Consider the following 72,089-nt stretch of genomic DNA (forward strand, 5'->3'; position numbering starts at 1 on the left):
TAGGAGGTTACCCAAGTTTTTATAAATGCTTATGGTAACTTATGCTTGGTGCAGACAACATTAAAGTCTTAGTATTTTTTTACATAAGACACTTAATGAAAAAGAGAATGTTTAAAAGAAGTTAATAAAAGCAAAAAAGAAAACGACTTATTCGACATTTAAAAGCATTTAAACAAACATTACACACAGAAATCACAGTAAAACTTGGAGCGTTTTGTCGTTTTAAAAAGGGTCACAGACATATATGCTTATGGTGTATATATATATATATATATATATATATATATATATATATATATATATATGCATATACACTTATTGCATTTGTCCATATTTTCATAAATCCTTGTTTAATAAGACGCATGAGGTTGTTCAAAGGTTTGAGGCGCAGTGATTTTTTTCATTTTGATATGCTCATGTTATCTTATGCGGGGTGGATACATATTTTTACCAGGATACGTTAAAAGTAAAAGATATTTTCACATACGAAAACCAATAGTTGAAACAGGAGAAAGTTTAAAATAGCGTATCACAAAAGCAAAAGAAAAATTCAGAAAACAACTTATTCGACATTTAAAAAGTGTTTAAACAAGTATCACACACATAAATCACAGGACAACTTGAGCGTTAGTCGATTTAAAAGCGTATCGCCAAAACAAAATAAATAAAAGAGATACTAAATTAAATATTTATAAAAGAACAAAAACAAAACAAAATCTACCAGAGTACAATTTCTGAAAAAAAGCTCTCTTACCGTTTTCAAAAAAACTCCCCGGACAAACGCATAAATCCTGCCTGAATTCTCTCTCATGCTTCTTCTCTCTTCAAACTTCAGCTGAGGAATCACTTCAAAAGCGCGTCTGTGACTTAAATAGGGGGCGGTTCCTTTACACCGCACATGCGCGCTACTACATACAGACACACACACACGTGCGCGCACACGCACACACACACACACACACACACACACACACACAGACACACACACAGACACACACACACACACACAGACACACACACACGCACACACACCACCATACACATACACACACAGACACACACACACACCACCATACACATACACACACACACACACACACACACACTCACACACACGCACACACACACACACACACACACACACACAGACACACACACACACACACACACACACAGACACACACACACGCACACACACCACCATACACATACACACACAGACACACACACACACCACCATACACATACACACACACACACTCACACACACACACACACACACACAAACACACACACACAGACACACACACACTCACACACCACCATACACAGACACACACACACACACACACTCCCCCCCACACACACAGAGAGACACACACACACACCACCATACACATACACACACACACACACACACTCACACACACGCACACACACCACCATACACACACACACACACGCACACACACCACCATACACATACACACACAGACACACACACAAACCACCATACACATACACACACACACAGACACACACACACACACAAACACACACACAGACACACACACACACACACACAGACACACACACACTCACACACCACCATACACACACACACACACACACACACTCACACACACGCACACACACACACAAACACACACACACAGACACACACACACACACACACACACACACACACACACACACACACACACAGAAACCCCCGCGGAGAATGCTTTTTGAAAATGTGTGAATCTTGATGCCGTCTGGTCTAGGCATGATCCGAAAGCGAGATGCTATTTCAACTTGAATATACAGCTGCAATCAAAAAGATGAGAAAAGAAATGTTTTAAGAAAAAATAAAATAAAATTGAAATACGTGTTATATTGCAAATAAAAATAAAAGAGAACAATATTGTAAGTGCTTTTATCATGAACAGATTTGAATAGCCTCATACACGACCAGACTATTCACCATCAGATTTGAATAGCCCTCAAACACGATCAAACTATTCTGATGATTTTCAAATTATTAATAAGTTTTATTTTTTAGATATTTTAAATCAGTCCCAGGGGGCTCCTATACCCTACTGACAGTGGTATGACAGGTTTATCAGTCTCATAGGGTCCTACACCCTACTTACAGTGGTATGGCAGGTTTATCAGTCCCAGGGGGTCCTACACCCTACTGACAGTGTTATGGCAGGTTTATCAGTCTCATAGGGTCCTACACCCTACTTACAGTGGTATGGCAGGTTTATCAGTCCCAGGGGGCTCCTACACCCTACTGACAGTGGTATGGCAGGTTTATCAGTCTCACAGGGGGTCCTACACCCTACTGACAGTGGTATGGCAGGTTTATCAGACTCATAGGGTCCTACACCCTACTGACAGTGGTATGGCAGGTTTATCAGTCCAAGGGGGCTCCTACACCCTCCTGACAGTGGTATGGCAGGTGATTCAGTCCCATGGTGTCTGTTTTGACCCTGATGTGCTCGTCTGTATGTTTATATGTTGTTTCTTGAAGTGTTTTTAGGCTCCTCTGTAACAGTTCGTTCTTCACTCTTCAATAATAGCAATGCATTGGAGCAGCTGTCCAGCAGATATTTCACATGAATCCCTTTGATTGGAATTGAAGCAGCTCACTGTCACTCTGTCACTGTGTAATATTGCATTATACTGGAGAGGAATCCTGGGTTTGTCTGCAGGCATTGCTCTCTGATGAAAGCCTAGCTGACGGACGTCAGAGCGTTTTAAAATGCAGAAGAAACCAGTTTGCAGTTCTGAGTGTGGCTCTTAATTATTACCAATGCTTCTGATTATTTTACAGTCGCTCCTGAGTTAAGCAACATCACTTGTGCTGAAATTCTGTAAAATGTCACTTTTGAATTCAATAAGATCATGATGTGTTTTTGATTGTATTTATTTCTGTTCATTTTCACAGTAAAATAAATCCATTATATGTGACAAAGGTTTAGTATAAAGAGTCTGATTCCAATCCCACACCTCTTACCACGCAATCCCCTCCTCACACACATCATGTGTTATATATTATATTTGAAATGGTGAGGATACACAGGTCCTTATTATCACAGCGTTTACGACTAGTAACATTAGAGCTATCAGGGTCGTTACTGATCTGAACAGCAATGCAGGGGGATTCCTCAGTGCTGTAAAATGCTCTAAAGAAACACCTTGATCAAAGGGAAGCCGATATCCAACCACCCTTGTATTGAGGAGACTAAACTGCAGTTCTTTGTTTCTCCCAGCAGGGGGTGATAATGCTTCAGTGTGGATGTATTTTAACCCCTATAGTTCTGACTAGCACTTCTGGATTTCTTCAAAGGGAACACAAACACAGGAAAACCTGCTACATGCAGCACACACTTTTGTGTCATCCACAGGCCTGATTGAAATGGTATGCCTGACATGTATTGTGTGATGTGTAAAAGATGCATCTCCCTGACACAAATCCTTTTCAGTCACGACGGGACCACAGAGCGACAGATCTGACAGACTTTTGATAGAGGGCTGATAAGAGGTGCTTGGTTGGCAGATGCTTCCATTTTCAAGGCGCCACAAATTACTACTGAGGCTTTTTCACAAGGAACAGTCTCTAAAGTGATGTGACTCTCTCTATGTATGGGCCATTCTGACTTGACTGCAGATTTCCACCCCCAATACAACACAACCTGAAGGAATTAGAGGCTGGTAATCATTGAGGAATGGTCCCGTATCCCTCCAGCACAATTTAAAAAGCACCTTGCAGAATCGCTACCTGCCACGTCCAATCAGTGCCGTGCTGGCTGCCCATGGAAGCCCTACACCATATTGACACTGCTATGGCAGGTGTTTCTGTTTTTTGTACAAATAATGAAAAACCTTTTTCAATAAGCAGATTAATTTAAAATTCAAAATAAATGACCCAGACAACGAAGTGTAAATCATGTGTGTTTAATGTGATTTGTCCTGATTTGTTTACAGCTAATATAGTTTTATATTTTCATTTATTGCAGATTTCTTGTATCATCTATTCAGTATTTATAACACATTAGTAAATGTTGTTACTACCCTGTATGACTTGTTCTATAATGCATTATAAAAACATTATAACTTATCTTTTAAGCATCTATAACTCTTAATAAACTATTTAAAAATGACAGCTTCATATAAAGTGTTACCATCAACTTCAGCAAGAAGTTCATCGCGTTGCTATAGGTTTTGTGAATGGAGGCTGTTCTGCTGTGAGTATATCGGGGTGCTCTGTGCTCCCCTCGTTAATGATCGCGTTGCTATAGGTTTTGTGAATGGAGGCTGTTCTGCTGTGAGTATATCGGGGTGCTCTGTGCTCCCCTCGTTAGTGATCGCGTTGCTATAGGTTTTGTGAATGGAGGCTGTTCTGCTGTGAGTATATCGGGGTGCTCTGTGCTCCCCTCGTTAATGATCGCGTTGCTATAGGTTTTGTGAATGGAGGCTGTTCTGCTGTGAGTATATCGGGGTGCTCTGTGCTCCCCTCGTTAGTGATCGCGCTGCTATAGGTTTTGTGAATGGAGGCTGTTCTGCTGTGAGTGTATCGGGGTGCTCTGTGCTCCCCTCGTTAATGATCGCGTTGCTATAGGTTTTGTGAATGGAGGCTGTTCTGCTGTGAGTATATCGGGGTGCTCTGTGCTCCCCTCGTTATTGATTTCAGTTGTGTTGCACAGTCGAAACACAGCTAACTGCGGAACGAGTGATTTCGGAGATACAGACACGGAGATGACTTCAAGGAGGAGGAAACAAAGATGTCTCCACAGCTGCATGGGAACCTCAGCATTTCCCCGGTTCATTATTAATAGCGGGCTGTCAAGACTTGTCAGCGGGTCGAGCGAGGTGAGATAAAGACACACACAGGATTATTTAAAGTCGTTCGTGACTCGCATGACTCTGAACAGGTCTGTGTTTCTCTCTCGTCATGAACCAGCTGCTGCCCAACCCAAGGAACTGCTTTGAAGACATTTCCTTCCTGTGTCATGTGACCCGCAGCTCGCTTCAGCTACAGTGAAGAGGAGCGCTTGTGCAAGTCGATTTTATACTTCGTATTGTTGAGGATATTGGATAATAAAACTATATGCATAATAATAATAATAATAATAATAATAATAATAATAATAATAATAACAACATAATATAATACTAATAATCAGAGCTGAAAGTCAGCCTGTACGGCCCGGAACTGCATACCGGCAAAACATCTTGTCAAGGTACTTCAGTATTTCATCTTATCACAATGATAGGCTGCATCATTTTTTCTTTGTATTTTCCGTCCTTTTCGCTTCTTCTTCTTCGTTGTTCGGTTATTATTGATGTTTAATCAAAATATCTCGACGTCACGCAGGTTCCGGTCATGTGACTTATGATGTCAGAGTATGCTGACTGCCAAAGGTGCTTCCGCATACTTGTGAACATGGAGTCTTCAAAATAAGGGAGCTTTTGTAAACTGATATTTTCTAAAGACACAAGCATACAACTATTCCACTATAATTTTGTGAAACTATTATTGTGTTAAATACATAAGAACATGAGAAAGTTTCCAAACGAGAGGAGGCCCCATTCAGCCCATCTTGCTCGTTTGGTTGTTAGTAGCTTATTGATCCCAGAATCTCATCAAGCAGCTTCTTGAAGGATCCCAGGGTGTCAGCTTCAACAACATTACTGGGGAGTTGGTTCCAGACCCTCACAATTCTCTGTGTAAAAAAGTGCCTCCTATTTTCTGTTTCTGAATGCCCCTTTATCTAATCTCCATTTGCGACCCCTGGTCCTTGTTTCTTTACTGCACAATACTGTTATTTTGGTACTGCGTCAGTGACTTGGAGAAAAAGAACGTCTTATTTAGTTTTTCAGGGCAAATCGGGTAACCCTAACGACATGAACAGTGCGAAAAACTCAAGCTCGAATATAAATTTAGTCATACACCAAAATCCAAGCAGAACAACTGGACAAAACATATAAAAAGATCATAGTTTTTTTTTTCCTATTAAGTGCTGTTGTAACTGTTAGTGTTAACCTGTATATTTAAAGTTCAAAATTAATAATTCAAAATAAAACATAATCTTAATTGATACAAAATTGTTTAAAATACAATGCTCCCATGGCACTCAATTACCAACACAGACGTTTCCAAAAACGAACCCAGCATTTGAGTAACTGTGATAACAAGAAGCGGTCGGGATGATTTCAAACAGCATGAAAAGATAAGGGGCCGGTCTAAAGAAAGAGAAAGAAAAATGACATTTGAAGCGCTGTACTCTTTAACAACTGACTTGTTTCAATTGTGTTGCAGAGGAGAAACCCAGCTAACTGAGGAACGAGTGATTCAGTAGAGAGTGGCATGGACCCGACTCCAAGGAGAAGAAGAAGGAGTAAAGAGAATGACCCTCCTGATATGTCACAAGAGCCTGCCAGGTACTGAAAGTCTTTTCTTATTAGTTCACGGTGCAGCGGCATGCTGAATAATACCTTTACTAAGAAGCTGTTCAGGAATCCAAATCACTGAGCTGAGTCTCAAGCCCAGGGTTAGAGTCCAGACCTCTCTGTGCTTTACAATGCTTCCCTATGCTTTACCAGACCTCTCTGTGCTTTACAATGCTTCCCTATGCTTTACCAGACCTCTCTGTGCTTTACAATGCTTCCCTAATGTTTACCAGACCTCTCTGTGCTTTACAATGCTTCCCTATGCGTTACCAGACCTCTCTGCGCTTTACAATGCTTCCCTAAGCTATACCAGACCTTTCTGTGCTTTACAATGCTTCCCTATGCTTTACAAGACATCTCTGTGCTTTACAATGCTTCTCTATGCTTTACCAGACCTCTCTGTGCTTTACAATGCTTCCCTATGCATTACCAGACCTCAGTGCTTTACAATGGTTCTGTATACTTTACTAGACCTCTCTGTGCTTTACAATGCTTCCCTATGCTTTACCAGCCCTCTCTGTGCTTTACAATGCTTCCCTATGCTTTACCAGACCTCTCTGTGCTTTACAATGCTTCCCTATGCTTTACCAGACCTCTCTGTGCTTTACAATGCTTCCCTATGCTTTACCACACCTCTCTGTGCTTTACAATGCTTCCCTATGCTTTACCAGACCTCTCTGTGCTTTACAATGCTTCCGTATGCTTTACCAGACCCATCTGTGTTTTACAATGCTTCCCTATGCTTTACCACACCTCTCTGAGCTTCACAATGCTTCCCTATGCTTTACCAGACCTCTCTGTGCTTTACAATGCTTCCCTATGCTTTACCAGACCTCTCTGTGCTTTACAATGCTTCCCTATGCTTTACCACACCTCTCTGTGCTTTACAATGCTTCCCTATGCTTTACCAGACCCCTCTGTGCTTTACAATGCTTCCCTATGCTTTACCAGACCCCTCTGTGCTTTACAATGCTCCCCTATGCTTTACCTCACCTCTCTCAGCTTTACAATGCTTCCCTATGCTTTACCAGACCTCTCTGTGCTTTACAATGCTTCCCTATGCTTTACCAGACCTCTCTGTGCCTTACAATGCTTCCCTATGCTTTACCAGACCTCTCTGTGCTTTACAATGCTTCCCTATGCTTTACCAGACCTCTCTGTGCTTTACAATTCTTCCCTATGCTTTACCAGAACTCTCTGTGCTTTACAATGCTTCACTATGCTTTACCAGACCTCTCTGTGCTTTACAATGCTTCACTATGCTTTACCAGACCTCTCTTTGCTTTACAATGCTTCCCTATGCTTTACAAGACCTCTCTGTGCTTTACAATGCTTTCCTATGCTTTACCAGACCTCTGTGCTTTACAATGCTTCCCTATGCTTTACCAGACCTCTCTGTGCTTTACAATGCTTCCCTATGCTTTACCAGACCTCCCTGTGCTTTACAATGCTTCCCTATGCTTTACCAGACCTCTCTGTGCTTCACAATGCTTCCCTATGCTTTACCAGACCTCTCTGTGCTTCACAATGCTTCCCTATGCTTTACCAGACCTCCCTATGCTTTACAATGCTTCCCTAAGCTTTACCAGACCTTTCTGTGCTTTACAATACTTCCCTATGCTTTACCAGACGTCTCTGTGCTTTACAATGCTTCCCTATGCTTTACAAGACCTCTCTGTGCTTTACAATGCTTTCCTTTGCTTTACCAGACCTCTGTGGTTTACAATGCTTCCCTATGCTTTACCAGACCTCTCTGTGCTTTACAATGCTTCCCTATGCTTTACCAGACGTCTCTGTGCTTTACAATGCTTCCCTATGCTTTACCAGACGTCTCTGTGCTTTACAATGCTTCCCTATGCTTTACCAGACCTCTCTGTGCTTTACAATGCTTCCCTATGCTTTATCAGACCTCTCTGTGCTTTACAATGCTTCCCTATGCTTTACCAGACCTCTCTGTGCTTTACAATGCTTCCCTATGCTTTACCACACCTCTCTGTGCTTTACAATGCTTCCCTATGCTTTACCAGACCCCTCTGTGCTTTACAATGCTTCCCTATTCTTTACCTCACCTCTCTCAGCTTTACAATGCTTCCCTATGCTTTACCAGACCTTTCTGTGCTTTACAATGCTTCCCTATGCTATACCAGACCTTTCTGTGCTTTACAATGCTTCCGTATTCTTTACCAGATCTCTCTGTGCTTTCCAATGCTTCCCTATACTTTACCAGACCTCTCTGTGCTTTACAATGCTTCCCTATGCTTTAACAGACCTCACTGTGCTTTACAATGCTTCCCTAAGCTATACCAGACCTCTCTGAGCTTTACAATGCTTCCCTATGCTTTACCAGACCTCGCTGTGCTTTACAATGCTTCCCTATGCTTTACCAGACCTCTCTGTGCTTTACAATGCTTCCCTATGCTTTACCAGACCTCTGAGCTTTACAATGCTTCCCTATGCTTTACCACACCTCTCTGTGCTTTACAATGCTTCCCTAGGCTTTACCAGACCCCTCTGTTTTCCAATGCTTCACTATGCTTTACCACACCTCTCTGTGCTTTACAATGCTTCCCTATGCTTTAACAGACCTCCATGTGCTTTACAATGCTTCCCTAAGCTTTACCAGACCTCTCTGTGCTTTACAATGCTTCCCTATGCTTTACCACACCTTTCTATGCTTTACAATGCTTCCCTATGCTTTACCACACCTCTCTGTGCTTTACAATGCTTCCCTATGCTTTGCCAGACCTCTCTGTGGTTTACAATGCTTCCCTATGCTTTACCACACCTCTCTGTGCTTTACAATGCTTCCCTATGCTTTACCAGACCTCTCTGTGCTTTACAATGCTTCCCTATGCTTTACCAGACCTCTGTGGTTTACAATGCTTCCCTATGCTTTACCAGAACTCTCTGTGCTTTACAATGCTTCCCTATGCTTTACCAGAACTCTCTGTGCTTTACAATGCTTCCCTATGCTTTACCAGACCTCTCTGTGCTTCACAATGCTTCCCTATGCTTTACCAGACCTCTCTGTGCTTTACAATGCTTCCCTATGCTTAACCACACCTCTCTGTGCTTTACAATGCTTCCCTATGCTTTACCATACCTCTCTGTGCTTTACAATGCTTCCCTATGCTTTACCATACCTCTCTGTGCTTTACAATGCTTCCCTATGCTTTACCATACCTCTCTGTGCTTTACAATGCTTCCCTATGCTTTACCATACCTCTCTGTGCTTTACAATGCTTCCCTATGCTTTACCAGACCTCTCTGTGCCTTACAATGCTTCCCTATGCTTTACCAGACCTCTCTGTGCTTTACAATGCTTCCCTATGCTTTACCAGACCTCTCTGTGCTTTACAATTCTTCCCTATGCTTTACCAGAACTCTCTGTGCTTTACAATGCTTCACTATGCTTTACCAGACCTCTCTGTGCTTTACAATGCTTCACTATGCTTTACCAGACCTCTCTTTGCTTTACAATGCTTCCCTATGCTTTACAAGACCTCTCTGTGCTTTACAATGCTTTCCTATGCTTTACCAGACCTCTGTGCTTTACAATGCTTCCCTATGCTTTACCAGACCTCTCTGTGCTTTACAATGCTTCCCTATGCTTTACCAGACCTCCCTGTGCTTTACAATGCTTCCCTATGCTTTACCAGACCTCTCTGTGCTTCACAATGCTTCCCTATGCTTTACCAGACCTCTCTGTGCTTCACAATGCTTCCCTATGCTTTACCAGACCTCCCTATGCTTTACAATGCTTCCCTAAGCTTTACCAGACCTTTCTGTGCTTTACAATACTTCCCTATGCTTTACCAGACGTCTCTGTGCTTTACAATGCTTCCCTATGCTTTACAAGACCTCTCTGTGCTTTACAATGCTTTCCTTTGCTTTACCAGACCTCTGTGGTTTACAATGCTTCCCTATGCTTTACCAGACCTCTCTGTGCTTTACAATGCTTCCCTATGCTTTACCAGACGTCTCTGTGCTTTACAATGCTTCCCTATGCTTTACCAGACGTCTCTGTGCTTTACAATGCTTCCCTATGCTTTACCAGACCTCTCTGTGCTTTACAATGCTTCCCTATGCTTTATCAGACCTCTCTGTGCTTTACAATGCTTCCCTATGCTTTACCAGACCTCTCTGTGCTTTACAATGCTTCCCTATGCTTTACCACACCTCTCTGTGCTTTACAATGCTTCCCTATGCTTTACCAGACCCCTCTGTGCTTTACAATGCTTCCCTATTCTTTACCTCACCTCTCTCAGCTTTACAATGCTTCCCTATGCTTTACCAGACCTTTCTGTGCTTTACAATGCTTCCCTATGCTATACCAGACCTTTCTGTGCTTTACAATGCTTCCGTATTCTTTACCAGATCTCTCTGTGCTTTCCAATGCTTCCCTATACTTTACCAGACCTCTCTGTGCTTTACAATGCTTCCCTATGCTTTAACAGACCTCACTGTGCTTTACAATGCTTCCCTAAGCTATACCAGACCTCTCTGAGCTTTACAATGCTTCCCTATGCTTTACCAGACCTCTCTGTGCTTTACAATGCTTCCCTATGCTTTACCAGACCTCTCTGTGCTTTACAATGCTTCCCTATGCTTTACCAGACCTCTGAGCTTTACAATGCTTCCCTATGCTTTACCACACCTCTCTGTGCTTTACAATGCTTCCCTAGGCTTTACCAGACCCCTCTGTTTTCCAATGCTTCACTATGCTTTACCACACCTCTCTGTGCTTTACAATGCTTCCCTATGCTTTAACAGACCTCCATGTGCTTTACAATGCTTCCCTAAGCTTTACCAGACCTCTCTGTGCTTTACAATGCTTCCCTATGCTTTACCAGACCTCTCTGAGCTTTACAATGCTTCCCTATGCTTTACCAGACCTCTCTGTGCTTTACAATGCTTCCCTATGCTTTACCACACCTTTCTATGCTTTACAATGCTTCCCTATGCTTTACCACACCTCTCTGTGCTTTACAATGCATCCCTATGCTTTGCCAGACCTCTCTGTGGTTTACAATGCTTCCCTATGCTTTACCACACCTCTCTGTGCTTTACAATGCTTCCCTATGCTTTACCAGACCTCTCTGTGCTTTACAATGCTTCCCTATGCTTTACCAGACCTCTGTGGTTTACAATGCTTCCCTATGCTTTACCAGAACTCTCTGTGCTTTACAATGCTTCCCTATGCTTTACCAGAACTCTCTGTGCTTTACAATGCTTCCCTATGCTTTACCAGACCTCTCTGTGCTTTACAATGCTTCCCTATGCTTTACCAGACCTCTCTGTGCTTTACAATGCTTCCCTATGCTTTACCAGACCTCTCTGTGCTTTACAATGCTTCCCTATGCTTTACCAGACCTCTCTGTGCTTTACAATGCTTCCCTATGCTTTACCAGACCTCTCTGTGCTTTACAATGCTTCCCTATGCTTTACCAGACCTCTCTGTGCTTTACAATGCTTCCCTATGCTTTACCAGACCTCTCTGTGCTTTACAATGCTTCCCTATGCTTTATCAGACCTCTCTATGCTTTACAATGCTTCCCTATGCTTTACCAGACCTCTCTGTGCTTTACAATGCTTCCCTATGCTTTATCAGACCTCTCTATGCTTTACAATGCTTCCCTATGCTTTACCACACCTCTCTGTGCTTTACAATGCTTCCCTATGCTTTACCAGACCTCTTTCTCTCTCATTCACCTCTTTCTTTTTCATTCTCATTTGAAAAGCCATGTTAATGAGTATTAATAAAAAGAAAGTCACAGTTTATCAAATAACATTTTTTTTATTAAATCACATTACTAAAATCTGAAAAGATAAACAGAACAAACATTTCATGGAACTCAAAGAACAAAAACACACACACAATAAAGCAAACAAGTTCACTTTTTTAAAAACTGTTACAGCACTGAGTATTGGATGCCATTTTCTAAAATATATATATAAAACATAACAATTCTTAAAAAAGAAATCAAATACAGTTACTTTGTATGAAATCCATTTGTTGCTAAAAACAAATAATTCCCCTCGTTTCGCTCTGCAGGTGGCGCCGTTTTACCCCCTAACTTTCATCCAAAGTTGTGTCAGATTGAACATTCCCTTCACCCGAGGAGTGGAGAGGACAGACAGGGAGTTCAATACAAAGGGTTTCTTACAACACAAAACAGTCTAGTTCAGCTGGCAGATTGTTACAGAGGAGCCAGAACCCCAAAGCCAAAACCCAGGATAGAGCGGCTCAGTGAATGTGGTTTGGAATCTGTGCAGGAGGGTCATTGTGTCAGAGACGCCATAAAAGGACAGCGTGCCGGCATTAAAGTCCAGATACACTCCTATTCTGGGGGAGCGGGGGGCAGTTATTGCAGTTTCATTGTTATTGTGCTGGGCAGTGTAACTGGAATCAGAGCAGAACAAACTCCAGGACTTGTCATTGAATCCAAGGACACAGGAAAGATCCTCTCCTTTCCTGCTGATTCCTTTATATGTGACTCCTATAGAAGCCCATCCCCCACTGCACTCAATCTCCCAGTAACAGCGAGTCCCAGACAAACCCTCTCTGCAAAGCACTTGGGGATCGTAATCAAATCTCTCTGAGTGATCATCAGGATATCTCTGGGTCCCTCTCCTCAGTGTCACCTTTCTGTTCCCTTCAGACAGACAGAGGTTTCTATGCGCTGTGTTGGGGTCCAGTGTGAGCTGACAGGAATCTGATTGAAGAGAAGAGGACGGGTAGAGGAGAGACGGTTAGAAAAGTCAAATCACTGAGAAAATCAACAGTCATTGTCTGCTGCATCCTCACATCCTGTTTATGGAAGGTGTGTGTGTTGTTTTAATTATTTTTTTTAATACATTTTGACCACTTTTTTAAACTTTTAAATTGCATTCCCTGCCTCAAAATGGCTTCCTGTGGACCGGCATGGACCTCTCAGAACTACATTTCCCATCATCCTCTTGTTCACTGGTAATTCCATCTCAATCACATATGTGAGCAGGAGGATGATGGGAAATGTAGTTCTGAGAGGCCCATGCAGTTACATGTGAAGCTATCTATAAGTATAAAAAAGTGGTCAAAATGTAAAAAAAATAAAAATAATTAAAACAATACACACACCTCACGTAAACAGCTGTAGCAACACATGGGAACATGCAACACAATAAAATACAAAGGTCCTTATGAACCCTTTAAACCCTCTTGCTGTTTGATTGTTTTGTTCATTATAATTCCTCAATCTTATCAAACTTCTTCAATTGGAACCAATCAAATGCAGTTCTGCATACAATTACAGTTCACTTAATGTTCCTACAGGGTATGTGTTGCCATTTTACCCACTCAGACCCCTTGCTTACTAAATATTTTCAATAGAATATCGTCCACTCTTCAAATATCTGTCTAATATTTTAATGAGCAATCCATCCCACAAGTGCAGTGATACTGCAATATACATTTACTACCAGCACAGGATGACTGGGAGGGATAGCTGTTCATTTTACCCCACAACTGGTTTCACATGCATTGTACATGTAATAAAAAATGGGATGATTATCTATTCAGGGATACCAAGATATTTAGGAAGAGAAAGGTCTGAGTGGAAAAACAGGCAACAAATGCCCCTCCCCCAGTCATTCTGCATGTATTCATCTGAACCAATACTTGTTGGAGAGGAGTGTAGATTAATGGCTTCACAATTACTAATAAATAATAATAATTGCTGCCCTCAAGCTCCACCCCTCCCTGTTCTGTAGTGTTAGCTCTTCTCTCAATGGAGTGACACATCTTTCAATCAAATGTTTCAGTGCAAACAGACTTACATTTTAAAAACTCAGCTCTGTTCCTTGGCTCTGGAGCCTGCAGACTGTAAACTGCAACTTCATTCACTGGGCAGAAAAAAAGAGAGAGAAATAGAATTGAAACATGTGGATTAATACAGAACACACACAAGACACCAAACAGCAATCTGAAAAGAAACAAGGCTTATTCACGGAATTTCAGGATGTGAAAATCCGTACTTCAAGATGTTCATGATTACAATGAATATGTATTCCTTCTGTATCGGTGCAGCAGCCAAAGTCAATGTGAACACGTCTGCCACTGCACTGGAGTCTTGTGTTCCTTCCTCTCCATCACATATCTTTGCCCAACAGCACGGTGTCCATATTAGGACACCCTTGTGCATCAAACATACAGCAGTCATTGCCTGCTCCAACCTCAAATCACTCCATCTTCCCTGCTTCATCAGTCCTTGTTCCATCCTTCCTGCTCCCTTCTACCTCCTCCCTCCTACCACCTCCCTGCTCGCTCCTGCATGCACCCTTCTCCCTCCAGTCTGCTTCATCACTCCCTGCTCCCTTCTTCCTTCTCCCTCCTCCATGTTGCCTCCTCCCACTTACATGCTCCCTCTTCCTTACTCACTCTTTCACTGTCTCTTCCAGTCTTCATGCTCCCTTCTCTCTGCTCCCTCCTCCCTGTTGCCTCCTTCCTGTCTCCTCCCTGCTCTAACCTTCATGCTCCCTCCTCCCTCTTCCATGCTCTCCTCCATGCTCCCTGCTCACTTCTCCCAACTCCCTTCATGCTCCCTCCCCCATGCTCCCTGCTCCTTCCTCCCTGCTCCCTCCTCCATCCTGCCTGCTCCCTCCTTCATCCTCCCTGCTCCCCCCTCCATTCTCCCTGCTCCCTTCTGCCTGCTCCCTCCTCCCTGTTTCCTCCTCCCTCCTCTATTCTCCCTACTCCTTCCTCCCTGCTCCCTCCTCCATCCTACCTGCTCCCTCCTCCCTGTTCCCTCCTCCCTCCTCTATCCTCCCTGCTCCTTCCTCCCTGCTCCCTCCTCCATCCTGCCTGCTCCCTCCTTCATCCTCCCTGCTCCCCCCTCCATTCTCCCTGCTCCCTTCTGCCTGCTCCCTCCTCCCTGTTTCCTCCTCCCTCCTCTATTCTCCCTACTCCTTCCTCCCTGCTCCCTCCTCCATCCTACCTGCTCCCTCCTCCCTGTTCCCTCCTCCCTCCTCTATCCTCCCTGCTCCTTCCTCCCTGCTCCCTCCTCCATCCTGCCTGTTCCCTCCTCCCTGTTCCCTCCACCCTCCTCTATCCTCCCTCCTCCATCCTGCCTGCTCCCTCCTCCCTGTTCCCTCCTCCCTCCTCTATCCTCTCTCCTCCATCCTGCCTGCTCCCTCCTCCATCCTGCCTGCTCCCTCCTCCATCCTCCCTGCTCCCTCCTGCCTGCTAGATCCTCCCTGTTCCCTCCTCCCTCCTCCCTCCTCTATCCTCTCTCCTCCATCCTGCCTGCTCCCTCCTCCATCCTCCCTGCTCTCTCCTCCATCCTGCCTGCTCCCTCCTCTATCCTCCCTGCTCCCTCCTCCATCCTGCCTGCTCCCTCCTCCATCCTCCCTGCTCCCTCCTCCATCCTCCCTGCTCTCTCCTCCCTTCTCCACAAGTAATCAGACGTTTTTGATGTTTTGGGGCGATCAGCCAATAATACAACCGTTTCCACCCTTTCTGCGTTTTCATTGGTCAGATTATATGTCAGTCACACAGCCTGAGGAACCTGCTGAATGTGAGCTGAAGCAATCATGAAACTTCATCACTGAGAGCCGCAGTGGAACGTTATTATAGTTTAAAAAATAATGTTTACACACACACACACAAACAAACACACACTGACACACACACACTAGAAATAATAATATGTTTTTATATTTCTGATAAATAAAACTAAATAATAATAATAATAATAATAATAATAATAATAATAATAATAATAATAATAATAGTAATAATTCCTGAATCTTTTTTTTCTTCAGTAATTTCATGCTCCATGCTCCCTCTTCCCTCCTCCCTGCTATTTTATAGACAAGTATATTTAGACTGTGATGTTTAAGGTTGATAATCAATAGATTTGATCTATAATTCTTACTTGAGATTTATTTCTGACTTTGGATAAGTTCTCTCTTTTTATTTTTCTGTCTTCAATAAACTGCTGCTGCTATTAATTAAACCCTCCTGCTGTTTGATTGTTTTGTTCATTATAATTCCTCGATCTTATCAAACTTCTTCAATTGGAACTAATCAAATGCAGCTCTGCATACAATTACAGTTCACTTAATGTTTCTACAGGGTATGTGTTGCCATTTTACCCACTCAGACCCCTTGCTTACTAAATATCTTCAATAGAATATCATCCACTCTTCAAATATCTGTCTAATATTTTAATGAGCAATCCATCCCACAAGTGCAGTGATACTGCAATATACATTTACTACCAGCACAGGAGGACTGGGAGGGATAGCTGTTCATTTTACCCCACAACTGGTTTCACATGCATTGTACATGTATTAAAAGATGGGATGATTATCTATTCAGGGACACCAAGATATTTAGGGAGAGAAAGGTCTGAGTTGAAAAACAGGCAACAAATGCTCCTCCCCCAGTCATTCTGCATGTATTCATCTGAACCAATACTTGTTGGAGAGGAGTGTAGATTAATGGCTTCACAATTACTAATAAATAATAATAATTGATGCCCTCAAGCTCCACCCCTCCCTGTTCTGTAGTGTTAGCTCTTCTCTCAATGGAGTGACACATCTTTCAATCAAATGTTTCAGTGAAACAGACTTACATTTTAAAAACTCAGCTCTGTTCCTTGGCTCTGAAGCCTGCAGACTGTAAACTGCAACTTCATTCACTGGGCAGAAAAAAAGAGAGAGAAATAGAATTGAAACATGTGGATTAATACACAACACACACAAGACTCCAAACAGCAATCTGAAAAGAAACAAGGCTTATTCACGGCATTTCAGGGTGTAAAAATCTCTCCTACCTGCTCATTCTTCCCTGCTGTCTCCCTCCTGCAATATTCATATAGCCAACAAGCTGCAAGAGGTCTTTATTAATGTCTTGCAAGTCCTGTCCCTCCTCAAGCCATGGTCTATTTCAGAAATCTCTACCAAATGAATCTATTTCACACCAACCTGTTGTGGTTATTTTGACTAATTCCCCCTTGCAGAAGTCCTCAATATGGTCTTTAAGTTCAGATACAGCTTTCCTCACAGCCTCAAAAGAGATGTCTGTATTGACAGTAACGCTGGGTAAGTCTCCAGCTTCAGGAGGGGCACAGAGAGACTGGAAATTCTACAACAGGAAAGTGGAGAAAAGGAGTTTTCAGTGAAACAAAATGGGGTCCAAAACATTCCTGGGGAAAAGCAAGGATTCATTCAATTGGAGAGGTCTGTCTGAAACCGTCCCAGTTATGGACTTGAGATTTTCTAACAAACAGTGATGTTACCTGTAGAAAATGGATGTGATCCTCTGTCTCTGAAAGGTGTTTCAGCTCAGTGTTTCTCCTCCTTAGCTCAGTAATCTCCTGCTCCAGTTTCTTCATGCGTCCTTCAGCCTGATTCACTGCAGCCTTCTCGTTAGCTCCAATCAGCTCAGTAACCTCAGTGTGGATCTTCTCAATGGATCGGATCAGCTCAGTAAAGATCTTCTCACTTTCCTTTATTTCGATGCATGCAGATCTCTGAGTGAAAGAACACAGTAGAGGAGACATGGTTAGAATTGATATCAAAAACACATCAGGCATAGACAGTAAACTTCTGTAGATGTGTTCCAGTCCATCTGTTAATAATAATAATAACAATAATAATAATAATAATAATAATAATAATAATAATAATAATAATAATAATACCCCCCTCTTGTCAATACCCACTTTCAGTGTCTTCACAGCCTGTTTTAGTTCCTCAATTTCTTTCAGTCTCTCCTGGATTCTCTGTTGTATTTCTGTCTGTGTCTCTCCCAGCTGCTTCTGTGTAGAAACACAGTGACACAGTGACATTTCTGATGGAGCATTGAGTGATATCCTGTCACACCCATCACAGACCTTTTTAAATATGCTATTGAAACTGACAGAATCATTTTATTTCAAATATATTTTTACTTCAGTTCTAGTTGCAATCCATAGACATCTGTAGCACAGGCTAGATCAGACAACATGTGTGTATAGTAGTAAGATACAGCACCATCTAGTGCACAGCTGCCAGCAACACAAAAGAACACTTGATCTACAGTAGCTGTCCACTAGATGGTACTGTTTCATACTAGTAACAGTGAATGATGGCTGATCTAGCATGTGTTACATGTTTGTTTTGTTAAGCACCTAGGAAACTGAAGCAGCTTTCTCTTTAATGGATATTTATTGCTTCTGATTTCCGTTTTTAATCGATAAACACAGATAAAACAGCACTGATGCAAAACAATGAAATCAGTGTAAAAAATGCCTAAAACACAAAATCCCCAGAAGAATGAGCCCGTGAGCAGAAGGACTTTACTGTGGAAGAGAGCAAAGGAAAGAGGGGACCAGTAGGGTGAGCGAAAGAAATTGTAGATTTTAACAAACAAAATCCCAAATAGGTTATTAAATTTCATTTTAAACTGACTTAAACATATCTGTTTTAATCATGTAAAAATGTGTTTTAACGCACCAAATTACGCTATTTTTCTGCCTGATTTATATTGTATATCATGTAAATATTGTGTATTGTATATCATATTAATCTTGTATATTGAATATCATATTAATCTTGTATATTATTAATATTATTAATTTATATCTTAGCAGATGCCCTTATCCAGAGTGACTTACAATTGTTACAAGATATCACTTTATTTTTTACATACAATTAGCCATTTATACAGTTGGGTTTTTACTGGAGCAATCTAGGTAAAGTACCTTGCTCAAGGGTACAGCAGCAGTGTCCCCCACCTGGGATTGAACCCACGACCCTCCGGTCAAGAGTCCAGAGCCCTAAACACTACTCCATATCATATTAATCTTGTATATTGTATATCATATTAATCTTGTATATTGTATATCATATTAATCTTGTATATTGAGTATCATATTAATCTTGATCTTTTCTGCTTTTTTTAAATTAGGAGCTTGACTTTTCTGGGAATGTCATTTTTAAAAAGTTTAACCAATTAAACTATAATATCTTAAAGAAAGAAACTGATCTATGATTTTATTAAATTGCAAGATACATATAAAAAACACTAGGAATATAAATCATGCTAATTTTACACTACAAATTCCAATGCACCACAAAATAGCTGAACAAATCCTTCTTACCTTGTGAGGCAGGGCTGAGGTCCTGCACGTGTAAATAGTGTGTTTATGTTTGATTGTAAATAATGTCTTTGATAATCAAGTGTGGGCTAGATATGGCAGGGCATATTCAAATCCAGGATTTTAATCCCACCCAAGTCTAGAGAGGAGGTGTCAGGGAGACTGTTCCTGGAGCGGGACCTCCTTTCTTGTTTGGTCATCTTTTATTTTCTAGTTGTTTTCAAGCAGTGTTTTGTTTTGAATGTTTTGTGTTTTTTGTATCAAAGAAAACCTCCTGTGTCTCTCCTGTCAATCAGCAATAGCCACACCCATAACAACACCCCTGTTACACCCTGAAATACATTGTAGTACATCATAGTTTAGATAGAACAATTAAAAAACTAGGGCTCTTTAAATAGCTCTTAATATACAATTAAAATCTGATCTGATGTGAAACAGTGTAACCTAGTAAACAGACATGTTAAATATCCCTGGGAATTCTTATCTTCTAGGATAGCTACAAAGAAATGGTTCAAACCCTTACCTGTTTCACACTCCTTTCTGCCTCAGCTGAGACTGTATCATGGCTCTTGTGTTCCTTGTCTGTACACAACACACAAATACACGTCTGATCGGTTCTACAGAAGACCTCAAAAACCTTCTGGTGTTCAGCACAAAGCTTCTGCTCCAGATTTCCAATTGCATTGATCAGCTTGTGCCTCTTTAATGGAGTAACCTCACTGTGTGGCTTGACGTGTGTTTCACAGTAAGAGGCCAGGCACGTCAAACAGGATTTCACAGCTTTGAACTTTCTCCCAGTGCAGAAATCACACGGCACATCTCCAGGTCCAGCATAACTTTGAGCAGGAGGAGGATTGAGTCCTGTCTTCTTTAATTTCTCCACAACTTCAGCCAGCATGGTGTTTCTGCGCAGAACAGGCCTCGGGGTAAAGGCCTCTCTGCACTGGGGGCAGCTGTAGACACCTGTATGATCAGTCTGATCCCAGCAGTTCTTAATACACCCCATACAGTAACTGTGTCCACATGGAATAGCGACTGGGTCCTTCAATAGCTCCAGACACACTGAACAGCTAAACTGATCCTCTGACCACAAGTTTGAAGCCATTGTTGCTGCAGTGACACAGAGAGACTGACGATTTAACAACACAAGCTTCACTGTGCTGATTTCCTGGAATTGAGTAAAGCTCTAAGAGGCGGGGCTTTGGACTGAGGCCAGGTTTAGACAAGCAGGAGGAGCAGAAACTGCTGAATCAGTGTGAGAGGGGTGGAGAGGAGAGAGTTGTGAGTGGGACTGGAGTTTGAGAATGGCATTGTCACAGTAACCCTTCTATAGCTACAGTATGTATTTGGCTGCACTAGACCTTCACTTCTGTGTGGGTCTGAATCCTCAGAAGTTCACAAGGGAAGTGAGTTTGGTGGAGTTCGATCTTCGTGGGCATTAATCCACATCTCAAAGTCTATTAGTCCTCAACCACAAACTTGTCTATGAGCACCAACTGCTTTCTTCCCTCCAGTTCAGGGCAAGCTTGAGGCACAGAGTCTGAACTGCTCACCCCCCTAAGAGAACGTGAAGGGTGGTCCCTCCAGTCCAGGGGAGGCTGTATATTATGAGAACTAGACATGTTCTAGTGTTATCAGACAGGGTGTGTACGTTACTGACATATTCATTTATTACAGTGCTGATTTCAAGAGTTAAAACCATTTTATAGAGAACAGACACTCAAACAAAGCTCACAATCAAGGGAGCTACTTTTCAAATCTGTGCACTATTTGTTTTATTCATTTCAGACAATGTCTTCCCTCTCATCAGCAGAACATCCTTCTCTCAAGTCCCTTCTTGTTTTGCTGTTGCTCGTTTTGTTTTCCACACTTCTTTATTTCCACTCTCTTTGACTCAGGTGAAGCCCATTGATCCTGCAGCCCCCACACTGGTTTCCTCTCCCCGTTCACTTCCTTCCTTCCTGTGTTACAGGTAATAGGACCCCACCTCCTGACCCCCTTCATCAAACATTTCAAAGAGATTTCATTTCAATCAGCCATGCTGCTGTGTTTTCATGAACAGATACAATTGCTCATTTTGAAAACTCTCCTGATAGATAGATATTAATGAACACTCATGGGGACCACACTGAGGTTAAAGGTTTAAACGTCATCATGTTCTTTACATGTCTTACCTGATGAGGATTTTCTATGGCTGTTTCTGATTAGATTTTATTCACCATGCTTACTAACTATTCCAGCAAAACACTGCTTCTGAAAAGACTCCTGGAGGCTGATTGTGGGGAAGCGTATGACTGTTGCACGGGCTGCAGTGCACAATGCTTACCCTGTGGACTTCAGTGCCCAGCGCACCACCAATATGCTTCCCCACCTTGTTTCCACACAATCAGCCTGGACAAGAGTTTTCAGAGGCAATTCTTGCTGGAATAGTTAGGAAGCATTTCAAATAAAGATCTAAGCAAAAATCACATTGAATCATTCAGCACACACATACTAGGATATTAAAGATCAGAAATGTAATATTAAGAATATATAGATGATATAAACAATACTTTAATCAACCTATTTTCAATTGTATTTATTTAATAAAAAATATTTACATGCACTTATTGCTGATCAAATTTAAAACTATTACATTGTTTTGATTAAAGTGCAAATTGAAAAATCATATCTCTTATATTAAAACTTAAATACAACCTTATTTAATCATTTTAAATTAGTTTATTTATTTATTTTCATTGTGAAAGTAACATGACAAGCTGACAATCTTTAGCTTGTATTTGAAGACGGTGCTATAATCTTTTCAGATGCACCAATATATTTAGAAAGCGAGGGATCTGATTGGGTAAAATGGACAGAAATGCCTCCACTTCAGTTCTCAATTGTTTTTGGAGGGGAGGGGAGTTTTCTTCTTCAACAAGGAGAACAAGTGGAATAACAAGAACAAGCTTGTTTCCATGTTTAGACGGTCCATTTCTCCTGATTTATCACAGTATTAACAATGGGTTTGACTGCTGTGTTAGAGTGTCTAGTTCTGTACAGGAATATAAGAAGGATGGAACTCCAGCCATTGGAATAGTTGTGTCAATACCCTCGATTCACCATGAAGTGTGATCCTGGGCTGGAATCACAATATGTGCTTCTGCTGTTTCTGTTGAGATGATACAGAGACAGGGATGGGTTTCACAAGAAACGAAACTTACCAGTGTTTCTGAATTCCAGGAGTTATATAAAGCTCTAAGAGGTGGGGTTTGGGACTGAGGACAGGTTTAGACAAGCAGGGGGAGCAGAAACTGCTGAATCAGTGTGAGAGGGGCGGAGAGGAGAGAGTGGGACAGGAGTTTGAGAATGGCACCCTCTGTCACAGCGCTCCTTCAAGACTGAAGCTTTCTTCCAATGGGACAGGCCCATTCCCAGTAGAGACTCTGAATGCGGGCGGGACATCCTTCCAAGAACCCAGTCCTATATACAGGACACGTGATGGGTTTGCATGAGAAATCCTGGAGTGAGTCAGAAGAGATCTTTCCTTTCTACTGGAGAGAAATCGAGGACTCTCAGTATATCTGCAGGGACATGTCATGTGTTCTTCATGAGTGATGAAAGGCTTTGCAATGATAAGCTGTGAAGCTCTTTGGTCCTTCATCACACCTGCAGATATATCTGGAATGGACTGACGGTTCAGCTTTGGGTTTTCACTTCTCAAAAGACATACAGCAGCCACCAGATCCTCTTCACTTGCATTAGCTGGCAGAGTTATTGAAATCATGCTATAGTTTGATACAGATTTGTTCTTCTAATACTGTGGAGTGTAGAAAAGGTATAGTGATTCAAGCAGCACTATCACTATACTCCAGAGCAGGGGCTCCCAGACTTATGATGGTCACATGCCCCCTTCCAGAGCTATCAGCTGTCTGCGTACCCCAAGCATAGAGGTTTCCATTTTAATGTTATTTTTAATATATGCTTTCATAATACACATATTTATACACATGCACAATAATACATACAATATCAATGACTATAATAATATCAATATGATACTTTTCCAGTGCAGCTGCGCAATGTCCCTCGATCCTTCCTGACTTGTCCTTTAAACCCGTGTTGTCCTTTACAACATGTTCCTCTGTGAGAGGACTTTAAAGTTAAGGGTGATTCAAGGGAGCATTGGGCATGTTTAGACTGCATATGTTATTATTTAACTAAATGTTTATAGTGGGTTAGATCTCAGCATTGTATACAATACAATCAGGATTAGATTGTGCAGATTTGCTGTTCTGTTCAGTAGAATGTCTTTGTCCACAAGTATCAGTACTTTAACTAGTGAGCACTGTTTCCAGTTTAATACAGAATTCTATTTCAGTACATTCAAAATGACCTGCTAATAAACATGTCAGGTAATCATTACTAAACAATTTCTGTAGCGCATGTTCAGCTATTTCTATATCCTCTCACCCATCGTTCTTCCCCACCTCTTCTACACCTGTACCCCTACCCCAACAGAACAGTGCACACCTGTGAAAATAGTCTTTCTACTGATGTACCAGTGATATGAGAAGAGGGCTGACCCTCACATGACTGATTTAATTGTGATCCAGATCCCTGGCAGGTGAATCAGTCCCATAGTGTGCACCCTATTGACAGTGCTATAGCAGGTGAATCAGTCCCATGCTGTGATATTCACAGTGCTATGGCAGGTGAATCAGTCCCATGCTGTGCTATTGACAGTGCTATAGCAGGTGAATCAGTCTCATGCTGTGCTATTGACAGTGCTATATCAGGTGAATCAGTCCCATGCTGTGCTATTGACAGTGCTATGGCAGGTGAATCAGTCCCATGCTGTGCTATTGACAGTGCTATAGCAGGTGAATCAGTCCTATGCTGTGCTATTGACAGTGCTATGGCAGGTGAATCAGTCCCATGCTGTGCTATTGACAGTGCTATAGCAGGTGAATCAGTCCCATGCTGTGATATTCACAGTGCTATGGCAGGTGAATCAGTCCCATGCTGTGCTATTGACAGTGCTATAGCAGGTGAATCAGTCTCATGCTGTGCTATTGACAGTGCTATATCAGGTGAATCAGTCCCATGCTGTGCTATTGACAGTGCTATGGCAGGTGAATCAGTCCCATGCTGTGCTATTGACAGTGCTATAGCAGGTGAATCAGTCCTATGCTGTGCTATTGACAGTGCTATGGCAGGTGAATCAGTCCCATGCTGTGCTATTGACAGTGCTATAGAAGGTGAATCAGTCCCATGCTGTGCTATTGACAGTGCTATAGCAGGTGAATCAGTCCCATGCTGTGCTATTGACAGTGTTATAGCAGGTGAATCAGTCCCATGGTGTACACCCTATTGACAGTGCTATGACAGGTGAATCAGTCCCATGGTGAACACTCTATTGACAGTGCTATGGCAGGTGAATCAGTCCCATGCTGTGCTATTGACAGTGTTATATCAGGTGAATCAGTCCCATGGTGTACACCCTATTGACAGTGTTATAGCAGGTGAATCAGTCACATGGTGTACACCCTATTGACAGTGCTATGGCAGGTGAATCAGTCCCATGGTGTACACCCTATTGACAGTGTTATAGCAGGTGAATCAGTCCCATGGTGTACACCCTATTGACAGTGTTATAGCAGGTGAATCAGTCACATGGTGTACACCCTATTGACAGTGTTATAGCAGGTGAATCAGTCACATGGTGTACACCCTATTGACAGTGCTATGGCAGGTGAATCAGTCCCATGGTGTACACCCTATTGACAGTGTTATAGCAGGTGAATCAGTCCCATGGTGTACACTCTATTGACAGTGCTATGGCAGGTGAATCAGTCCCATGCTGTGCTATTGACAGTGTTATATCAGGTGAATCAGTCCCATGGTGTACACCCTATTGACAGTGCTATGGCAGGTGAATCAGTCCCATGGTGTACACTCTATTGACAGTGTTATGGCAGGTGAATATTGACACAGGTTCTTCCTGCAGTGAGACAGAGATCCATGCTTTCACAACAGCAAATGGAACTTCCCTGTGTTTCTGATTTCCAGGAGTTCTATGAAGCTCTAAGAGGGGTTTGTATTGAGATGATCCACACAGGCGTTCAATTCAAAACTTGCACCAGTCCAGATAGAAAAGATATAGTGAATATAAAGTGTTGTGAGTAAACATGGTGATGCTCTAAAAATCCCATTAAAAGACACATTCAGGGGCAGAAGAAGCACCCATGGCTGTGCCCTGTACCTGCAAATAAAACTTGTTCTCGTGTGCAAAATCATTTCTAGTGAGAACAATGTGTGCCATATCAAGCAAACAAGCTGTGGAAGGAATATGCATAGCGGTTCATTTATCTAAAAAGATCCTCAATGCATTTAAGCCATCTGCATGTGGGATATTGATGTACAAACTCATAACATCAAGGGAAATAAGGATAATGTTCTGATTTTGTAACTTATTTTAGAAAGTTGGCTTATTAACACACTTCTATCCCTTAGAGATGAGGGTAACTCCTCCACTAGTGGTCTGAGATACTAATCAATGTAATTTGAGAGAGGTTCAATGAGAGAACCAAGAGCAGAAACTATGGGACGACCTGGTGGATTATCAAGTGATTTATGGAGCTCAGGCAGCACATATAGTACAGGCTTAACAGGAGAGTTACTCTTCAGATACAGATGTGCATTATCAGACATGCAGCCAGATTCCAATGCAGACTGTGTAAAACCATCTCTTTCTGATTTAAAACCTCCATTCCTCATGAAGTGTGATCCTGGGCTGGAATCACAATATGTGCTTCTGCTGTTTCTGTTGAAATGATACAGAGACAGGGATGGGTTTCACAAGAAATGAAACTTCCCTGTGTTTCTGAATTCCAGGAGTTATATAAAGCTCTAAGAGGCGGGGTTTGGACTGAGGTTTTGATAAAAAGGTTTAGCAGAAACTGAGATGTTTACAACTATTGATAATTTACTGAGATTTTTACTGTTTTTTATTTTTATTTTTATGTGACACAATTAATTAAACATTTTAAATTATTACCATTTGACTCATAAAATGATAGTGCTTTGTAGTTTGGTTGTTTTATGAGTCAGATTAAAAAAAACTGAAGCTACTACAAATTAGAAAATGCAGCCCTTTGCAATTCATAAATAAATAAACAATGAAGCCGTTTGCAAAATACAGATATTTTTTTTTCATCCTTTTACACTTATGTTATCTTTGCTTTTGGTGATCGGATAGCCTATTGCTTTAAGCTTAGACTTTTCTGTCCCTTAGCCATAAGGTGCAATACACTGTACACTAGCCTTACATATAATCTATCATGGGTACCTACCAAGGACAAAAAAGACACATTTGTATCCCCAAAATGAATTAACATAGCTGGGAATTCGTTGGCTGCGGATCTGATTGGGTAAAATGGACAGAAATGACCCCACTTCAGTTCTCAATTGTTTTTGGAGGGGAGGGGAGATTTCTTCTTCAACAAGGAGAACAAGTGGAATAACAAGAACAAGCTTGTTTCCATGTTTAGACTGTCCATTTCTCCTGATTTATCACAGTATTAACAATGGGTTTGACTGCTGTGTTAGAGTGTCTAGTTCTGTACAGGAATATAAGAAGGATGGAACTCCAGCCATTGGAATAGTTGTGTCAATACCCTCGATTCACCATGAAGTGTGATCCTGGGCTGGAATCACAATATGTGCTTCTGCTGTTTCTGTTGAGATGATACAGAGACAGGGATGGGTTTCACAAGAAACGAAACTTACCAGTGTTTCTGAATTCCAGGAGTTATATAAAGCTCTAAGAGGCGGGGTTTGGGACTGAGGCCAAGTTTAGAAAAGCAGGCTGAGCAGAGACTTCTTCAACAAGGAGAACAGTTCTCAGCAGTTTCTGCTCAGCCTGCTTGTCTAAACCTGGCTTGAGTCCAAAACCTCGCCTCTCAGAGCTGTACACAATTCCAGGAAATCAGCACAGTGAAGTTTCTGATGTGAAATCGTCAGTCTCGCTGTCTCTCTGGAGCAAGAATGGCTTCAAACTTGTGGTCAGAGGAGCACTTGAACTGTCCAGTATGTCTGGAGCTATTGAAGGACCCAGTCGCTATCCCATGTGGACACAGTTACTGTATGGGATGTATTAAGAACTGCTGGGATCAGACTGATCATACAGGTGTCTACGGCTGCCCCCAGTGCAGAGAGACCTTTACCCCAAGGCCTGTTCTGCGCAGAAACACCGTGCTGGCTGAAGTTGTGGAGAAATTAAAGAAGACAGGACTCAATCCTCCTCCTGCTCAAAGTTATGCTGGACCTGGAGATGTGCCGTGTGATTTCTGCACTGGGAGAAAGTTCAAAGCTGTGAAATCCTGTTTGACGTGCCTGGCCTCTTACTGTGAAACACACGTCAAGCCACACAGTGAGGTTACTCCATTAAAGAGGCACAAGCTGATCAATGCAATTGGAGATCTGGAGCAGAAGCTTTGTGCTGAACACCAGAAGGTTTTGGAGGTCTTCTGTAGAACCGATCAGACGTGTATTTGCTGGTTGTGTACAGACGAGGATCACAAGAGCCATGATACAGTCTCAGCTGAGAAAGAAAGGAGTGTGAAACAGGTAAGGGTTTGAACTATTTCCTTGTAGCTATCCTAGAAGATAAGAATTCCCAGGGATATTTAACATGTCTGTTTACTAGGTTATACAGTTTCACATCAGATCAGATTTTATTTTTTTAGAGCTATTTAAAGAGCCCTAGTTTTTTAATTGCTCTTTCTAAACTATGATGTGCTACAATGTATTTCAGGGTGTAACAGGGGTGTTGTTATGGGTGTGGCTATCGCTGATTGACAGGAGAGACACAGGAGGTTTTCTATGATATAAAAAACACAAAACATTTAAAAACTAAACACTGCTTGAAAACAACTAAAAAATAAAAGCTGACCAAACAAGAAAGGAGGTCCCGCTCCAGGAACAGTCTCCCTGACACCTCCTCTCTAGACTTGCATGGGATTAAAATCCCCTAAACTTGTTCCCTATTCCTTCCAGTGCTAGCGATCCTGGTTAACTCACACAGTGATCCGAGATACATTTTTCCTCTTGTGTTTTTCTCACCCTGGTTAACACACGCAGTCGTGAGGATCCTACAGCAACACTCTCCTTCCCAGACAGTCTGTATCCCTGCTTGTAGAACCAAGAAACTGGCTTTTCAGACCCTTTTTAAAGGCATGTGGCCAGGGCTAAGAGATAATCAATTAATCAGTTAACACCTGGCCACATTCCACACCTGGATTTGAATATGCCTTGCCATATCTAGCACAAACTTGATTACCAAAAACATTATTTACACATGCAGGACCTCAGCCCTGCCTCACAGGGTTAGACGGATTTGTTCAGCTGTTTTGTGGTGCTTTGGAATTTGTAGTGTAAAATTAGCATGATTTGTATTCCTATTGTTTTTAATATGTGTCTTTTGACTTAATAAAATCATATATCAGTTTCATTGTTTAAGATATTATAGTTTAATTAGTTAAACTTTTTAAAAATGACATTCCCAGAAAAGTCAAGCACCTAATTAAAAAAAAGCAGAAAAGACCATGATTAATATGATAATCAATATACAAGATTAATATGATATACAATATACAAGATTAATATGATATTCAATATACAAGATTAATATGATATACAATATACAAGATTAATATGATATTCAATATACAAGATTAATATGATATACAATATACAAGATTAATATGATATTCAATATACAAGATTAATATGATATACAATATACAAGATTAATATGATATTCAATATACAAGATTAATATGATATACAATATACAAGATTAATATGATATTCAATATACAAGATTAATATGATATACAATATACAAGATTAATATGATATACAAAATACAAGATTAATATGATATACAATATACAAGATTAATATGATATTCAATATACAAGATTAATATGATATACAATATACAAGATTAATATGATATTCAATATAAATCGGGCAGAAAAATAGCGTAATTTGGTGCGTTAAAACACATTTTTACATGATTAAAACAGATATGTTTAAGTTAGTTTAAAACAAAATTTAATAACCTATTTGGGATTTTTTTGTTAAAATCTACAATTTTTCGACCACTCTACTAGTCCCCTCTTTCCTTTGCTCTCTTCCACAGTGAAGTCCTTCTGGTCACGGGTCTTCTAGGGATTTTGTGTATTTAGGCATTTTTTACACTGATTTCATTGTTTTGTTTCAGTGCTGTTTTATCTGTGTTTATCGATTAAAAACGGAAATCAGAAGCCCTAAATATCCATTAAAGAGAAAGCTGCTTCAGTTTCCTAGGTGCTTGACAAAACAAACATGTAACACATGCTAGATCAGCAATCATTCACTGTTACTAGTATGAAACAGTACCATCTAGTGGACAGCTACTGTGGATCAAGTGTCCTTTTGTATTGCTGGCAGCTGTGCACTAGATGGTGCTGTATCTTCCTACTATACACACATGTTGTCTGAAACTGCTGCCTTTGTCCAAGTTTAAACCACCTCCAAGGAAGGTTTCAATTTAATTCAGCTATCACATTTAAACATGGATTAAAATGAGTGGTGCAATGTCATTATATTTAATCTTTTAAATGTTTAAACTTTGATTAATTTTAAACAAGGATTACATATAAATCCTGGTTTAAAGTTTTGTGCAACATGATTCAAATATAATCCTTGATTTAATCTGGGTTAGTGGTTAATCCACGCTGGTGCATTCGACCCTTAGGGTATCTGTGTGCATAATGTGTGTATCGTTACACAGAGAATCATGAGGGTCTGGAACCAACTACCCAGTAATGTTGTTGAAGCTGACACCCTGGGATCCTTCAAGAAGCTGCTTGATGAGATTCTGGGATCAAAAAGCTACTAACAACCAAACGAGCAAGATGGGCTGAATGGCCTCCTCTCGTTTGTAAACTTTCTTATGTTCTTATGTTCTTATGTTAATCTAACTTCATATAAAGGGGGGAGAGGTGTGAAAACACAGCCTGCTCTGAAATAGTCTGTATTGAGTGTGACAGGATATCACTCAATGCCCTGTCAGAAATGTCACTGTGTCACTGTGTTTCTACACAGAAGCAGCTGGGAGAGACACAGACAGAAATACAACAGAGAATCCAGGAGAGACTGAAAGAAACTGAGGAGCTGAAACAGGCTGTGGAGTCACTGAAAGTGGGTATTGAAAAGAAGGGGGGTATTATTATTATTATTATTATTATTATTATTATTATTATTATTATTATTATTATTATTATTATTAACAGATGGACCGGAACACATCTACAGAAGTTTACTGTCTATGCCTGATGTGTTTTTGATATCAATTCTAACCATGTCTCCTCTACTGTGTTCTTTCACTCAGAGATCTGCATGCATAGAAATAAAGGAAAGTGAGAAGATCTTTACTGAGCTGATCCGATCCATTGAGAAGATCCACACTGAGGTTATTGAGCTGATTGGAGCTAACGAGAAGGCTGCAGTGAATCAGGCTGAAGGACTCATGAAGAAACTGGAGCAGGAGATTGCTGAGCTAAGGAGGAGAAACGCTGAGCTGAAACAGCTTTCAGAGACAGAGGATCACATCCATTTTCTACAGGTAACATCACTGCTTGTTAGAAAATCTCAAGTCCATAACTGGGACGGTTTCAGACAGACCTCTCCAATTGAATGAATCCTTGCTTTTCCCCAGGAATGTTTTGGACCCCATTCTGTTTCACTGAAAACTCCTTTTCTCCACTTTCCTGTTGTAGAATTTCCAGTCTCTCTGTGCCCCTCCTGAAGCTGGAGACTTACCCAGCGTTACTGTCAATACAGATATCTCTTTTGAGGCTGTGAGGAAAGCTGTATCTGAACTTAAAGACCATATTGAGGACTTCTGCAAGGGGGAATTAGTCAAAATAACCACAACAGGTTGGTGTGAAATAGATTCCTTTGGTAGAGATTTCTCAAATAGACCATGGCTTGAGGAGGGACAGGACTTGCAAGACATTAATAAAGACCTCTTGCAGATTGCTGGCTATATAAATAATGTAGTATTGAGAAGGGAGGAGGCAGCAGGGAGGAGGAAGGAGTGAGGAGGCAGCATGGAGGAGGGAGCAGGGAGGGCAGAGCAGGGAGCATGGAGGAGGGAGCAGGGACGGAGAAGAGAGAATTAAGCAGGGAGCATGTAGGAGAGGGTGGAAGAGAGAGGAGGGAGCATGAAGGAGAGATCAGGGAGGAGACAGGAAGGAGGCAACAGGGATGAGGGAGCAGAGAGAATGGAGCATGAAGACTGGAAGAGACAGCAGGGAGGAGGGAGCATGAAAGTGAGCAAGGAGGAGGGAGCACATAAGTGGGAGGAGGCAACATGGAGGAGGGAGCAGGGAGAAGGGAGCAGGGAGGAAGGAGCAGGGAGTGATGAAGCAGACTGGATGGAGAACGGTGCATGCAGGAGGGAGCAGGGAGGTGGTAGGAGGGAGAATGGAGGATGGAACGGACTGATGAAGCAGAGAGGAGGAAGGATGGAGCAGACAATGACTGCTGTATGTTTGATGCACAAGGGTGTCCTAATATGGACACCGTACTGTTGGGCAAAGATATGTGATGGAGAGGAAGGAACACAAGACTCCAGTGCAGTGGCAGACGTGTTCACATTGACTTTGGCTGCTGCTCCGATACAGAAGGAATACATATTCATTGTAATCATGAACATCTTGAAGTACGGATTTTTATATCCTGAAATGCCGTGAATAAGCCTTGTTTCTTTTCAGATTGCTGTTTGGAGTCTTGTGTGTGTTGTGTATTAATCCACATGTTTCAATTCTATTTTTCTCTCTTTTTTCTGCCCAGTGAATGAAGTTGCAGTTTACAGTCTGCAGGCTCCAGAGCCAAGGAACAGAGCTGAGTTTTTAAAATGTAAGTCTGTTTTCACTGAAACATTTGATTGAAAGATGTGTCACTCCATTGAGAGAAGAGCTAACACTACAGAACAGGGAGGGGTGGAGCTTGAGGGGAGCAATTATTATTATTAATTAGTAATTGTGAAGCCATTAATCTACACTCCTCTCCAACAAGTATTGGTTCAGATGAATACATGCAGAATGACTGGGGGAGGGGCATTTGTTGCCTGTTTTTCCACTCAGACCTTTCTCTCCCTAAATATCTTGGTATCCCTGAATAGATAATCATCCCATCTTTTAATACATGTACAATGCATGTGAAACCAGTTGTGGGGTAAAATGAACAGCTATCCCTCCCAGTCATCCTGTGCTGGTAGTAAATGTATATTGCAGTATTACTGCACTTGTGGGATGGATTGCTCATTAAAATATTAGACAGATATTTGAAGAGTGGATGATATTCTATTGAAGATATTTAGTAAGCAAGGGGTCTGAGTGGGTACAATGGCAACACATACCCTGTAGGAACATTAAGTGAACTGTAATTGTATGCAGAGCTGCATTTGATTGGTTCCAATTGAAGAAGTTTGATAAGATCGAGGAATTATAATGAACAAAACAATCAAACAGCAAGAGGGTTTAAAGGGTTCATAAGGACCTTTGTATTTTATTGTGTTGCATGTTCCCATGTGTTGCTACAGCTGTTTACGTGAGGTGTGTGTATTATGTGTATTATTTTAATTATTTTTATTTTTATTACATTTTGACCACTTTTTTATACTTATAGATGGCTTCACATGTACCCGCATGGACCTCTCAGAACTACATTTCCCATCATCCTCCTGCTCACATATGTAATTGAGATGGAATTACCAGTGAGCAGGAGGATGATGGGAAATGTAGTTCTGAGAGGTCCATGCCGGTCCACGGGAAGCCATCTTGAGGCAGAAAATGCAATTTAAAAGTTTAAAAAAGTGGTCAAAATGTATTAAAAAAAATAATTAAAACAACACACACACCTTCCATAAACAGGATGTGAGGATGCAGCAGACAATGACTGTTGATTTTCTCAGTGATTTGACTTTTCTAACCGTCTCTCCTCTACCCGTCCTCTTCTCTTCAATCAGATTCCTGTCAGCTCACACTGGACCCCAACACAGCGAATAGACACCTCTGTCTGTCTGAAGGGAACAGAAAGGTGACACAGTGGGGACAGAACCAGAGATATCCTCATCACCCAGAGAGATTTGATTGCTGGGCCCAATTGCTTTGCAGAGAGGGTTTGTCTGGGACTCGCTGTTACTGGGAGATTGAGTGCAGTAGGGGAGGGGCTTTTATAGGAGTCACATATAAAGGAATCAGCAGGAAAGGAGGGGATCGTTCCTGTTGCCTTGGATACAATGACAAGTCCTGGAGTTTGGAATGCTCTGACTCCAGTTACACTGCCTGGCACAATGACAATAAAACTGCAATAACTGCCCCCCGCTCCCCCAGAATAGGAGTGTATCTGGACTTTAATGCCAGCACGCTGTCCTTTTATGGCGTCTCTGACACAATGACCCTCCTGCACAGATTCCAAACCACATTCACTGAGCCGCTCTATCCTGGGTTTAGGCTTTATTATTATGATTCCCCTGTAACAATCTGCCAGCTGAACTAGACTGTTTTGTGTTGTAAGAAACCCTTTGTATTGAACTCCCTGTCTGTCCTCTCCACTCCTCGGGTGAAGGGAATGTTCAATCTGACACAACTTTGGATGAAAGTTAGGGGGTAAAACGGCGCCACCTGCAGAGCGATACGAGGTGAATTATTTGTTTTTAGCAACAAATGTATTTCATACAAAATAACTATTTAATTTCTTTTTAAAGATTTATTATGTTTTATATATATTTTTAAAAATGGCATCCAATACTCAGTGCTGTAACAGTTTTTAAAAAAGTGAACTTAAGTTTGCTTTATTGTGTGTGTGTTTTTGTTTTTTGATTTCCATAAAATGTTTGTTCTAATTTATTTTTTCAGATTTTAGTAATGTGATTTAATAAAATAAATAATTTGATTAATTGTGACTTCTTCTTATTTATTAATACTCATTAACACGGTTTTTGAAATGAGAATGAGAAAGAAAGAGGGGAATGAGAAAGCATTGTAAAGCACAGAGAGGTCTGGTAAAGCATAGGGAAGCATTGTAAAGCACAGAGAGGTCTGGTAAAGCATAGGGAAGCATTGTAAAGCACAGAGAGGTCTGGTAAAGCATAGGGAAGCATTGTAAAGCACAGAGAGGTCTGGTAAACCACAGAGAGGTCTGGTAAAGCATAGGGAAGCATTGTAAAGCACAGAGAGGTCTGGTGAAGCATTGTAAAGCACAGAGAGGTGTGCTAAAGCATAGGGAACCATTATAAAGCACAGAGAGGTCTGGTAATGCATAGGGAAGCATTGTAAACCACAGATGTCTGGTAAAGCATAGGGAAGCATTGTAAAGCACAGGGAGGTCTGGTAAAGCATAGGGAAGCATTGTAAAGCATAGGGAAGCATTGTAAAGCACAGAGAGGTCTGGTCAAGCATAGGGAAGCATTGTAAAGCACAGAGAGGTCTGGTAAAGCATAGGGAAACATTGTAAAGCACAGAGAGGTCTGGTGAAGCATTGTAAAGCACAGAGAGGTCTGGTAAAGCATAGGGAAGCATTGTAAAGCACAGAGTGGTCTGGACTCTAACCCTGGGCTTGAGACTCAGCTCAGTGATTTGGATTCCTGAACAGCTTCTTAGTAAAGGTATTATTCAGCATGCCGCCGCACCGTGAACTAATAAGAAAAGACTTTCAGTACCTGGCAGGCTCTTGTGACATATCAGGCGGGTCATTCTCTTTACTCCTTCTTCTTCTCCTTGGAGTCGGGTCCATGCCTCTCTCTACTGAATCACTCGTTCCTCAGTTAGCTGGGTTTCTCCTCTGCAACACAATTGAAACAAGTCCGTTGTTAAAGAGTACAGCGCTTCAAATGTCATTTTTCTTTCTCTTTCTTTAGAGCGGCCCCTTATCTTTTCATGCTGTTTGAAAAGATAAGTGTTCGTTTTTGGAAACGTCTGTGTTGCTAATGGAGTGTCATGGGGTGGGGGTTACACTGCCCTCCCTACCTAAAGGAATGTGCAGCAGGTGTCCAGGTGTCAATCAAAGAATTGATCATCAATTACCCCTTTGTCTTCGTTTGTTTGTGCTGTGCTTTCACCTTCTGCTATGGTTGCCACCTTTGAGATACGAAAATACCAGACGCCCCCCCAGCACAAAATAAATAAATAGCCTACACACACACACACACACACACACACACACACACACGCACACATATGCACACACACACACACACACACACACATATGCACGCGCACACACACACACACACACACACACACACGCACACACAGAGATAGTACATTGTCTTACCTTAAACTTCTATACATGGACATGGAAGATGCAGTCTTGGTAAATAACTTTAGTTTAGCCATCTCCGAATGTGAACTTTTTCCTTTTTCTGAATTTTGAACTATTTCCATTATTCTGTCCAGTTCATTTCTTGAAGCTGTGTTTTATGTTTGATTTAGCCTGTTCTGGATACTGACATAAAAAAAACCTCAAGACACGAGTAGTTCAGATTGCATCTAACGCAGAGTTCACTTTTAACTGTGTCAATGCTGAGGCGATTTCTCTCGTCGGTCCACAGATTTCCCATAACACTGAACATGCGTTCTATGATCGCATTACTGCAAGGTACTGAGAAGACATGCTGAACCATTCTCAGAAGTGTTGGGCATTCCACTTTCTTGAAAAATGCACACCATTTGTCCACAGGCCCTGTGAGTCATCCTCAATTAGCGCTGGGGCAGCGGTGCGTAAGACGCAGTACTCCGTGTACAGATCATCATTCATGCCCGCCGCAGAATTTGCTTTCAAAAGGTTGTCCAGCTTCATCAAATCATCCAACGATTGCACAGTCTTGAAGTTTAGTGAAGAAAATACTTTAAAAGGGGAATCTTTAAAAGAGAACCACTTCTCAAGGTAAGCCACTGCACGTGGCAATTGCAGTTTGCCTGAATGATCAGAGGTTGCAGAGCCTTCCATTTTGCAAAGACAGAACAGTTTTTTCCATAATTGACGGATGTGTTGTCTGCCCCGTAAGCACACCCGTCCTTAACGTCCAGCCCATGGTCTGTCAGAGCACCAGGAATGCACTCAAAAATGGATGCTGATGTCTCATCAGACTCCTCATAAAAATCCTAAAGAACATTGCTAACCCCTGTTCCTATGTCAAAAAAACGGGCAGCCAATGGGAAACATTTTCTGTTTCCCTTGTTAGAGGCATCTGTCGCAACTGCAAATGGAGATCGGCTGTCTTTCAGTTTCTTAACTGCGGTCTCAACAGATAGAAAAAGGCCCGAGTACATTCACCACCAGACTCTGTATTTTGGTTCGACCCAACTGCACCTTGCTTGCTCCGGGTGAATCAGCATGCAGTCGTGTAACAAGTTTACTGCCACAATCCATTGACAGAAAGCTGTAATGATGTTTAACACCATGAAACACGTAGGCTAACTCACTTGCCGTTACAGTGTCTTCTCTCGCTGTATTCCTGGGTGGTCTTGGTCTTGCATACACTCTCTACAGCTGCTTCATGTTTTTTTCCCTTTCCTGTGCTGCTTTACGGCATCGACACCATCAAACTTCACAGTGAACTTACACTCGCAGACAGTACCACGGCAATCGTACTGTCTGCCGTTTAGCGAGCCAGTCTTTAAAGTCTGATTCTTTTAACCAGTCGTCATTGAAGACACACGTCCTCTTCCTCTTAGCTTGTGCTCTCTGTCTTGGTGGAGTGGTGGGAAGATTGTCTACTTCTTCATTTGTCTCTGCCATGGTGACTAACGTTACAGTTTCGCTACTTAATAGTTTCGCACTTCTTCATTCAAAGGGCTGTCAAACTTAACAGCAGCGCGCATGCTCATAACCAGATAACACACAGCGGTGAGCACGCAAGAAAAACATCACGGCACAGCGTTTTGGTGTCTTACGTTGTTACCTCAATTCTTTCTGGTGCATTTACACACCGCTGTGTTATAGTATTTGAGTTTCACTCATACAAGCACAACATGTGATATTAAATTGTTTATTGTAACACATTTTTTAGGAACATATCCAATAGCGTAGAATGATTAGAATTACCGGACATCGGGGTGGCAACCCTAGCAATCGTTAACGAGGGGAGCACAGAGCACCCCGATATACTCACAGCAGAACAGCCTCCATTCACAAAACCTATAGCAATGCGATCATTAACGAGGGGAGCACAGAGCACCCCGATATACTCACAGCAGAACAGCCTCCATGCACAAAACCTATAGCAACGCGATCATTAACGAGGGGAGCACAGAGCACCCCGATATACTCACAGCAGAACAGCCTCCATTCACAAAACCTATAGCAACGCTATCATTAACGAGGGGAGCACAGAGCACCCCGATATACTCACAGCAGAACAGCCTCCATTCACAAAACCTATAGCAACGCGATCATTAACGAGGGGAGCACAGAGCACCCCGATATACTCACAGCAGAACAGCCTCCATTCACAAAACCTATAGCAACGCGATCATTAACGAGGGGAGCACAGATTTGCAATTTCCAGTAAAATGTAATTTCTATATTCCAATCTGTGCCAAACGTCACTTTAAAACCCGTGTATTATGAATGTAAAGCCTAGTCCGGGTCTGTCCCGCGACACATGCGTTTCATTTACACTGTAATGCGGACTCACATGAACACAATATTTCTACCTGTGCTGAGTGGGAGCTGCAGAGGGACTGTGTTTTACGTAACTTCGTTAAACTGCAATAAACTCTCTGTCAGACTTTCTGTGTCCTCACCTAGGACTGTATAAAGCAGGATAGGACAGTCAATCCCGTGATGCAGTTCTGTGCTCAATTACAGGCGCCATTTGTGGAGCCCACTCAGTACTGAATACATTGCGGAGATGCTGTGGAGCCCACTCAGTACTGAATACATTGCGGAGATGCTGTGGAGCCCACTCAGTACTGAATACATTGCGGAGATGCTGTGGAGCCCACTCAGTACTGAATACATTGCGGAGATGCTGTGGAGCCCACTCAGTACTGAATACATTGCGGAGATGCTGTGGAGCCCACTCAGTACTGAATACATTGCGGAGATGCTGTGGAGCCCACTCAGTACTGAATACATTGCGGCGATGCTGTGGAGCCCACTCAGTACTGAATACATTGCGGAGATGCTGTGGAGCCCACTCAGTACTGAATACATTGCGGCGATGCTGTGGAGCCCACTCAGTACTGAATACATTGCGGAGATGCTGTGCTGCAGCGCCAGGATATACCGGTATTTGTTTTTTAATAACAGTACAAAATATCGTTAATAAAAAGTGACTGGCTGTTATTTATGTGAATTAATGCTTGATTATGTCAAGAAACATTTTGCCAGGGCGAGCGTGAATACTTTAAAAGGATTGCGAGCGCGCTGTGAAAGAGCTCTACGGGCTCCAGAAATGCGTCACTGTTTACTAACTCCGCCCACTTGTGACATCATTGTCCTATCCTGCCTTCTATGAACGCACCCGCAATTTTATTGAGTGCGTGACGGATACCAACTAATTTTACAAAACCCCGCCCACATCATCCTCAAAACCCGCCCAATCAGCAACGTAAATTGTGACATCACAATCACCTCTAATGTTGTTCCCCATTGTAACCCTAATTACACTATTTGTAATTGTATTTTTTAGTGTTTTATGTTGTTAATTATGGCACTGAATTCTAGCCTTTTATTTTAAATGCGCAATAACGCAATTTTTATCTGAGAATTTGGTTTTGTTTTTATTTTTTTAGTGTGGAAAACTAGGATGCCTGGCAATTACTAAAGATTCACCTGAAACACGAATCAATCAATCATTCATTTTCTTTACTCAAGTGAAACCCTTGAGAACACATTCTCATTTCAATAACGCCTTGTTACCAGACTGTGCCTTTTAGAAAGAGCTCCGTTTGTAGCCCAGAGTAATACACTACCCATAATGCAGTGCACGTCACATCCACAGATATTGATGCGTGTTATTGTTACAATGTTTAGCAACAGTGATGTAAACACTAACGGCTGTGTAGTATTTTGCTTAAAACATCTTTAATACTTTATAACTATTCAAAACATATCCAATTGTAATATCCGCACAAATGCCCCAAACTAGCCCAAAAATTAGGCACCCGCCCAAAGCCTTTTTTTTCACGCACATAAAAATAAAAGTTTGTCAACACTGCTTGCAACACGTCGATGAAATAACAGACGCTACCCACTCTCGCGAGAAGTGATCACTACTCAATGCACCATGGGAATTGTATTCCTTATACAAAATCAGACCAGAGATTGTTGATTGAAAGTCATCTGTTTTAGTTGTGAGCGGGAGAAAGGAAGAAATTGGATCATTGCTCGTTGTCTGGTCTAGCTGCTGCTGAGGAGAAGCGAGCCAGGTTACAGATTAGTGGAATAGTGGAAGAGCCTTCATGTTTGTTTTTGCAGGATTTGATTTTAATGTATGGCTATGTCTGTTAGACCAAGAAAAACCCAAAGCATCTCCTGGATACAACATATACTTAAGATATAAGATGACATTTGTAAATTGTACAAATGTTTATTATAAAAGAAATATACAGTATTTTTTGGTTCAAATATAAACATTTTCTTGAAAAACTAAATAAACAAATTTTTCATTTATCTTTTCTATGTGTTTTTTTTTCTTTTTAATAAAATGAAGAATCCATGCAAAACATATTGGTTAATTCAAAATAGTAAAATGATAATAAAAAAAATAAAAAATAAATCCAGGCAGTTGCATATCAGACAACACACTCACTGTAAAATAGTAATGCAGCCAGACTGGAACAACTAGTGACAGTACAGTTCAATCAATATCAAATGTAATAACTTGAACCTCTCAAATGTTCCATTAGATTGCATGTATTTTTCACAAAGTGTTCACATGACATGAGCTGTTATTTCCTACCATGGTACCTACAGTAACTCTGTCCTGCTGTATAATATACTGCAGTAGATAATATGGCGTTATGCATTTTCCCTTTTGTTATGTAAAAGGGTTGTATTATTTGTGCATGTGAAAATACGGATCTATAAAACACAAACATACTTCATAGAATTATCAGTATTTTAAGTAGGTCGTTGCATTTTATTTACAGTGCCTTGAAAAAGTCTTCACACCCTTGAACATTTTTCACATTCTGCTGCCTAAAAAATACAATTCAAAATGCATTAAAGTAGGAGTTTGTTTCACTGATCTACACAACATCACCTACACTTTCAACGTGAAAGAACAATTATAGAAATATTCAAAAAGTAATTAAAAATAAAAAACCAAAAGGTCTTGATTGCATAAGTCTTCACACCCTTTGTCATAGCAAACCCAAATTAGCTCAGGTACAACAAATTGCCCTAACAAGGCACATAATAAGTTAAATAGAGCCCACCTGTGTCCAATCGCAGTAGTTCAACTGATTTGAATACTCCTGGATGAAGAATTAAGCTGTTTCTGTTGTATGAAGTGAATTTGAAGCAAATGGCAAAACAAAGAGCTGCCAAAAGAACTCCGGGATAAAGTTATTGAAAGGTACAGGTTGGGGGAAGGCTATAAGAAACTTTCAATGTCTTTGAATATCCCTTGGGGCACTGTCAGGTCCATCATTGTAAAGTGGAAACAGTTTGGCACCACCAAGACACTGCCTTGATCAGGCCGTCCCTCCAAAGTCAGTAGCCGTGGCTTAAGGAAACTGCTGAGGGAGGTCACTGTGAGGCCGAAGATTACTTTAAAACAACTACAGAGGTCTCTGGCTGAGATTGGGGGAAAATGTTGACTGTTCAACAATTTCAAGAGTGCTCCACAAACATGTCCTGCATGGGAGGGTGGCAAGAAGGAAGCCATTGCTGAAAAAAAGCCATATGATGTGTCGCATAGCTTTTGCAAAGAACAAATATTTACCAGGTGTTGTTTATTTTCGGATTTAAGTTAACAAAAAAAAATCCAGATTTAACTTAATTCATAAATGTTAACAAAACATACTTAAAGGTTTTGAAATGTGTTCTTTCAGCGATCATTTAGAAATGTTAAAAACGCGTATCACAAATTCAACATTTAAAGTCAGTATGACAATCTTTTTTTTTTTTTTACACTTGGCAAGTCAACATTTGGCTGACATGTTAAATCTGGGAATCTAACAAATAATTCAGAAAAAAATACATGGATTATAAATCTTTATATTACACTTGGCGTCCAACATTTACGAACAGATAAATCCGAATATGAAACCTCCAACACTGAGACAGTGTCGCCCCCTGCTGGGAGAAACAAAGAACTGCAGTTTAGTCTCATCAATACAAGGGTTGTTGGATAGCAGCTTCCCTTTGATCAAGGTGTTTTTTAGAGCATTTTAGCGCACTGAGGAATCCCCCTGCATTGCTGTTCAGATCAGTAACGACCCTGATAGCTCTAATGTTACCAGTCGTAAACGCTGTGATAATAAGGACCTGTGTATCCTCACCATTTCAAATATAATATATAACACATGATGTGTGAGAGGAGGGGATTGCCTGGTAAGAGGTGTGGGATTGGAATCAGACTCTTTATACTAAACCTTTGCCACATATAATGGATTTATTTTACTGTGAAAATGAACAGAAATAAATACAATCAAAAACACATCATGATCTTATTGAATTCAAAAGTGACATTTTACAGAATTTCACTCAACACAAGTGATGTTGCTTAACTCAGGAGCGACTGTAAAATAATCAGAAGCATTGGTAATAATTAAGAGCCACACTCAGAACTGCAAACTGGTTTCTTCTCCATTTTAAAACACTCTGACGTCCGTCAGCTTGGCTTTCATCAGAGAGCAATGCCTGCAGACAAACCCAGGATTCCTCTCCAGTATAATGCAATATTACACAGTGACAGAGTGACAGTGAGCTGCTTCAATTCCAATCAAAGGGAATCATGTGAAATATCTGCTGGACAGCTGCTCCAATGCATTGCTATTATTGAAGAGTGAAGAACGAACTGTTACAGAGGAGCCTAAAAACCCTTCAAGAAACAACATATAAACAGACAGACGAGCACATCAGTGTCAAAACAGACATCATGGGACTGAATCACCTGCCATACCACTGTCAGTAGGGTGTAGGAACCCCATGGAACTCATAAAACTGCCATACCACTGTCAGTAAGGTGTAGGACCCGGCTGGGACTGATAAACCTGCCATACCACTGTCAGTAAGGTGTAGGACACTCATGGGACTTATAAAACCTGCCATACCACTGTCAGTATGGTGTAGGACCCCGCTGGGACTGATAAAACTGCCATACCACTGTCAGTAGGGTGTATCAGATTCCCACCATCAGATTTGAATAGCCCTCAAACACGATCAAACTATGCTCATATGGTTTAACATATCTAAACAGTAAAACTTATTAATAATTTGAAAATCATCAGAATAGTTTGATCATGTTTGAGGGCTATTCAAATCTGATGGTGAATAGTCTGGTCGTGTATGAGGCTATTCAAAACTGTTGGTGAAAAAAGCACTTACAATATTGTTCTCTTTTATTTTTATTTGTAATATAACACGTATTTCAATTTTATTTGATTTTTTCTTAAAACATTTCTTTTCTCATCTTTTTGATTGCAGCTGTATATTCAAGTTGAAATAACATCTCGCTTTCGGATCATGCCTAGAGCAGACGGCATCAAGATTCACACATTTTCAAAAAGCATTCTCCGCGGGGGTTTCTGTGTGTGTGTGTGTGTGTGTGTGTGTGTGCGTGTCAGTGTGTGTGTGTGTGTGTGTGTGTCTGTGTGTGTGTATGGTGGTGTGTGCGTGTGTGTGTGTGTGTGTGTGTGTGCGTGTGTGTGTGCGTGTGCGCGCACGTGTGAGTGTGTGTGGTGGTGTGTGTGCGTGTGCGCGCACGTGTGAGTGTGTCTGTATGTAGTAGCGCGCATGTGCGGTGTAAAGGAACCGCCCCCTATTTAAGTCACAGAACGCGCTTTTGAAGTGATTCCTCAGCTGAAGTTTGAAGAGAGAAGAAGCATGAGAGAGAATTCAGGCAGGATTTATGCGTTTGTCCGGGGAGTTTTTTTGAAAACGGTAAGAGAGCTTTTTTTCAGAAATTGTACTCTGGTAGATTTTGTTTTGTTTTTGTTCTTTCATAAATATTTAATTTAGTATCTCTTTTATTTATTTTGTTTTGGCGATACGCTTTTAAAACGACTAACGCTCAAGTTGTCCTGTGATTTATGTGTGTAATACTTGTTTAAACACTTTTTAAATGTCGAATAAGTTGTTTTCTGCATTTTTCTTTTGCTTTTGTGATACGCTATTTTAAACTTTCTCCTGTTTCAACTATTGGTTTTTGTATGTGAAAATATCTTTTGCTTTTAACGTATCCTGGTAAAAAATATGTATACACCCCGCATAAGATAACATGAGCATATAAAAATGAAAAAATCACTGCGCCTCAAACCTTTGAACAACCTCATGCGTCTTATTAAACAAGGATTTTTGTAAATATGGACAAATGCAATAAGTGTATATGCATGCATATATATATACACACCATAAGCATATATGTCTGTGACCCTTTTTAAAACGACAAAACACTCCAAGTTTTACTGTGATTTCTGTGTGTAATGTTTGCTTAAATGCTTTTAAATGTCGAATAAGTTCTTTTTTTCAGTTTTTCTTTTTCCTTTTATTACCCTCTTTTAAACTTTCTCTTTTTCATTAAGTGTCTTATGTAAAAAAATACTAAGTCTTTAATGTTGTCTGCACCAAGCATAAGTTATCATAAGCATTTATAAAAACTTGGTTAAACCCCCTAGCCCCTGATTACATAAATAACATATTAAACACTGATTTTTGTACATGTCTTATAAAAGACGTGCAATAAGCTTATAGGCATATATATATATATATATATTCTCATACTCCTATATAAAATCCACGCCCCCTCATTATATATTCATATTTTCATACATATAAGGTCAAAAGGTCCGAAGGATCATAAATCAGACTTTTGACATAAGCTATAGTAATATTACTACTAACGACATAGAACGTCTGTACAGCACTGAAACACTATGATTAAAAAAACAACTGGACCGCTGAACCTCGTCTTCTTAATATTAGCAACTTTGTAACTTTGATACACGTGCCGCTGACTCGTTACTTTGTCTTCTCAATATGAAACACTTCACAATACATGTACATAAAACACTGAGGTACTTTCTAGAACATTATACGCTGCGAAAGAAAAAACAAAATCTCATTCCCAGTCTGATAGAGCCACCTGCTGGAGATATATAGAATAATCGCTAATTGCTTTCAATAGCTGTGTTTTTAACTTGGACTATAACACCAGGGGAGAGCGCGAACGCAGCCCCCCACTCCCAGAAACGACACAGTCGAGATTCCCGCATTTGCGACATGTGAGCTGTTCCACAAAAGGGATGGATGTGTAGAAAAGCCTACACGTCTGCGTGAATGAAATTCAAAAATGGAAACAAATGTTTGCCCAATGTGTCTTTTGTACATTCTCTGCTTCAAATCAGAGGTGCCATCGAGTATAAAAAGGTGGGTGTGGGGCACAATGTTGGACGAATAGCTCTTTTGCATAAAGACCATTCAAATGTATTGTTTTATGCTGCAAAGCTCAAGGCTAGCTCTCCCTTCTAGTAACACGTATTAACATGCATGAGCCTTGCTATTGGCCCGCGCATGCGCAGCCCAGAGCTGCTTAAGTGTTACTGTTTGTGACAAATTAGAGATCTGGAAATCACTCCCCAACCTGCATGAATGATATTAACCTAATACTATGAAAGAGATAAACCAATAGAGTCGTTCGCTTACGGCCATACCACCTTGAGAACGCCCGATCTCGTCTGATCTCGGAAGCTAAGTAAGGTCGGGCCTGTTTAGTACTTGGATGGGAGACTGCCTGGGAATACCAGGTGCTGTAAGCTTTTCTTTCTGCAGCTTGACAGGGGGCGCTATTTCCTTTGTTATTTATGTTACTAACCTGGAAGCTGTAAAGATAAACATCGTTTTCATTTTTTGTTTTTTTATTGTCCCATCCCACACAGGAACAAATAGGATAGTTTAATATGTTGCACACACCATTCTTAATTCCTCAATTCGTGACGAAATGTGACCCTGAAAACTGCCTGAATTCTCTCTCATACTTCTCTCTTCAAACATCAGCTGAGGAATGACTTCAAAAGCTCGTTCTGTGACTTAAATAGGGGGCGGTTCCTTTACACCAAACATGCGCGCTACTACATATAGACACACTCACACGTGCGCGCACACGCACACACTCCACCATACACACACACACACACACACACACACGTGCGAACACACACACACACACACGTGCGAACACACACACACACACACACACACACACACACAGAAACCCCCGCGGAGAATGCTTTTTGAAAATGTGTGAATCTTGATGTCGTCTGCTCTAGGCATGATCCGAAAGAGAGATGTTATTTCAACTTGAATATACAGCTGCAATCAAAAAGATGAGAAAAGAAATGTTTTAAGAAAAAATCAAATAAAATCGAAATACGTGTTATATTGCAAATAAAAATAAAAGAGAACAATATTGTAAGTGCTTTTATCACGAACAGATTTGAATAGCCTCATACACGACCAGACTATTCACCATCAGATTTGAATAGCCTCATACACGACCAGACTATTCACCATCAGATTTGAATAGCCTCATACACGACCAGACTATTCACCATCAGATTTGAATAGCCTCATACACGACCAGACTATTCACCATCAGATTTGAATAGCCTCATACACGACCAGACTATTCACCATCAGATTTGAATAGCCCTCAGACACGATCAAACTATTCTGATAATTTTCAAATTATTAATAAGTTTTACTGTTTAGATATTTAAAACCATATAAGCATAGTTTGATCGTGTTTGAGGGCTATTCAAATCTGATGGTGGGAATCTTATACACCCTACTGACAGTGGTATGGCAAGTTTATCTGTCCCAGGGAGGTCCTACACCCTACTGACAGTGGTTTGGCAGGTTTCTCAGTCCCAGGGGGTCCTACACCCTACTGACAGTGGTATGGCAGGTTTATCAGTCTCATAGGGTCCTACACCCTACTGACAGTGGTATGGCAGGTTTATCAGTCCCAGCGGGGTCCTACACCCTACTGACAGTGATATGGCAGGTTTATCAGTCCCAGGGGGTCCTACACCCTCCTGACAGTGGTATGGCATGTGATTCAGCCCCATGGTGTCTGTTTTCACACTGATGTGCTCGTCTGTCTGTTTAGATGTTGTTTCTTGAAGGGTTTTCAGGCTCCTCTGTAACAGTTCGTTCTTCACTCTTCAATAATAGCAATGCATTGGAGCAGCTGTCCAGCAGATATTTCACATGATTCCCTTTGATTGGAATTGAAGCAGCTCACTGTCACTCTGTCACTGTGTAATATTGCATTATACTGGAGAGGGATCCTGGGTTTGTCTGCAGGCATTGCTCTCTGATGAAAGCCTAGCTGACGGATGTCAGAGTGTTTTAAAATGCAGAAGAAACCAGTTTGCAGTTCTGAGTGTGGCTCTTAATTATTACCAATGTTTCTGATTATTTTACAGTCGCTCCTGAGTTAAGCAACATCACTTGTGTTGAAATTCTGTAAAATGTCACTTTTGAATTCAATAAGATCATGGTGTGTTTTTGATTGTATTTATTTCTGTTCATTTTCACAGTAAAATAAATCCATTATATGTTTCAAAGGTTTAGTATAAAAAGTCTGATTCCAATCCCACACCTCTTACCACGCAATCCCCTCCTCACACACATCATGTGTTATATATTATATTTGAAATGGTGAGGATACACAGGTCCGTAAGGAAAGATCTCTTCTGACTCACTCCAGGATTTCTCATGCAAACCCATCACGTGTCCTGTATATAGGACTGGGTTCTTGGAAGGAGGTGGGATTGTTTGTGTGGCCAGTGTCCCGCCCGCATTCAGAGTCTCTACTGGGAATGGGCCTGTCCCATTGGAAGAAAGCTTCAGTCTTGAAGGAGCGCTGTGACAGAGGGTGCCATTCTCAAACTCCTGTCCCACTCTCTCCTCTCCGCCCCTCTCACACTGATTCAGCAGTCTCTGCTCAGCCTGCTTGTCTAAACCTGGCCTCAGTCTCAAACCCCGCCTCTTAGAGCTTTATATAACTCCTGGAATTAAGAAACACTGGTAAGTTTCGTTTCTTGTGAAACCCATCCCTGTCTCTGTATCATCTCAACAGAAACAGCAGAAGCACATATTGTGATTCCAACCCAGGATCACACTTCATGGTGAATCGAGGGTATTGACACAACTATTCCAATGGCTGGAGTTCCATCCTTCTTATATTCCTGTACAGAACTAGACACTCTAACACAGCAGTCAAACACATTGTTAATACTGTGATAAATCAGGAGAAATGGACAGTCTAAACATGGAAACAAGCTTGTTCTTGTTATTCCACTTGTTCTCCTTGTTGAAGAAGAAAACTCCCCTCCCCTCCAAAAACAACTGAGAACTGAAGTGGGGGCATTTCTGTCCATTTTACCCACTCAGATCCATCGCTTTCTAAATATATTAGTGCATCTGAAAAGATAATAGCACCGTCTTCAAATACAAGGTAAAGATTGTCAGATTGTCAAAGTATTTTATTTTCACAATGACAATAAATAAATAAACTAATTTGAAATGAATAAATAAGTCTGTATTTAAGTTTTAATATAAGAGATAAGATTTTCAATTTGCACTTCAATCAAAACAATGTAATGGTTTTAAATTTGATCAGCAATAACTGCATGTAAATATTTTTTATTAAAGAAATACAATTGAAAATAGGTTGATTAAAGTATTGTTTATATCATCTATATATTCTTAATATTACATTTCTGATCTTTAATATCCTAGTATGTGTGTGCTGAATGATTCAATGTGATTTTTGCTTAGATCTTTATTTGAAATGCTTACTAACTATTTCAGCAACAATTGCCTCTGAAAACTCTTATCCAGGCTGATTGTGTGGATTCGAGGTGGGGAAGCATATTGGCGGTGCGCTGGGCACTAAAGTCCACAGGGTAAGCATTGTGCACTGCAGCCCGTGCAACAGTCATACGCTTCCCCACAATCAGCCTCCAGGAGTCTTTTCAGAAGCAGTGTTTTGCTCAAATAGTTAGTAAGCATGGTGAATAAAATCTTTTCAGAAACAGCCTTAGAAAATCCTCATCAGGTAAGAATTGTAAAGAACATGATGACGTTTAAACCTTTAACCTCAGTGTGGTCCCCATGAGTGTTCATTAATATCTATCTACCAGGAGAGTTTTCAAAATGAAAAATTGTATCTGTTCATGAAAACACAGCAGCATGGCTGATTGAAATGAAATCACTTTGAAATGTTTGATGAAGGGGGTCAGGAGGTGGGGTCCTATTACCTGTAACACAGGAAGGAAGGAAGTGAACGGGGAGAGGAAACCAGTGTGGGGGCTGCAGGATCAATGGGCTTCACCTGAGTCAAAGAGAGTGGAAATAAAGAAGTGTGGAAAACAAAATGAGCAACAGCAAAACAAGAAGAGACTTGAGAGAAGGATGTTCTGCTGATGAGAGGGAAGACATTGTCTGAAATGAATAAAACAAATAGTGCACAGATTTGAAAAGTAGGTCCCTTGATTGTAAGCTTTGTTTGAGTGTCTGTTCTGTATAAAATGGTTTTAACTCATGAAATCAGCCCTGTAATAAATTAGCATGTCTGTAATGTACACACCCTTTCTGATAACACTAGAACATGTCTAGTTCTCATAATATACAGCCTCCCCTAGACTGGAGGGACCACCCTTCACGTTCTCTTAGGGGGGGAGAGCAGTTCAGACTCTGTGCCTCAAGCTTGCTCTGAACTGGAGGGAAGAAATCAGTTGGTGCTCAGAGACAAGTTTGTGGTTGAGGACTAATGGACTTTGAGATGTGGATTAATGCCCACGAAGATCGAACTCCACCAAACTCACTTCCCTTGTGAACTTCTGAGGATTCAGACCCACACAGAAGTGAAGGTCTAGTGCAGTCAAATACATACTGTAGCTATAGAAGGATTACTGTGACAATGCCATTCTCAAACTCCAGTCCCACTAACAACTCTCTCCTCTCCGCCCCTCTCACACTGATTCAGCAGTTTCTGCTCGGGCTGCTTGTCTAAACCTGTCCTCAGTTCAAAATCCTGCCTCTTAGAGATTTACACAATTCCAGGAAATCAGCACAGTGAAGTTTCTGTTGTGAAATCGTCAGTCTCTCTGTCTCACTGCAGCAAGAATGGCTTCAAACTTGTGGTCAGAGGATCAGTTTAGCTGTCCAGTGTGTCTGGAGCTATTGAAAGACCCAGTCGCTATTCCATGTGGACACAGTTACTGTATGGGGTGTATTAAGAACTGCTGGGATCAGACTGATCATACAGGTGTCTACAGCTGCCCCCAGTGCAGCGAGACATTTACCCCAAGGCCTGTTCTGCGCAGAAACACCATGCTGGCTGAAGTTGTGGAGAAATTAAAGAAGACAGGACTCAATCCTCCTCCTGCTCAAAGTTATGCTGGACCTGGAGATGTGCCGTGTGATTTCTGCACTGGGAGAAAGTTCAAAGCTGTGAAATCCTGTTTGACGTGCCTGGCCTCTTACTGTGAAACACACGTCAAGCCACACAGTGAGGTTACTCCATTAAAGAGGCACAAGCTGATCAATGCAATTGGAGATCTGGAGCAGAAGCTTTGTGCTGAACACCAACGAGTTTTAGAGGTCTTCTGCAGAACTGATCAGATGTGTATTTGCTGGCTGTGTACACAAAATGAACACAAGAGCCATGATACAGTCTCAGCTGAGGCAGAAAGGAGTGTGAAACAGGTAAGGGTTTGAACCATTTCCTTGTAGCTATCCTAGAAGATAAGAATTCCCAGGGATATTTAACATGTCTGTTTACTAAGTTATAGAGTTTCACATCAGATCACATTTTAATTGTATATTAAGAGCTATTTAAAGAGCCCTAGTTTTTTAATTGCTCTATCTAAACTATGATGCACTACAATGTATTTCAGGGTGTAACAGGGGCGTTGTTACGGGTGTGGCTATTGCTGATTGACAGGAGAGACACAGGAGGCTTTCTTTGCTACAAAAGACACGAAACATTCAAAACAAAACACTGCTTGAAAACAACTAGAAAATTTCTTGATTTACAATTAAATAAATTTACACTGTTTACACGTGCAGGACCTCAGCCCTGCCTCACAGGGTAGGAAGGATTTGTTCAGCTGTTTTGTGGTGCATTGGAATTTGTAGTGTAAAATTAGCATGATTTATATTCCTAGTGTTTTTTATATGTATCTTGTGACTTAATAAAATCATAGATCAGTTTCATGGTTTAAGATATTATAGTTTAATTGGTAAAACTGTTTAAAAATGACATTCCCTGCAAAGCCAAGCACATAATTTAAAAAAGAAAAAAAATGACCAAGATTAATTGAGAGGAACGCGAAGTTACAGAGAGAACTGCCAGTGACTCTCTCTACAGCACGGATAGTTTACGTGTTTTCAGGGTTTTGGCACAGCAAAAGTAAATCAGACAACAGAACCATTTCACTTTTAATTTGTAGTTTCCAACACTCTGATGTGAAATGTAGAAAAAAGTAAATACCTGTCATACAGTAAGAGAAACAAGTCGCCAAAGGAAGGTAACATTTTTTTTACATTTCTTCACAATTTTCAATTCTGTTTTAAATTCCACGAGTGTGTGAATCCTCCCTATTGAACTGTAATATAGCTTTAAATCCCACGAGCAAGAACAACCCTCCGTTTCTAATTGTAATCTCGTTTTAAATCTCACAAGCATGTGCAATCCTCCAATAGAAATGCAGGAATGTGCTGCCACTCAGTTTAAAGTATTCAGAATGAATCAATGATAGATTCAAGTCAGGAAGGAGGGGCATTGCCCGACTGCTATGAGAGATGTTGTTTTTTTTTTGGTTTTAGGTTATTTTATTGTATTTTTTCACATGGAAAGGGATTAAGTCAGCGTGAATTGAGTAACCATGTCCAGTGTTTTTCTGGTGTTTATTGGTTATACACTGATTTCATTGTTTTGTATCAGGGCTGTTTTATCTGTGTTTATCGATTAAAACCAGAAATCAGAAGCTCTAAATATCCAGTTTCCTAGATGCTTCACAAAACAAACATGTAACACATGCTAGATCAGCCATGATTCACAGTTACTAGTATGAAACAGTACCATCTAGTGGACAGCTACTGTGGATCAAGTGTCCTTTTGTATTGCTGGCAGCTGTGCACTAGATGGTGTTGTATCTTACTACTATACACACGTTGTCTGATCTAGCCTGTGTTACAGGTGTCTATGGCCTGCAACTAGAACTGAAAACAAAATATATTTGACTCAGAATTATTGCACACATTGTAAAGAGGTAAAGGGACAAGAAAACATAAAATAGATTTCAACTAAAATGATTGTCAGTTTCAATAGCATACTTAAACAGGCCTGTGATGGGTGTGACAGGATATCACTCAATGCCCCATCAGAAATGTCACTGTGTTTCTACACAGAAGCAGCTGGGAGAGACACAGACAGAAATACAACAGAGAATCCAGGAGAGACTGAAAGACGTGGAGGAGCTGAAACAGGCTGTGGGGTCACTGAAAGTGGGTATTGACAAAAGGGGGATTATTATTATTATTATTATTATTATTATTATTATTAACAGATGGACTGGAACACATCTACAGAAGTTTACTGTCTATGCCTGATGTGTTTTTGATATCAATTCTAACCATGTCTCCTCTACTGTGTTCTTTCACTCAGAGTTCTGCATGCATAGAAATAAAGGAAAGAGAGAAGATCTTTACTGAGCTGATCCGATCCATTGAGAAGATCCACACTGAGGTTATTGAGCTGATTGGAGCTAACGAGAAGGCTGCAGTGAATCAGGCTGAAGGACGCATGAAGAAACTGGAGCAGGAGATTGCTGAGCTAAGGAGGAGAAATGCTGAGCTGAAACAGCTTTCAGAGACAGAGGATCACATCCATTTTCTACAGGTAACATCACTGCTTGTTAGAAAATCTCAAGTCCATAACTGGGACGGTTTCAGACAGACCTCTCCAATTGAATGAATCCTTGCTTTTCCCCAGGAATGTTTTGGACCCCATTCTGTTTCACTGAAAACTCCTTTTCTCCACTTTCCTGTTGTAGAATTTCCAGTCTCTCTGTGCCCCTCTTGAAGCTGGAGACTTACCCAGCGTTACTGTCAATACAGACATATCTTTTGAGGCTGTGAGGAAAGCTGTATCTGAACTTAAAGACCATATTGAGGACTTCTGCAAGGGGGAATTAGTCAAAATAACCACAACAGGTTGGTGTGAAATAGATTCCTTTGGTAGAGATTTCTTAAATAGACCATGGCTTGAGGAGGGACAGGACTTGCAGGACATTAATAAAGACCTCTTGCAGATTGCTGGCTATATAAATAATGTAGTATTGAAGGGAGGAGGCAGCAGTGAGGAGGAGGAAGAAGTGAGCAGGGAACAGGGAGTATGGAGGAGGGAGCAGGGAGGGCAGAGCAGGGAGCATGAAGGGAGTTGGGAGAAGTGAGCAGGGAGCATGGAGGAGAGCATGGAAGAGGGAGGAGGGAGCATGAAGGTTAGAGCAGGGAGGAGACAGGAAGGAGGCAACAGGGAGGAGGGAGCAGAGAGAAGGGAGCATGAAGACTGGAAGAGACAGCAGGGAGGAGGGAGCATGAAAGAGTGAGTAAGGAAGAGGGAGCATGTAAGTGGGAGGAGGCAACATGGAGGAGGGAGCAGGGAGTGATGAAGCAGACTGGAGGGAGAAAGGTGCATGCAGGAGGGAGCAGGGAGGTGGTAGGAGGGAGGAGGTAGAAGGGAGCAGGAAGGATGGAACAAGGACTGATGAAGCAGGGAAGATGGAGTGATTTGAGGATTGAGCAGACAATGACTGCTGTATGTTTGATGCACAAGGGTGTCCTAATATGTACACTATACTGCTGGGTAAAGATATGTGATAGAGAGGAAGGAACACAAGACTCCAGTGCAGTGGCAGACGTGTTCACATTGACTTTGGCTGCTACACTGATACGGAAGAAATACATATTCGTGACCGTGGATGAGCCCAATTGAAAAAAGCTGCTATCCAGTTAATATAACATTATAACTACATTAATAACATACGCGTACAGACACCTTACAGCACGCTGCTAAAGAATAAGAATCACACGAAGCTGAATAATGTATAGAGATATTAAAAATAAAACATGTCTATATATGTAACACCTATTATTATTATTATTATTATTATTATTATTAGGAGGTAGGAGGGAATATTGAGGACTCGCCGCTGCAAAACAGTGTTGATTACATCCTTAAACTTGATTTCAACTTGATATTACAGAAGAAAATAAAAGATTCAGGAATTATTATTATTATTATTATTAGTTTTATTAGTATTATTATTATTATTATTTAGTTGTATTTATCAGAAATATTAAAACATATTATTATTTCTATTAGTTGTGTGTGTGTGTGTGTGTGTGTGTATCTGTGTGTGTGTGTAAACATTATTTTTTAAACTATAATAACATTCCACTAAGGCTCTCAGTGATGAAGTTTCATGATTGCTTCAGCTCACATTCAGCAGTTTCCTCAGGCTGTGTGACTGACATATAATCTGACCAATGAAAATGCAGAAAGGGTGGAAACGGTTGTATTATTGGCTGATCACCCCAAAACACCAAAAATAACGTTGGTGGAGCAAGGAGGAGGGAACAGGGAACAGGGAGCAGGGAGGAGGGAGGATGGAGTAGGGAGCAGGTGAGGGGAGCAGGGACGATGGAGGAGGGAGCAGGTAGGGGGAGCAGGGAGGAGGGAGCAGGGAGGAGGGAGGAGAGAGCAGGCAGGGGGGAGCAGGGAGGAGGGAGAATGTAGGAGGGAGCAGGCAGGGGGAGCAGGGAGGATGGAGGCGGGAGCAGGCAGGGGGGAGCAGGGAGGAGGGAGCAGGGAGCAGGGAGGAGGGAGCAGGGAGAATGGAGGAAGGAGCAGGGAGGATGGAGGAGGGAGCAGGGAGGAGGGATGATGGAGCAGGGAGTGAATTGAAGATGCAGCAGACAATGACTGTTGTATGTTTCAATTCTATTTCTCTCTCTTTTTTTCTGCCCAGTGAATGAAGTTGCAGTTTACAGTCTGCAGGCTCCAGAGCCAAGGAACAGAGCTGAGTTTTTAAAATGTAAGTCTGTTTTCACTGAAACATTTGATTGAAAGATGTGTCACTCCATTGAGAGAAGAGCCAACACTACAGAACAGGGAGGGGTGGAGCTTGAGGGCTATTATTATTATTATTATTATTATTATTATTATTATTTATTAGTAATTGTGAAGCCATTAATCTACACTCTCCTGGTTCAGATGAATACATGCAGAATGACTGGGGGAGGGGCATTTGTTGCCTGTTTTTCCACTCAGACCTTTCTCTCCCTAAATATCTTGGTATCCCTGAATAGATAATCATCCCATCTTTTAATACATGTACAATGCATGTGAAACCAGTTGTGGGGTAAAATGAACAGTACACAAAGAAAAACCCAGCAAGCAACACAAAAACCACCCTTGCTTCCTCAGCTATCTCTCTCTACTGAGGAGCTGAGGCCTCCTGTTATGTCAGGTGGCTGGGTGCTGATTGATTGTTAATTACTCCCACCTGACACAATAAACCTGGGCAGGGAGGGGAATTTAACCCCATCCCTGCCAATATTTACAAGGGAGTTTCTCATGAATACAGATCGCCCCGGCACCACATAGATAACACGGACATAAACAAACAAGATAGTTGCTTCCACATCCAGCGCTCAAAGAATATCACAGACATTTGCAGAGCTTCTTTTAGGTGTTATAGTAATAAAATAACGACTCGGTCGCATGATCGAGGAGTTTGGTGATGAAACGAGTGATCAGGAGATGATTTATCGGTATGCACAACTATGAAAAGGTATGTGATAAATACAGCGAACAAGGAGCAGGGCTGGAGAAGGAGTACTGAGAGTCCTGTTGATATGCAGAGACTTTTAAACCTGTTTTACTGTGAAAATACTTTTAAACAGCACGTCTAAAATAAACTGCATGTGTGAAAATAAATTGGACCCGACGTGCCTGAGACACGGTGAATAAATGGACCGAAGGGTTAAGTGAACTGTAATTGTATGCACAGTTGCATTTGATTAGTTCCAAATGAAGAAGTTTGATAAGATTGAGGAATTGTAATGAACAAAACAATCAAACAGCAAGAGGGTTTAAAGGGTACATAAGGACCTTTGTTTAATTAGGAAGGGAGGAGGGAGCAGTAAGGAGGGAGCATGGAGGAGGGAGCATAAAGGGAGGCGGGAACAGGGAGGGGGGATCATAGAGCAGGGAGGAGGGAGGGAGGATGCAGCAGGGAGCATGCAGGAGAGATTAATTGTGACAGGGGGTTAAATTAGGTGTGATCCCTATTTTTCCATTTTAAATGTGATTCAAATGCATTTGTCTCTAGACTGATGTGAACTGGGGGAATGCTAATCAAATTTTATCAGCGTTTATATTTATGTAAAGTTAACTAGATAACTCCGCTATTCAGAAGAAGCTTCTTTTTATACATGGGATATAAACAGAAAAACTGTGTCATGCAAGATATAGCAAAGTTATATTTAGAAAAACCACGATGTGAAACACAGAGCACAGAAATGACACATTTTTGCATTGTCGTTGAGACACTAATGACTCAATAATCATCAATTGAATTTGTAAAGGGGGGAGAAAAGGACACAAACACAGGAAAAACTAACGTTACTCAGATGTGATACCCATACTTCCACAGAAAAACATGCTTGCGCTGCAAAGCAGTCTGCACATTGGGCGACACTTAACATGTGACAGTGCGCCATGATGATGTCACATATAGTCATGTGACCCACAAAAGTGCTTTTTTGTCCCACAGAATAGGTATTTTGTGCACAGAATGAGCATTTCGTCCCATAAAATGATAGCTATGTTAAATAATTTTGTAGACGAAACTGATAACTTACTGCTCCTTTATAAATATCCAGAGAAATTAGCAGAACGTGATGTAACCCCTTAAATACACTGTTACTCCTTCAATTATAATACCTACATTGGCATGTGTGCCATGTTTGTTAGCTGTTTTGACCATGAAATCAGTGTTGGGCTGAGCAATATTGTTTAGGAGCTGCCCCTCTAACTATCCAGAGAAATTAGCAGCCCAACGTGATTTAACTTCTTACATACAAAGCCAATCATTCAGTTTGGAGCAGATCAAAGTCTGAATAAGAAACAAGCGAATAAGAAACAGGTGAATAAGAAGCTATCTTCAGCCTCGTGTGAAACTGGTCATTTGTGAACAGGGTTCGGGTCAATTCCTTTTATCCAATCCCAATTCCTTTGGAAAATCAATTCCCATTCCCTTGTAATCAATCAATTCCAACACATTATTGATCACAATTGTAATTAGCAGCATTCTGTTAAAATGGCAACAAATTACATTGAATTCACTCCTGTTTGTTAGTCAATTAAATCGACTTCAGATGAAAGATGTTGAACAATCACAACAATTATTATAATGTCTCTAAAATATCAATTCCAATTCCTTTGAAGGAATTGCTTTTATAAAGGAATTGCCTCAACCCTGGTTGTGTGTTGCCTGTATAATAAATACAAAGTGTCTCTAAACCTTCTTCAGTAAATTCTGCAGACCCCTACTGGAATCACTTCTGAATAACCATTTTAATCAATCCCAATACCTTTTACAACACAGGCTGTATTGAACAAACATAAATACACCTTGTCAACACACATACAGCATGTACACAACACATGCAATTGTATAAGCTGTACATGTGTTTGAAAAGTTTATATATATATATATATATATATAGTAAAAGAACCGTTGACACACTGGTTCGTTGCCCCTTTAAAACACGACCCAACACACAAAATAAACACCTAGCTCTTTACGAGCACAAACTAAACTTACTGGAACACCCTGACTACAAGTGGGACGGCGAAGCCATTTCCCCAACCAACCAACCAACCAACAAACAAACAAAATCACACAGCTTACGTTTTTCCTCTTGACTGCTCGGAAGCAGAGCACCTCTCCTGCCTCCTTCCACTCAGCAGCCCTGAGCAGGCTGGCTGCTCTCTTTTTAATCCCCCGCACCTGGCATGAATTTACAATAGTCACCAGGTGCGGGTGATAATTAACCAATAAACAATTAAATCATTTAATTAAACAATAAAGCACAACAATTAAACAATCAAACCAAATACAATTAAATTAAACAAATGTGCATTCCGCACATGTTTTTCTTCAGGGAGGCTTTAACCCTCTCCCTGCTGTCTTACTATATATATATATATATATATATATATATATATATATATAACCCTAACCCTAAATCGATATATATATATATATATATATATGTGTGTTGTAAAAGGAATGTGAATTAATTAAAAGGGAATGTGAATGTGAATTGGGAATTGATTTTAAAAAGGAAATGAGCCCCACCCTGGTTGTGAATATGTGACTGTCACAGTCACAATGTTGAGCAAAACAAACTGAAATATCAACCAATATGTTAGATTGTTTTTGCAAACTTTATTTTATTTGATGTATTTGTTTGTTTGTTTAAAAGAAATGAGTGAGAAAGAAACCTTGTTTTTTTTGGTTTTGTTTTATCTCAGCAAAGGAAAAGTGTGAAGAGGAAATGAAGGACCAGCCTCGACGAAGACGCAGTAATGAGATGGACCGTCCTAACAGTGAGTGAAGAGTAGAATGCAGAGGATAGAGTCGTGGAGGATCACAGAGTACAGAACAGGGCTGCTATTCCATGAATGAGGATACAGACGACATGTTTATGGATATCCTCATCAGTGAAATAGCCACAGCACTGTGTGAAAGTTCATGCAGTATTCTGTTTATATAACTGGCATATACAGCATCCTGTATGGAAAAGAAAGCATGTTTCAACCTGTACTGTATTTAACAGCTGAATCCAAAGTCAAGTTTTAATGTCCATGTAGGCTCAAGCAAGGCTGTATTGTTTATGGGATGGGACTTGCAGCATCACATCCACATATCTGAAGCTTGTCCTTTGATATTCAATTCCACAGACTTATAGCTCATAATCTGTTTGAGATACAGAACCATCTTCATATTTTAAATATTTTTAAATCTCCTTAGGCCAGATTTTAACAGTACCCTATCTGTGACCTCATGAGGCTGCCATATATGGTCCATGTGACTTTGTGGTTTCCAGATGACACGTAACAAATGATCTTCATATTCAGAACACAGCTGTATTCTAGATACCAAAGTACCAAGGGCTATGCATGTACCACGGTACCGGAGCACCGGGGGGTGGGGTGGGGGGGATTCGCTATGCAATGGTGTCTACCCTAACCGCGTGGTCACACACCTGTTCAATGTGTAGCATAGACCAGGGAGACACAAGGGCTGAAGAAGCAGCGGGCGAGTTGCAAGCAGACAGCAAAAAACCACGGTAGAAATAGATAGATAGGGGAGAGCACACTGTTTGTTTACAAGGCCCGACTCACCGAGGTGGGCGGGCCTAGCAGCCAGCGAGGTCTACTCAACGCGGGGATATGGCAAGGCCTAGCCCCGTGGAGGAACTGTGCTCTACCAAGAAGGAAATAGACAACCACTCACGAGGGTGACTGCACAGGCAGTTACTCACACACGACAGACAGATAAGAAAGAGCGGCCTACCATGCAAGCGAGGATGCCACTGAAAGACAGAAAGGCAACAGGCTCAGTCTTTTTCAGAGTCGTTGATTCCGGGAAAGCAGCGAGCCAGCTTTCATCACGAATGCAAGGAAAATACAATCAACTTGATCGTCTCGAGAAGCTCAGCTGAACACAGAGGTCCTTACCATACCGTCTTGAGAAGGAAAAAGAGAAATTGCTTCCTCAGGATGATGGTTTTAATCCCTCGGTAGGCGGGACCGAGTGCGTCATCCTAGGAAAGGGCCTATCGGCAGCTCTGCTATAGAAAGCTCAGCGATCTCTACCCAGTGGGCAAGCATATCCCATGCATAATGTTGTTGGTGCCGCCTTCAAATTTCACTATCTGTGAAACACACAATGTGCCTAAGACATAACATAATAATAATACCACAAATAAATTGATTTACTTACCACAACATGCAGATCCGGTATAAGTCAAGCTGACCATTACTCCAAAATTGTGTTGAACATCACTGATCATTAATTGATTTTTTAAAAATGTTTTAACGTTACTGAATATTATTAAATATTTATTATATAACCATTCATTTTGAAACTCCAAAGAAGTGCAAACTATATACAGTCAGTTTTCTTCAGTGTGCACAATTTATTTACAGGCTGTTAGCCAGGAATACAAGCCTGCCGTCCTGCTCTGGATTCAAGGCAGCAAGCTTTTTTGTTTGTTTGCATCGAACACAGAGAGGGGCGTGTACTTACAAAGCATTTTCAAATCTGATTTGCTGGTAGGATGGGACCAGCAAATCAGATGCTGGTTAACACGAGCAGGAGAAGAAGAGCCCGCCCACTGCTTGTCTGTCAGAAGTACTGTAACTAGCAAGGCAGGGCGTTCAGTGCAGTTTCATTGATAAACTTAAATAATGTTATTAACTGTGCGTGTTACAAAAATGCAATTATTGAATCGATTACACTATGTAACACAATTTTTGTTCCTGGGTAGTAAGTGTTATTTCCTAATTGCTTATGCCTCAAAAGTATAGAAAATGGCTATTATTCCCCACAAACTTTGCTTTTGTGACCAGGACAGTGATATTTTGAAATTTACCTATTTTCCAGAACATTCCAGATAGATTCAGTGCTGAGTAAACTTGGAGTAACTTCTAGAACTTTCTAGAACTTTCCAGTAATATAAATAGTAGTATAAATACAGGGGCCTTAAGCCCACCAGTTCAGTTTAGTTCCAGCTGCCTAAGTGGATACATATCTGCATTTTTCTGAGATGGCATCAAGAGGCTGCAAGCATCCGGCAGACGCATTTGTCTGCGGCCAATTTATCAAGACAAGAGCGAAAAAGTACTCTGTGGAAGCATCTGCTAAGATGTGTGAGGCCTACAAGGCATATTTCGGCAAGCCTGTCGGGGATCAGGACAAACCCTGTGTAACAACCAGACTTTTAAGACACAAGCCAAGACTAACTGTTTTCAAAAACAGATAATTAAAGACTGATTGACAGCAAATAATGGGACCAAAAGTTCGTGGGTAAGAGTGTCATAATCTTCAGTAACCTTTTTATAGTGGCAAAAAACTGTAGAACAGTACAATGTCGATACAAAGGAAGCAAAATATACCTTAAACATTGCTCTAAGAAACCTCATAGCACAATAGAATGCATAGTGTATACACTGATATAAATATTTTGGCAGTGAAACAACAAGTAATACAGTAAACAGTCAAAATGACCCTGTTAACCCTGGGTATTACTGGTAAAACCGTTTCGCAAAAACAGCTTGAAACACAATGAAGTAGTATTAACAGAAATTAACCAGTCCATGTAAATCAATGCGGTCATAAAGTTCCTTATTGCAGAAAGACAAACCAAACAAAGCCAATCCAAAAAACAAAGTCAAACGTGCTTCAAAACAAAACAAACTTGCAAAAAAACATATTCCAGAAAAAAATAAAGTATCAAAATAAACACTCATAGTACTATGAAGAAAAAAAACAATTGTAATCCAGCATTGTCCAGCGCAAAAAAGAAAAGTTTAACAGACCGTCTCACCCCTTCCTGCCGTGTGTCCAAGGACCGGCTGCGCGTTGTTCCTGGGACGTAAATCGATCTGTTTTCTTCAGTTTCAAACAATCCATATAAAACGAACGGTATTTCAAAGCTGTATTCGCGACAATTAGCTCAGTGACACTCCATAAAAAATGTTACATCGTCTCTAGATAAGCTTAAATAATTTAAAAAGCAAAAAAGAAACCGCAACAAAACTGCAAACGACACTCAGCTCTCCTTTCAGGCCATCCTCTCATTTCCCACAATACGCTCTTTTATCAATGAAACCAGGTGGCTTGAATTAAAACAATTACCGTAGCTGGCAGAATATAAGAGCCTTCACATAGAAAAAAGAAATAAAATGAACCCCGATGAATCCCCCCCAAGCCTGGACAACTAAGCCAAACGGGAGATAGGCTAATAAACAAGGCAGAAATGAACAATTTATTCTAACCTGGCCAGGTATAATCCATTCTAATTAAAGAACAGATGATGATGTATTTTTAACATCATTTATGTGGCGGTCGCCACACCTGGGCACCTCATTTCACCTGCGAGCACTGCAAAAAAACTCTGGAAGGTAAGATGGACAATTTTTGCTCGGAATTTTATGTTATAAAATTTGTTAAAATTTTTAAAATTGTAAAAGTTTTTAATTTTAAAATGTTTTACAATTTTCAATGTTATTGAAAAAATATATCATATATGAAAAATGTTGCGAGAATCTCTTACACATTAGTCATGGGTGAAATAAATGTATTTTTGTAGGATGGTACAGAGGGGAAAAGAGAGCCATGAAGTTCGCTATCCCAAGAATTTGGCGGGAACCCACTGACCACTCAAGCAACTGCTACTTCTGCATGGTGGACCCTTCCAAACATCGGACTGGCAAGAATGCACCTGCTATCACGTATCCGGACCTTCCTTCATCCATCGCCCCGGTGCCACACTGCCATGAGCTCCCCGTACCCACTCCTCCGGAGAGAGAGCAGCCGTCTTTAGAAGAGAGCAGCAAGTCAGAGAGTGATGAAGACGTTGTAGATCCAGATGACAATTTCAGAGGTGGAGCCGAGGAGAGAAACCCATACTACCACAACCAAAAAGACCTCAACAACTTGATTAGAGATCTTGGTCTCACCAAGTCCAATGCCGAGCTTTTGTCGTCTAGGCTCAAGCAGTGGAACTTGTTGGATGAAAGTGTGCAAGTCACAGATCAGAGGAAGCGTCACCAACCTTTTTCCAGCTTCTTCACCTGTCAAGATGGGCTCTGCTTCTGCCACAATGTGACCAGTCTGTTCGAGGCAATCAGAAATGCCTGTAACCATAATGAGTGGCGCCTCTTCATTGACAGCTCATCCAGGAGCCTCAAAGCCGTGCTGCTCCATAATGGTAACAAGTACCCGTCTCTTCCCCTGGCTCACTCGGTGCACCTCAAAGAGGATTACAACAGCATCAAGACCTTGCTGGACGCCTTGAAGTATGATGAGTACGGCTGGGAGGTCGTAGGAGACTTCAAAATGGTGGCATTCCTGATGGGTCTCCAAGGCGGTTTTACCAAGTTTCCCTGCTATCTTTGCCTTTGGGACAGCAGGGACACCAAGGCGCACTACCACAGACGGGACTGGCCACAGCGGACCGAGTTCTCTGTGGGGAGGAACAACGTCAAGTGGGAGCCACTGGTGGACCCCCGGAAGGTGCTGATGCCACCACTGCACATCAAATTGGGCCTTATGAAACAATTTGTCAGAGCTCTAGATAAGGAGTCGGCAGCCTTCAAGTACCTTCAAGACGTCTTCCCTAAGCTGTCTGAGGCAAAGGTCAAAGCCGGTGTCTTCGTCGGACCACAGATAAAGAAGATCCTGGAGTGCAATGAATTCACCAAGAAGCTCACTAGTATACTTTTGAGGCATAAGCAATTAGGATATAACACTTACTACCCAGGAACCAAAAAAAAAAAAAATTGTTACACGGTGTTATTCAGAATTTTTATCAATGTATATAACGAGGAATGGAATCAATCAAAAAATCAATTTTTGATTTAATCGTAGTAGCCCTAGTCCTGAGATTCTACAGTTCAGTAAAACACAATTGGGGATGGGCAATGAAGGTGCAATGAAATTAGTTATTTACACCAGGTTTATTGTTTACAAATCATGCACAAAAGCACCTTCTCTGGCCACAACATCGCATTCCATTTTGAATTTACCTGCTTTCCTTGATAAACTAATCCATGTCTGGGAGGTTTCTAGACGTCCTCTGCTTTTCACCAACTCTGAGGACCAACTCATCTTTTTCATATTTTTAATAGCACTGTAATGATATGAATGCCTTGCTTTCTGGGATTTAACATGGTTACACTGGGAAGTCACGTGACAGGATGTAAAAAGTGAAACTGAATTCACAAATGCACCGTCTTTGCGTTTTCTCTGCAGTGGAATCCATTGTCCTGCTAAGAGCTGAGTTTACTGTTTTAGACACGTAATCAAATATGCATTGATCAATTTCCATCAGTACTGTTCAATTGGTAGCAGCATCCTGTGTAAATAACGCATGCCAGAGGTCCATCGGTTAATAGAGGGGATCGTATCTCACAGGATCAGATATAACAGGCTCTGTATTAATAGAGGGGATCGTATCTTACAGGATCAGATATGACAGGCTCTGTATTAATAGAGGGGATCGTATCTTACAGGATCAGATATGACAGGCTCTGTATTAATAGAGGGGATCGTATCTTACAGGATCAGATATGACAGGCTCCATATTAATAGAGGGGATCGTATCTTACAGGATCAGATATGACAGGCTCTGTATTAATAGAGGGCATCATATCTTACAGGATCAGATATGACAGGCTCCGTATTAATAGAGGGGATTGTATCTTACAGGATCAGATATGACAGGCTCTTTATTAATAGAGGGCATCGTATCTTACAGGATCAGATATGACAGGCTCTGTATTAATAGAGGAGATCGTATCTTACAGGATCAGATATGACAGGCTTACTCCCACCACACTGGGGAATATATGGCAGCATTAACTTAGGATACTTGATGATAATAACCTGGCTAATTAGTACTTCACATCACACAATACTAAGCAGCTGGGTTATTTTTTGCAAACATGTTAGTAGTTTTATAGTGTGTTTACTGTGTGAAGTAATAATATGTAATTGAACTGAGTGCGTTTTAATTTCAGAGTTTATGTAGAAATGGAAGGACAGAAAGGAGCTGTACAATATCTATAGAATACAGCATGGGGTGGTGTGTGATATGAGAATGTAATGCACACCGAGGGGGTTATCCAGGCATTACATGCTCATGTATCACACACACACACACACTGCCTATCACACAAACACACACACACACACACACGCTGCCCCATGCAATATTTTTATAATCTCTGCTTAACTCCATAAAGAATTGTATTTAAAATAGCAACAACTTTGATAACGTGAACACAGTTTAAAATAAGGTTTGCATTGTGTGAGACAGTACAGAGAAAACCGCAATTGCTGTGGTCTGTACTAGGAGTGATACGAGACTGCAACCAAAGAGAACACTTTGAACTTGTAACTTAAAAACAGCACGTTCCCTTTCAAGCACGAAATGGGTATCAACCCCTTTAAAAAATAAATAAATAAAAATACATTTTAAAAAAGAAACTCTTCTGATAATAAGCTGACGTTTCCTGTAGTTTTTCGGGTGTTGTGGAGCTGAATTCTTCTTCTCTGCAGAGTGACATTCCTGTTTTGTTTTTGTTTTGTTGTTTTGTCGTCCGGGTTTCCGTGGCAATTGTTAGGGAGCGTGTTAAAATGACACGCTTTCACATTTCTATTTTTCCATTTCTGTGTTCACGGGTTTGTTCTGAGGGTGGTTGTGTTTGCTCACATTTCTGTGAACCCTTTTTGTGTGAAGTGGATTCCCTTCAGCCCGTTGGTGTGGGTCCGGGTGATTTTTCGGGTGTCCGGTTTCTCCATGTTCGCGGTGACTCCCTCATGGAAATGCAGCTCTGTCCTCAGATGGGATGCGGAGCGGCTGTTGCCGAGGTGGTTCCGATGTTGGAAACGCGGGTTTCTCTTGGATTGATCAGGGAGGGCTGGACGGGTTTCTTTATCAAGCGCTCCCGAGAGGATTGTGGGATGTGTTGCTGGTTAATATAACGTTATAACTACATTAATAACATACGCGTACAGACACCTTACAGCACGCTGCTAAACAATAATAATCACACGAAGCTGAATAATGTATAAAGAGATATTTTTAAAAAAAAAACATGTCTATATATGTAACACCTATTATTATTATTATTATTATTATTATTATTATTATTATTATTATTATTATTATTATTATTATTAGGAGGTAGGAGGGAATATTGAAGACTCGCCGCTGCAAAACAGTGTTGATGACATCCTTAAACTTGATTTCAACTTGAAATTACAGAAGAAAAAAAAAGATTCAGGAATTATTATTATTATTATTATTATTATTTAGTTGTATTTATCAGAAATATAAAAACATATTATTATTTCTATTAGTTGTGTGTGTGTGTGTGTGTGTGTGTGTAAACATTATTTTTTAAACTATAATAACATTCCACTGCGACTCTCAGTGATGAAGTTTCATGATTGCTTCAGCCCACATTCAGCAGGTTCGTCAGGCTGTGTGACTGACATATAATCTGACCAATGAAAATGCAGAAAGGGTGGAAACGGTTGTATTATTGGCTGATCGCCCCAAAACACCAAAAATAACGTCTGATAGTTGGTGGAGCAAGGAGGAGGGAACAGGGAGGAGGGAGGATGGAGTAGGGAGCAGGCAGGGGGGAGCAGGGAGGAGGGAGCAGGGAGGATGGAGGAGGGAGCAGGCAGGAGGGAGCAGGCAGGGGGGAGGAGGGAGCAGGGAGGAGGGATGATGGAGCAGGGAGTAATTTGAAGATGCAGCAGACAATGACTGTTGTATGTTTCAATTCTATTTCTCTCTCTTTTTTTCTGCCCAGTGAATGAAGTTGCAGTTTACAGTCTGCAGGCTCCAGAGCCAAGGAACAGAGCTGAGTTTTTAAAATGTAAGTCTGTTTTCACTGAAACATTTGATTGAAAGATGTGTCACTCCATTGAGAGAAGAGCTAACACTACAGAACAGGGAGGGGTGGAGCTTGAGGGCAGCAATTATTATTATTTATTAGTAATTGTGAAGCCGTTAATCTACACTCCTCTCCAACAAGTATTGGTTCAGATGAATACATGCAGGATGACTGGGGGAGAGGCATTTGTTGCCTGTTTTTCCACTCAGACCTTTCTCTCCCTAAATATCTTGGTATCCCTGAATAGATAATCATCCCATCTTTTAATACATGTACAATGCATGTGAAACCAGTTGTGGGGTAAAATGAACAGCTATCCCTCCCAGTCATCCTGTGCTGGTAGTAAATGTATATTGCAGTATCACTGCACTTGTGGGATGGATTGCTCATTAAAATATTAGACAGATATTTGAAGAGTGGATGATATTCTATTGAAGATATTTAGTAAGCAAGGGGTCTGAGTGGGTAAAATGGCAACACATACCCTGTAGGAACATTAAGTGAACTGTAATTGTATGCAGAGTTGCATTTGATTAGTTCCAATTGAAGAAGTTTGATAAGATCGAGGAATTATAATGAACAAAACAATCAAACAGCAAGAGGGTTTAATTAATTGCAGCAGCAGTTTATTGAAGACAGAAAAATAAAAAGAGAGAACTTATCCAAAGTCAGAAATAAATCTCAAGTAAGAATTATAGATCAAATCTATTATCAACCTTAATTATTACAGTCTAAATATACTTGTCTATAAAAAAGCAGGGAGGAGGGGGCAGGGAGCCTGGAGTAGGGAGCATGAAGGAAGGAGCAGGGAGGAAGGGGCATAAAGAATGGAGCAGGGAAAAGGGAGGAGAGGATGCAGCAGGGTCCATGCAGGAGAGAGGAGGGAGCATAAAGAAGGAGACAGGGTGGAAGGAGCATATAGGAGGGAGGAGGGAGCATGGAGGAAGGAGGAGGGATCATACAGGAGGGAGTACGGAGGCGGGAGCAGGGATGATTGAGCATAGATGAAGGAGGGAGCATGGAGGAGGGAGCAGGGAGAAGGGAGCATATAGGAGAGAGCAGGGAGGAGGGAGCAACAGGACAGAGGAGGGAGAAGGCAGCAGGGAGGAGGGAGCAGTAGGGAGCATACAGGAGGAAGCGGGGAGCATAGAGGTGGAGGGAAGAGGGAGGAGGGAGCATACAGGAAGGAGAGGGGAGCATACTGGAGGGAGCAGGGAGCAGTAGGGATCATACAGGAGGAAGCAGGGAGGAGGAAGAATACAGGAGGAAGTATAGAGGGAGGAGGGAACAGGAAGGACAGAAGAGGGAGCAAAGAGGAGGAACCATAGAGCAGGGACTATAGAGGGAGGAGGAAGCAGGGAGGATAGATCAGGGAGGAGAGATCAGGGATGAGGGAGCATAGAAGAGGGAGGAGGGAGCATAGAGGAGGGTGCAGGGACTGGTGAAGCAGGAAGGAGGGAGTGATTTGAGGATGCAGCAGACAATGACTCTTGATTTTCTCAGTGATTTGACTTTTCTAACCATCTCTCCTCTACCTGTCCTCTTCTCTTCAATCAGATTCCTGTCAGCTCACACTGGACCCCAACACAGTCCATAGAAACCTCTGTCTGTCTGAAGGGAACAGAAAGGTGACATGGAGGAGAGAGACCCAGAGATATCCCGATCACTCAGAGAGATTTGATAGCTGGCCCCAAGGACTTTGCAGAGAGGGTTTGTCTGGGATTTGCTGTTACTGGGAGATTGAGTGGAGTGGGGGATCGCCTGATATAGGACTCACATATAAAGGAATCAGCAGGAAAGGAGGGGATCGTTCCTGTCGCCTTGGATTCAATGACAAGTCCTGGAGTTTGTCCTGCTCTGATTCCAGTTACACTGCCCAGCACAATAACAATGAAACTGCAATAACTGCCCCCCACTACCCCAGAATAGGAGTGTATCTGGACTTTAATGCCGGCACGCTGTCCTTTTATGGCGTCTCTGACACAATGACCCTCCTGCACAGATTCCAAACCACATTCACTGAGCCGCTCTATCCTGGGTTTAGGCTTTGGGTTTATGATTCCACTGTAACAATCTGCCAACTGAACTAGACTGTTTTGTGTTGTAAGAAACCCTTTGAATTGAACTCCCTGTCCTCTCCACTCCTCGGGTGAAGGGAATGTTCAATCTGACACAACTTTGGATGAAAGTTAGGGGGTAAAACGGCGCCACCTGCAGAGCAAAACAAGGTGAATTATTGGTTTTTAGCAATGAATGAATTTCATACGAAATAACTATTTTTTTTTTTTTTTTAAGAATTGTTATGTTTTATATATATTTAAAGAAATGGCATCCAATAGTCAGTGCCGAAACAGTTTTTAAAAAAGTGAACTTAATTTGCTTTATTGTGTGTGTGTTTTTGTTCTTTGATTTCCATAAAATGTTTGTTCTGTTTATTTTTTCAGATTTTAGTAATGCGATTTAATAAAAAAATTAATTTGATTAACTGTGACTTTTTCTTTTTTAAATGAGAATGAGAAAGAAAGAGGGGAATGAGAAAGAAAGAGGTCTGGTAAAGCATAGGGAAGCATTGTAAAGCACAGAGAGGTCTGGTAAAGCATAGGAAAGCATTGTAAAGCACAGAGAGTCCTGGTAAAGCATAGGGAAGCATTGTAGAGCACAGAGAGGTCTGGTAAAGCATAGGGAAGCATTGTAAAGAACAGAGAGGTCTGGTAAAGCACAGGGAAGCATTGTAAAGCACAGAGAGGTCTGGTAAAGCATAGGGAAGCATTGTAAAGCACAGAGAGGTCTGGTAAAGCATAGGGAAGCATTGTAAAGCACAGAGAGGTGTGGTAAAGCATAGGGAAGTATTGTAATGCACAGAGAGGTCTGGTAAAGCATAGGGAAGCATTGTAAACCACAGAGACGTCTGGTAAAGCATAGGGAAGCATTGTAAAGCACAGGGAGGTCTGGTAAAGCATAGGGAAGCATTGTAAAGCACAGAGAGGTCTGGTAAAGCATAGGGAAGCATTGTAAAGCACAGAGAGGGCTGGTGAAGCATAGGGAAGCATTGTAAAGCACAGAGAGGTCTGGTAAAGCATAGGGAAGCATTGTAAAGCATAGAGAGGTCTGGTAAAGCATAGGGAAGCATTGTAAAGCACAGAGAGGTGTGGTAAAGCATAGGGAAGCGTTGTAAAGCACAGAGAGGTCTGGACTCTAACCCTGGGCTTGAGACTCAGCTCAGTGATTTGGATTCCTGAACAGCTTCTTAGTAAAGGTATTATTCAGCATGCCGCCGCACCGTGAACTAATAAGAAAAGACTTTCAGTACCTGGCAGGCTCTTGTGACATATCAGGAGGGTCATTCTCTTTACTCCTTCTTCTTCTCCTTGGAGTCGGGTCCATGCCTCTCTCTACTGAATCACTCGTTCCTCAGTTAGCTGTGTTTCTCCTCTGCAACACAATTAAAACAAGTCCGTTGTTAAAGAGTACAGCGCTTCAAATGTCATTTTTCTTTCTCTTTCTTTAGACCGGCCCCTTATCTTTTCATGCTGTTTGAAATCATCCCGAGTGCTTCTTGTTATCACAGTTACTCAAAAACGATGATCTTTTTGTATGTTTTGTCCAGTTGTTCTGCTTGGATTTTGGTGTCTGACCAAATTTATATTCGAGCTTGAGTTTCTCGCACTGTTCATGTCGTTAGGGTTACCCGATTTGCCCTGAAAAACTAAACAAGACGTTCTTTTTCTCCAAGTCACTGACGCAGGACCAAAATAACAGTATTGTGCAGTAAAGAAACAAGGACCAGGGGTCACAAATGGAGGTTAGATAAAGGGGCATTCAGAACAGAAAATAGGAGGCACTTTTTTACACAGAGAATTGTGAGGGTCTGGAACCAACTCCCCAGTAATGTTGTTGAAGCTGACACCCTGGGATCCTTCAAGAAGCTGCTTGATGAGATTCTGGGATCAATAAGCTACTAATAACCAAACGAGCAAGATGGGCCAAATGGCCTCCTCTCGTTTGGAAACTTTCTTATGTTCTTATGTATTTAACACAATAATAGTTTTACCAAATTATAGTGGAATAGTTGTATGCTTGTGTCTTTAGGAAATATCAGTTTACAAAAGCTCCCTTATTTTGAAGACTCCATGTTCACAAGTATGCGGAAGCCCCTTTGGCAGTCAGCATGCTCTGACATCATAAGTCACATGACCGGAACCTGCGTGACGTCGAGTTATTTTGCTTAAACATCAATAATAACCGAACAACGAAGAAGAAGAAGCGAAAAGGACGGAAAATACAAAGAAAAAATGATGTAGCCTATCATTGTGATAAGCTGAAATATTGAAGTACCTTGACAAGATGTTTTGCCGGTACGCAGTTCCGGGTCGTACCGGCTGACTTTCAACTCTGATTATTAGTATTATATTCATGTGTATTATTATTATTATTATTATTATTATTATTATTATTATTATTATTATTTTTGATATAGTTTTATTATCCACTATCCTCAACAATACGAAGTATAAAATCGACTCGCACAAGCGCTCCTCTTCACTGTAGCTGAAGCGAGCTGCGGGTCACATGACACAGGAAGTAAATGTCTTCAAAGCAGTTCCTTGGGTTGGGCAGCAGCTGGTTCATGACGAGAGAAAAACACAGACCTGTTCAGAGTCATGCGAGTCACGAACGACTTTAAATAATCCTGTGTGTGTCTTTATCTCACCTCGCTCGACCCGCTGACAAGTCTTGACAGCCCGCTATTAATAATGAACCGGGGAAATGCTGAGGTTCCCATGCAGCTGTGGAGACATCTTTGTTTGCTTCTCCTTGAAGTCATCTCCGTGTCTGTATCTCCAAAATCACTCGTTCCGCAGACAGCTGTGTTTCGACTGTGCAACACAACTGAAATCATTAACGAGGGGAGCACAGAGCACCCCGATACACTCACAGCAGAACAGCCTCCATTCACAAATCCTATAGCAACGCGATCATTAACGAGGGGTGCACAGAGCACCCCGATATACTCACAGCAGAACAGCCTCCATTCACAAAACCTATAGCAACGCGATCATTAACGAGGGGAGCACAGAGCACCCCGATATACTCACAGCAGAACAGCCTCCATTCACAAAACCTATAGCAACGCGATCATTAACGAGGGGAGCACAGATTTGTAATTTCCAGTAAAATATAATGTTTCTATATTCCAATCTGTGCCAAACGTCACTTTAGAAACCCGTGTATTGTGTATTGTGAATGTATAGGCTCGTCCGGGTCTGTCCCGCGACACATCCGTTTCATTTACACTGTAATGCGGACTCACATGAACATAATATTTCTACCTGTGCTGAGTGGGAGCTGCAGAGGGACTGTGTTTTACGTAACTTCGTTAAACTGCAATAAACTCTCTGTCAGACTTTCTGTGTCCTCACCTCGGACTGCATAAAGCAGAATAG

The 72,089-nt window shown here is 41.2% G+C and overlaps 3 protein-coding genes, 1 long non-coding RNA gene and 1 other non-coding gene across 5 annotated transcripts; 4 read left to right on the plus strand and 1 right to left on the minus strand.

The window, feature by feature from the left end:
- The first annotated feature begins 4,087 nt into the window (after positions 1–4,087).
- On the plus strand, positions 4,088–14,261 carry LOC131723008 (uncharacterized). Its single transcript, XR_009320102.1, has 3 exons — positions 4,088–5,249; positions 6,329–6,450; positions 13,122–14,261. It is a non-coding gene; the product is annotated as an uncharacterized LOC131723008 (long non-coding RNA).
- On the minus strand, positions 12,234–20,733 carry LOC117965740 (tripartite motif-containing protein 16-like). The gene is made up of 8 exons (XM_059016259.1): positions 20,107–20,733; positions 18,168–18,263; positions 17,742–17,975; positions 17,428–17,587; positions 17,076–17,141; positions 16,720–16,745; positions 14,278–14,305; positions 12,234–13,175 (listed from the first exon to the last, which is right to left on the minus strand). The coding sequence occupies exons 1-8, from the start codon at positions 20,686–20,688 to the stop codon at positions 12,640–12,642; spliced, it is 1,728 nt and encodes a 575-aa protein (XP_058872242.1). The 5' UTR covers positions 20,689–20,733; the 3' UTR covers positions 12,234–12,639.
- Positions 20,734–27,556: 6,823 nt separating this feature from the next.
- On the plus strand, positions 27,557–34,577 carry LOC131722989 (tripartite motif-containing protein 16-like protein). The gene is made up of 6 exons (XM_059016243.1): positions 27,557–28,193; positions 30,720–30,815; positions 31,006–31,239; positions 31,394–31,553; positions 32,472–32,537; positions 33,649–34,577. Exons 1-6 carry the CDS (start codon positions 27,612–27,614, stop codon positions 34,179–34,181), a joined length of 1,671 nt encoding a protein of 556 aa, XP_058872226.1. The 5' UTR covers positions 27,557–27,611; the 3' UTR covers positions 34,182–34,577.
- A 10,920-nt stretch (positions 34,578–45,497) lies between these two features.
- On the plus strand, positions 45,498–45,616 carry LOC117433109 (5S ribosomal RNA). The gene has a single exon (XR_004548885.3). It is a non-coding gene; the product is annotated as a 5S ribosomal RNA (ribosomal RNA).
- A 1,036-nt stretch (positions 45,617–46,652) lies between these two features.
- LOC117432503 (tripartite motif-containing protein 16-like) lies at positions 46,653–69,120 on the plus strand. Its single transcript, XM_059016199.1, has 8 exons — positions 46,653–50,576; positions 52,284–52,379; positions 52,540–52,773; positions 52,928–53,087; positions 54,905–54,970; positions 58,480–58,554; positions 66,562–66,627; positions 68,203–69,120. Exons 1-8 carry the CDS (start codon positions 49,995–49,997, stop codon positions 68,733–68,735), a joined length of 1,812 nt encoding a protein of 603 aa, XP_058872182.1. The 5' UTR covers positions 46,653–49,994; the 3' UTR covers positions 68,736–69,120.
- Positions 69,121–72,089: the final 2,969 nt, after the last annotated feature.

The sequence above is a fragment of the Acipenser ruthenus genome, chromosome 52 (genome assembly GCF_902713425.1).
Source record: "Acipenser ruthenus chromosome 52, fAciRut3.2 maternal haplotype, whole genome shotgun sequence".
Classification (NCBI taxonomy): domain Eukaryota; kingdom Metazoa; phylum Chordata; class Actinopteri; order Acipenseriformes; family Acipenseridae; genus Acipenser; species Acipenser ruthenus.

Coding starts and splice junctions, on each gene's coding strand:
- LOC117432503 (XM_059016199.1), top strand. CDS start 49,995: ATGGCTTCAAACTTGTGGTCAGAGGATCAGTTTAGCTGTCCAGTGTGT. Junction 58,555..66,561: donor TGAGATGGACCGTCCTAACA/GTGAGTGAAGAG, acceptor TTTTCTGCCCAG/TGAATGAAGTTGCAGTTTAC. Junction 66,628..68,202: donor CAGAGCTGAGTTTTTAAAAT/GTAAGTCTGTTT, acceptor CTCTTCAATCAG/ATTCCTGTCAGCTCACACTG.
- LOC117965740 (XM_059016259.1), bottom strand. CDS start 20,688: ATGGCTTCAAACTTGTGGTCAGAGGATCAGTTTAGCTGTTCAGTGTGT. Junction 16,746..17,075: donor CAGAGCTGAGTTTTTAAAAT/GTAAGTCTGTTT, acceptor TAAAATGAACAG/CTATCCCTCCCAGTCCTCCT. Junction 13,176..14,277: donor CAGAGCTGAGTTTTTAAAAT/GTAAGTCTGTTT, acceptor CTCTTCAATCAG/ATTCCTGTCAGCTCACACTG.
- LOC131722989 (XM_059016243.1), top strand. CDS start 27,612: ATGGCTTCAAACTTGTGGTCAGAGGAGCACTTGAACTGTCCAGTATGT. Junction 31,240..31,393: donor ATCACATCCATTTTCTACAG/GTAACATCACTG, acceptor TTCCTGTTGTAG/AATTTCCAGTCTCTCTGTGC. Junction 31,554..32,471: donor AGTCAAAATAACCACAACAG/GTTGGTGTGAAA, acceptor TTTTCTGCCCAG/TGAATGAAGTTGCAGTTTAC.